General features: G+C 45.8%; 2 pseudogenes; both read left to right on the top strand.

Annotated features, from left to right (window-relative positions):
* Positions 1–13,148: 13,148 nt before the first annotated feature.
* Positions 13,149–15,038, top strand: LOC136155316 (paraneoplastic antigen-like protein 5; annotated as a pseudogene).
* A 33,445-nt stretch (positions 15,039–48,483) lies between these two features.
* Positions 48,484–50,124, top strand: LOC136155317 (mRNA decay activator protein ZFP36L2 pseudogene; annotated as a pseudogene).
* Positions 50,125–72,089: the final 21,965 nt, after the last annotated feature.

Raw genomic sequence — 72,089 nt, 5'->3', positions numbered from 1 at the left:
ACGTTCTAAACAGACATTTCTCCAAAGAAGACATCCAGGTAGCTAACAAACACATGAAAAGATGCTCAACATCACTCATTATCAGAGAAATGCAAATCAAAACCACAGTGTGGTACCATTACACGCCAGTAAAATGGCTGCTATCCAACAGTCTACAAGCAATAAATGTTTTAGAGGGTGTGGAGAAAAGAGAACCCTCTTACACTGATGGTGGGAATGCAAACTAGTAGTACTACTAAGGAGAACAGTGTGGAGATTCCTTATAAAACTTGAAATAGAACTGTCATATGACCCAGCAATCCCACTTCTGGGCATACACACTGAGGAAACCAAAACTGAAAGAGAAACTTATACCACAATGTTCATCGCAGCACTGTTTATAATAGCCAGGACATAGAAGCAACCTAGATGCCCATCAGCAGACCAATGGATAAGAAAGCCATCGTACATATACACAGTGGATATTACTCAGCCATTAAAAACAATACATTTGAATCAGCTCTAATGAGATGGACAAAACTGGAGCCCATTATACAGAGTGAAGTAAGCCAAAAAGATAAACACTAATACAGTATACTAACACATATATATGGAATTTAGAAAGTTCTTTATTACTCCTTTAATTTTCATTTTTATAACCTACTGTTACATTGCAATAAAAAAGAGACTCTATTTTTAAAGCAAATTTCATAAACATATATATATATATATATATATTTATAATTTCATGATTGATTTTGTTTTGTATTTTTAATATTGTATTTTTGAGAGCCTAAACTCTATTGTAGATTTTTAATCTTTGCTTTCTGGTATTGTTATAAATTTTTTACCTTTAAGAATATAATCTTCAGCACCCATTTTCTACTTAGGGGTATGATTACTGACTTGATTGCTCTCTCCCCTTTTGACTCTCCCTTTTCTCCCCCAGGTCACCTCTATCTCCTCCCTCCTCCTTCTCTGCTTAACTCTGTCAATCTCTCTGGGTGTTCTTGACTGTGGAGAATACTTAGGGAACTGATTACCGGCTATATTGGTCTCTCCCATTTTGACTCCCTCTCTTCTTCTCCTGCATACCTCTATTTCCCGCCTCTGTCTTCTCCTCTGTGTAACTCTGTGAACGTCTCTGGGTGTTCCAGACTATGGAGAGTGCATACAGAATTGATTACTAGCTAGACAGCTCTCTTCCCTTTTGATTCCCCTCTTCTCCCCCTGGTCACCTCTATCTCCCTCCTCCCTGTTCTCTTCTCCATGTAACTCTGTGAATCTCTCTGGATGTCCATCATTGTGGAGAATTTCTTCACCATCAACCTAAATGTTTTATCATCTGTGCTGTATGGATGGAGAAGTCTTCAGGCTACTGTAAAAATAAGACTCAAAGCCAGATTCATGTCAATGTATGACAAAACCCGCTGCAATGTGGTGAAGTAATTAGCCTCCAACTAATAAAAATAAATGAAAAAATGAAAAATAAAAATAAAAAAAGACTGAAAGCCAGAGGCAGGAGGCTTAAATCTGAATCTTGAGAACACCAGAAATCTCCTGACTTTGGGGAACATTAACCGACAAGAGCTTTTCCAAAAGCCTCCATACCTACATGGAGACCAAACCCCACCCAAGAACCAACAAGTTCTAGAGGAAGACAAACCACACACATTCTCAAGGAATGCAGGAATACAGCCATGAGCATTAAAATACAGGCTGCCCAAGTCACACCAAGCCCATACACACCCCAAAACTCACCACTGAACACTTCATTGCACTCCAGAGAGAAGAGTTCCAGCTCCACCCACCAGAACACAGACCCAAGCTTCCCTAACAAGGAAACCTTGACAAGCCACTCGTCCAACCCACCAACAGGGCGGAATCTCCACAATAAAGTGAAAACACAAGCTTCCAGCCTACAGAAAGGCCACCCCAAACACAGCAATCTAAACAAAAGGAAAAGGCAGAGGAATATTCAGCAGGTAAAGCAACATGATAAATGCCCCCCAAACCAAACAAAAGAGGAGGAGATAGGGAGTCTACCTGAAAAAGAATTCAGAATAATGATAGTAAAGATAATCCAAAGTCTTGAAAATAAAATGGAGTTGCAGAAAAATAGACTAGAGACAAGGATTGAGAAGATGCAAGAAGTGTTTAGCAAAGTCCTAGAAGAAATAAAAAAGTGTCAACCAGTAAGGAATAATGCAATAACTGAAATCAAAAGTACTCTGGAGGGAACCAACATTAGAATAACTGAGGCATAAGATAGGATAAGCGAGGTGGAAGATAGAATGGTGGAAATAAATGAAACGGAGAGCAGAAAAGAAAAAAAGAATTAAAAGAAAAGAGGACACTCTCAGAGACCTCTAGGACAACATTAAATGCCCCAACATTAGAATCATAGGAGTCTCAGAAGAAGAAGACAAAAAGAATGGGCATGAGAAGATACTTGAGAACATAATAGTTGAAAACTTCCCCAAAATGGGGAAGGAAATAGTCACTCAACTCCAAGAAACCCAGAGAGTCGCAAACAGGATAAAGCCAAGGCAAAACCCCCCAAGACACATATTAATCAAATTAATGAAGATCAAACACAAATAGCAAATATTAAAAGCAGCAAGGGAAGAGCAAAAATTAAGACACAAGGGGATTCTCATAAGGATAACAGCTGATCTTTCCAGAGAAATTTTGCAAGCCAGAGAGGAATGACAGGACATACTTAAAGTGATCAAAGAGAAAAACCTACAACCCAGATTACTATATCCAGCGAGGATATCATTCAAATATGAAGGAGAAATCAAAAGCTTTACAGACAAGCAAAAGCTGAGAGAATTCAGCACCACCAAACCAGCTCTTCAACAAATGCTAAAGGATCTTCTCTAGACAGGAAACACAGAAAAGATGTATAAACTCAAACCTAAAGCAGCAAATTGGTAACGGGGCCATGCTTGTCAATAATTACCTTAAATGTAAACGGGTTGAATGCCCCAACCAAAAGACAAAGACTGGCTGATTGGATGCAAAAATAAGACCCCTATATATACTGTCTACAAGAAATCCACCTGAAAACAAGGGACACATACAGAGTGAAAGTGAAGGGCTGGAAAAAGCTATTTCATGCAAATGGAGACCAAAAGAAAGCAGGAGTAGCAATACTCATATCAGATAAAATAGACTTTAAAATAAAGGCTATGAAAAGAGACAAAGAAGGACACTACATAGTGATCAAAGGATCGATCCAAGAAGAAGATATAACAATTATAAATATATATGCACCCAACATAGGACCACTGCAATATGTAAGGAAAATGCTAACAAGTATGAAAGGGGAAATTAACAGTAACACGATGATAGTGGAAGACTCTAATACCCCTCTCATTCCTATAGATAGATCAAGCACACAGAAAATTAGCAAGGAAACACAAACTTTAAATGATACAATGGAACAGTTAGACTTGATTGATATCTACAGGACATTTCACCCCAAAACAATGAATTTCACCTTTTTTTCAATTGCACATGGAACGTTCTCCAGGATAGAACACAACCTGGGCCATAAATCTAGCCTTAGAAAATTCAAAAAAATGGAAATCATTTCAAGCAACCTTTCTGATCACAATGTGGTAAGAGAAGATGTCAACTATTAAAAATACAAACATATTGAGGTTAAAAAACATGCTTCTGAATAACCAACTAATCACAGAAGAAATCAAAATATAAATCAAAATATGCATGGAAACAAATGAAAATAAAAACATGACAACCCAAAACCTATGGGATTATGTAAAAGCAATGCTAAGGGGAAGGTTCATAGCAATACAAGCTTACTTTGAGAAACGAGAAAAATCAAGCAAAGAACCTAGATTTACACCCAAAGCAACTAGAAAAAGAAGAAATTAAGAATCCCAGCATTAGTAGAAGGAAAGAAATCATACAAATTAGGGCAGAAATAAATGAAAAAGAAACAAAGAGATGATAGCAAAAATCAACAAAACTAAAAGCTGGTTCCTTGAGAACATACATAAAATAGACCACACATTAGCCAGACTCATCAAGAAAAAAGGGAGAAGAATCAAATAAACAAATCTAGAAATAAAAATGGATAAATCACAGCAGACAACACAGAAATACAAAATATCATAAGAGACTAATATCAGCAACTATATGACAATAAAGTGGACAATGTGGAAGAAATGGACAAATTCTTAAAAAAGTATAACGCTCCAAAAGTGAACCAGGAAGAAACAAATCCACCACAGGCATGGAAATTGAAACTGTAATCAAAAATCTTCCAACAAACAAAAGCCCAGAACCAGATGACTTCAGAGATGAATTCTACCAAAAAGTGAGAGAAGAGCTACTACCGATCCTACTCAAATTCTTCCAGAATATTGTAAAGGAAGGTATACTGCCAAACTCATTCTATGAGGCCACCATCACCCTAATACCAAACCAGACAAAGATGCAACAAAAAAAAAAAAAAAAGAAAACTGCAGGCCAATATCACTGATGACTATAGATGCAAAAATACTCAATAAAATTCTACCAAACAGAATCCAACATCATATTATAAAGATCATACATCATGATCAAGTGGGATACAAGTATTCTTCAATATTTGCAGATCAATCAACGTTATACACCACATTAACAAATTGAAAGATAAAACATATGATTATCTCAAAAGACACAGAGAAAGTCTTCAAAAAAATTTCAACATCGATTGATAATATAAACCCTTCAGAAAGCAGGCATAGAAGGAACATACCTCAACCTAATAAAAGCTATGTATGATAAACCCACAGAAAACATTATCCTCAATGGTGAAAACTTGAAAGTGTTTCCCCTAAAGTCAGGAACAAGGCAAGAGTGTCCACTCTCACCACTACTACTCAACATAGTTTTGGAAGTTTTAGCCACAGAAATCAAAGAAGATAAAGAAATAAAAAGGAATCCAGATTGGAAAAGAAGAAGTAAAACTCTCACTGTGTGCAGATGACATGATCCTCTACATAGAAAACCCTAAAGACACCACCAGTAAATTACTAAAACAAATCAGTGAACATGGCAAAGTTGTAGGATATAAAATTAACACAGAGAAATCCCTTGCATTCCTATACACTAACAATGAGAAAACAGAAAAAGAAATTAAGGAAATAATCCCATTCAACATTGCAAAGAAAATATTAAATACTTAGGAATAAATCTACCTAATGAAACAAAAGACCTATATATAGAAAACTGTAAAACACTGATGAAAGAAATCAAAGATGACACAAATAAATGGAGAAATATACCATGTTTATGGAGTGGAAGAATTAATATAGTGAAAATGAGTATACCTCCCAAAGCAATCTGTAGATTCAACACAATCCCTATCTAGCTACCAATGGAATTTTTCAGAAAACTAGAAAAAAATAATTTCCCAATTTGTATGGAAATACAAAAAAACCTCGAATAGCCAAAGCAATCTTGAGAAAGAAGAATGGAACTGGAGGAGTCAACCTACCTGACTTCAGACTACACTATGAAGTTACCGTCATTGAGACAGTATGCTCCTGGCACAAATACAGAAAAAGAGATCAATGGGACAAAATAGAAAGCCCAGAGATAAATTCAAACACCTATGGACAACTTTTCTTTGACACAGGAGGCAAGAATATACAATGGAGAAAAGAGAATATACTTAACAAGTCGTGCTGGAAAAACTGGTCAACCACTTCTAAAAGAATTCATATCAATGTATGACAAAACCCACTGAAAAAAAATAATTAAATAAAATTTTTTAAAAAAATAAATAAATAAAAATTTTTAAAAAAGAATGAAACTATGGAGAACAGTATGGAGATTCCTTAAAAACCTGGAAATAGAACTGCCATATGACCCAGCAATCCCACTTCTGGGCATACACACTGAGGAAACCAGATCTGAAAGAGACACGTGCACCCCAATGTTCATCACAACACTGTTTATAATAGCCAGGACGTGGAAGCAACCTAGATGTCCATCAGCAGACAAATGGATAAGGAAGCTGTGGTACATATACACCATGGAATATTACTCAGCCATTAAAAAGAATTCATTTGAATCAGTTCTAATGAGATGGATTAAACTGGAGCCCATTATACAGAGTGAAGTAAACCAGAAAGGTAAAGACCAATACAGTATACTAACGCATATATATGGAATTTAAAAAGATGATAACGATAACACTATATGCAAAACAGAAAAAGAGACACAGATGTACAGAACAGAATTTTGGACGCTGTGGGAGAAGGCGAGGGTGGGATGTTTAGAGAGAACAGCATCCAAACATGTATATTATCAAGGGAGAATTAGATCACCAGCCCAGGCTGGATGCATGAGACAAGTGATCAGGGCTGGCACACTGGGAAGACCCAGAGGGATCAGGTGGAGAGGGAGGTGGGAGCGGGGATCTGGATGGGGAATACATGTAAATCCATGGCTGATTCATGTCAATGTATGGCAAAAACCACTACAATATTGTAAAGCAATTAGCCTCCAACTAATAAAAATAAATGGGAAAAAATAAATTAATTAATTAAAAAAAAGAATGAAACTAGAACACTTTCTAACACCATACACCAAAATAAACTCAAAATGGATTAAAGATCTAAATATAATGTCAGAAACTATAAAACTCCTAGAGGAAAACATAGGTAAATCATTCTCTGACATAAATCACAGCAGTATCCTCTATGATCTACCTCTCAGAGTAATGGAAATAAAAGCAAAAATAAACAAATGGGACCTAATTAAACTTAAAATCTTTGCACAAAGAATGAAACTATAAGCAAGGTGAAAAGACAGCCTTCAGAATGGGAGAAAATAATAGCAAATGAAGCAACTGACAAAGAACTAATCTGAAAAAATACACAAGCAATTCCAGGTCAATTCCAGAAAAACAAGCAACCCAATCAAACAATGGGCCAAAGAACTAAACAGACATTTCTCCAAAGAAGACATACAGATGGCTAACGAACACATGAAAAGATGCTCAACATCACTCATTATCAGAGAAATGCAAATCAAAACCACAGTGATGTACCATCTCACGCCAGTCAGAATGGTTGCTACCCAAAAGTGTACAAACAATAAGTGCTGGAGAGGTTGGGGAGAAAAGGAAACCCTCTTACACTGTTGGTGTGAATTCAAATTAGGACAGCCCCTATGGAGAACAGTGTGGAGATTCCTTAAAAAACTGGAAACAGAACTGCCATATGACCCAGCAATCCCACTGCTGGGCATACACACTGAGGTAAATCCATCAGCCATGGATTTACATGTATTCCCCATCCAGATGTATTTCCATCAGAATGGAAAGAGACCCGTGTACCCCAATGTTCATTGCAGTACTGTTTACAATAGCTAGGACATGAAAGCAACATATGTGCCCATCAGCAGATGAATAGATAAGAAAACTGTGGTACATATAGACAATGGAATATTACTCAGCTATTAAAAAGAACACATTTGAATCAGTTCTAATGAGGTGGATGATACTGAAGCCTATTACACAGAGTGAAGTAAGGCAGAAAGAAAAACACCAATACAGTATATTAACAAGTATATATAGAATTTAGAAAGATGGTAATGGTGGTCCTATATGGGAGACAGACAGCAGAAGAGACACAGATATAAAGAACAGACTTTTGGACTCTGTGGGAGAAGGCAAGGGTGGGATGATTTGAGAGAATAGTATTGAAACATGTATATTACCATATGTGAAATAGATTGCCAGTGCAGGTTCAATGCATGAGACAGGGTGTTCAGGGTCAGTGCCCTAGGACAATCCTGAGTAATAGGATGGGGAGGGAGGTGGGAGGTGAGCTCAGGATGGGGGACACATGTACACTCTTTGCTGATTCATGTGAAAGTATGGCAAAAACCATTACAATATTATAAAGCGATTAGTCTCCAAATAAAATAAATTAATTAATTTTAAAAATATATACAAGCAACTCATACAAGTCAATAACCACAGAAACAAATGGCCCAATCAAAAAGTGGGGGAAAGACCTAAACAGACATTTCTCCAAAGAAGACATACAGATGGCTAACAAACACATGAAAAGATGCATGACATCACTCATTATACAAATGAAAGAAATAAAATCAAGTGAGAGAAATGCAAATAAAAACAACAATGAGATATCACCTCACACTGGTCAGAATGGCCATCATCATTATGTCCACAAACAATGAATGCTGGAGACAGTGTGGAGGAAAGGGAACCCCCTTGCACTCTTGGTGGGGATGTAAATTGATAGAGCCACAATGGAAGACAGTATGGAGATTCCTTAAAAAACTAGGAATAAAACCACCATATGACCGACCATTCCCACTCCTAGGCATATATCCTAAGGAAACCAAAATTCAAAAAGACACATGTACCCCACTGTTCATTGCAGCACTATTACAATACCTAGAAAATAGAAGCCACCTAGGTGTCCATCGGCAGATGAATGGATAAAGAAGCTGTGGTACATATATACAACAGGATATTATTCAGCCATAAAAATAAATGCGTCTGAGTCAGTTCTCATGAGGAGGATGAACCTAGAGTCTATCATACAGAGTGAAGTAAGAAAGAGAAAAACAAATATCATATACTAATGCATATACATGGAATCTGGAAAGATGGTACTGATGAAATTATTTGCAGGGCAGCAATGGACACACAGACATAGACAACAGACTTATGGACATGGGGGGGAGGGGATCGGGAGGAAGGAGAGGGTGGGATGTATGGAGAGAGTAACATGGAAACTTCCATTAACATATGTAAAATATATAGCCAGTGGGAATTTGTTGTATGGATCAAAGAACTCAAACTGGGTCTCTGTAACAACCTAGAGGAGTGTGATGGGCAGGGAGGTGGGAGGGGGCATATGTTTACCTATGGATGATTCATATTGGTGTTCAGCAGACACCAAAACAACTCTGTAAAACAATTATCCTTCAATTAAATAAAAAAGAATCGACCGGCAAAGCAGGAGATGCAGGCAGTTTGATTCTTGGGTCGGGAAGATTCCCTGGAGGAGAGTATGGCAACCCACTCCAGTAGTCTTGCCTGGAGAACCCCATGGAGAGAGGAACCTGGCGGGATACAGTCCATGGGGTCGCAAAAAGTCAGAGACGACTGAAGCGACTTAGCGTACGCCGGATTTGTGCATACCTTTCGGTGTGGTAACCCTGAGCTGCCGGCTTCCCCAATGGCTTAGCAGGTAAAGAATCTGCTGGAGATGCAGTCAGATGTGGGTTGGAGCCCTGGTTCAGGAAGATCCCCTGGAGGAGGAAGCAGCCAACACACGTCAGTGTTCTTGCCTGAAGAATCCCATGGACAGAGGAGCCTGGTGGGTTACAGTCCATGTGGTCACAAGGGTCTGACATGAGAAGTCGCTCTCATGTCACAGCAGCAACCCTTAGCTCCGCCCATGCCCTTTTCTGGACCGGCAGGTGGGGGTCCTGCCCGCCCCTGCCAAGTTTTCCTTCGGTGGAAGAAATCACTGGAAAAGGGTGGAAAGCAGTTTGGCCACTAGGTTGGTAGTACTAGATGGTGAAGTCAAGAGACTAGGAGAATGGATGAACTGTAAACATTTTCATGAATGTGAGATTTTTACAGAAAGCAGTTGTAGTTTTGCCATCCTCCCCTAGAGAGCAGAACAATTGAAAGGAAAGGATCAGGATTTCCTAGAGCAAGCACCCCTGGGGCTCTGCTTTTGCACCCAGCGCTGAACTGAGCCCTTGGGATGTGCAAATGGAGAGCACGACTGACAACTGTCACACCGCAGTTCCTGTCCAATGCAGAAGAGAAGAGCCCTGCCAAAGAGAGCCACGGTGACTGCTGGGCTTATGGCTGGGTCTGGTGTGCCAGGGGCAGGTAACCTTCCAGCAAATCCGAGGCTGGACTCTGTCCAGCTCTGCAGTGCAAGGTGCCCCTAGTTGAACTCCAACTCTGTCCGCCCAGATGCAGCAGGGCCAGGAGCATGCTTGGGGTGGGGTGAGGTGAGGGCTCCCCCTGTTGAGGCGGGGCTGTGGGTGCCATGCTGCTGTGGTGCAGCTGCAAGTGGACCGTGTGCAGCTGTGCGGGGGCGGGGAACAGTTGTACGGGGAAGGTGGCAGGGTCTATCACTCTACAACCTCTTCCCACCACCAGTTCCCAGACCGTGTGCACCGCAGCAGCAGCAAGAGCAGCAGCAGCGACAGATGCATGGTGGTTGTGTTGCTCGGGCACTCTGACCTGGAGGCATCTCCAACAGGTACTGGTCAGGGCCTGGGACCCAGAGCACAACCCAAACTGCATGGAATTCCCCACAATGACCCTTGCCATCTTTCTTGGTATCCCAGGGGCTGGTGGCTACATGTTTCCCCTGGAAGTGGGATCCCACTATATCAGGACTCGAGTGCACGAAGACCGTGCCATTTATTAGGCCTGGCGTGCACCAGTACCATGCCATTTCCAAACATTGTGACCAGCCTCACTTTCACACTTAACCCTGCTCACAGCCATTGTGGTCAGGACTGGTAGCTCTGAGCCTTACCCTGGAGGGAAAGTGGCTTCAGCCCTTCCTCTCGTGGCCTCTACCAACTTCCACTGACCAGACATATTCTCGCTCTGGAATGAGGGTTGTTTGAGGTAGACAGTGTGTGAAGGGGTGGATGGATTTAGGAAGGCGGGCCTAGGTGAGAGTGGGGGCCACAGGGAAATGAAGGCGGAGGCTTGGGGACAGTAGTTAGATTTGAGTGAGGTCAGGGCTTAGGACATGCATTCTGCTTGGGACGAGGTGGCACATGGCTTGAGTGGGGGCGGGGATCCGGGTAGGTAGAGGCAAGGCTTCCTTAGGGATGTGACTTGAGTGGGGGGTTGGGTCACGGGAAGGGGTGGGACTTCGTGGGTGCAGGGATTGAACTTCCATCAGGGTGGGACTTGGCGTCAGGGACTGAGCTCAGTTGGGGGTGGGGCCTCGTGGAGGCGAGACTTGGACGGGGTGGGGCTTGGTGGGGATGTGGGTCAAACATGCCTGGAGGCTCGGCGTCAGGGGTGGGGCTTAAGGCGTCCATTGCACTTCAGTGGAGGTGGGACTTGGCAGCCCAAGCAAGGTTTAAGAGCGAGTAACGGAGTGTGAGTTGCTCAGTCACGACGACTCTTTGTGACTCCGCGGACTATACAGTCCATGGAATTCTCCAGGCCAGATACTGGAGTGAGTAGCCGTTCCCTTCTCCAGGGGATCTTCCCAACCCAGGGATGGAATCTAGGTCTCCCGCATTGCAGGCAGATTAAGGTTTAAAGTTGGGATTCCTTGGTGGCTCAGACGGTAAAGGGTCTGTGTGCAGTGCAGGAGACCCGGGCTCGATCCCTGGATTGGGAAGATTCCCTGGAGAAGGAAATGACAACCCACTCCAGTACTCTTGTGTAGAAATTTCCATGGATGCAAGGCACCTGGTGGACTACAGTCCATGAGGTCGCAAAGAGTCAGATACAACTGAGCGATTTCACTTTCTTTCTTTCACTTTAAGCTTTAAGAGAGGGGGTGGAATTGAGGACAGAGTAATAATAATTGAGGGCTTCCTCATGACTTAGCCAGTAAAGAATCTGCAAGAGATGCAGGCAGATGTGGGTTCAATCCCTGGGTCGAGAAGACCCCCTGAAAGAGGAAAGGGCAATCCACTCCAGGATCCTTGCCTGAAAAATCCCATAGGCAGAGGAGCCTGGTGGCTATGGTCCATGGCGTCGCAAGAGTCGGACAAGACTAAGCATGCACACTGCAGCAATAATCTTAACTTCACTAGCGCTGAATACCAGTTGAGCAGTTTCACATACCCCTGTAGCAGAGTGCTTGTGAACACTTCTGTAGAATCAGAATTGGCACAGCCTGAGCAGGGGCTTGTGAAGCAGAACCTCGGCCTTGCCTGGAACAGGTCCAATGAAGCAGTGTCCACTCCCTCAGCACCAGGAACTGCCTGTGCCCAGCACTGGAGGTCAGATCTGATGCTGCCTTTGGGTGGAATTTTAGTATCTGCACTGCCAGCACATCCCTAACCAGCATGGTGAACAGCTGTGAGGTGGGAGACGCCCTGGCAAAAAGCAGGAGGGGCAGGGTTGTCTGCCAAGGTTTACAGGGTCTGCAGGGTAGGGTCACATCTAGGGTCAGAGTCATCTGTTCCTGCAGTGTGGCACTGGAGACCCTTTTTGGGTCCCTTTTCTGCCTCTGATTCTAGCTTCCAGACAGCTGGAAAAATAGGTTCGTGTTTTCAGCTCTTGGTCCTTGCTGCCCAGCCCCCATCTTCCCTCCCCCCAACAAAAGATACTTCTTTGGTTAGAGGCCAGTGACATCACCTGTTGCTCCTTAACCTTACCTAACCACATGACACCCCTCTGTGATGGAAACCCACAGTTCATGCTGTTCTCAATACCCATGGCAACACCACAGCTTGTCACACATTCTCTTCACCCACCAATTTCATCGCCTTATGCAGAGCTCCAGTCATCTTTCTAATCTGTCAGGCATTTTCTGAGGAAGGAGGGAACTGGACCTCTTCATCCTCTAATCTTTGCCCCAGAGAAGTGGGTACCAGGTGCCCTGGGACTGCACAGCCCTGAGCCAGGGCATGTGCATGTATGTGCACACACACACACACACACACACACACACACACACACACACACACACACACACACACACACACACACACACACACACACACCACCCCTCCTGCTTGGAGGACTTTGGCGGGCCCCGCCTCCTACCTCTTGCCTTTTCACCACAGGCACCTCCAGGAAACACAGCAGAGTCCTGGGACTTTGAGGAGGAGCCCACAGCAAGTGGAGGTCATCAGGGAGGGGATAAAGTGGGGGAAACTGGGCCTAAATAAACCCCTCCATCAAATGACTAGGGAAGTCCTGGGAAGCAGGGGCTGAATCCATGTGACCAGAAAGGGGAGGGAGATAGTTGGAGAGGTTTTGGTCGGTTTGGGAGGGTGGGCATTAATGATGTTCTCATTCCAAGTCCATTTATAGGCTGTGGAAAACGGAGATGATTCTGCCTTCGTACTTGGCATTGACCCAAAACTCCTTGTGAGCTCACACTTTGTGAGCTGATTACTGCCCTTAGTATTAGACCAGTCCATAGAAAGTGGGAGCAATGGCTGTGACTCTGTTGGAGGATTGGTGCAGAGGAATGGACCTGGACTCTAGGAAGGTCTTGCTAATCGTGGGGATCCCAGTGGAGTGTAGTGAGGCGCAAATTAAAGAGACCCTGAGGAGAGGCTTAGGGTGCACCTACAGGGTGCTGGGCACAATGTTCAGAAGGGAAGACCAGGCTAAGACAGTTTTCCTTGAATTGACTGACACCATCAACTATGCTACCATGCCCAGCCGGATCCTAGGAAATGGAGGTACCTGGGAAGTGGTGGTGAAGCCCCATAGCCCAGATGAGGAATTTATCAACATACTGAAGGACTTCCTAAAAGATGAGTGCCGAAGAATGTTTGATGTGGCCAAAACCCTGGGGCACAGCACTCACTCTGAGGGTGCAGAGCTGAAGGATGTGGCTCAAGTCAGGCAACCAGTCTTGCAGCCTCTGAAAGAAAGCCTGTGGTACCAAAAACTCAAGACATTTTCAGGAAACACTCTCCCAGGCCCAGGTGAAGAGAGCTTTGAAACCTGGCTAGAGCAGGTGACTGAGATGATGCAGCTATGGCAGGTGTCTGAGACTGAGAAGTGGTGGTATTTGCTGGAGAGCTATGTGGCCCTGCCCAGTCCATCATGCGGCTGCTGAGGGCCAGCAATGACTCCATGACAGTGGAGGAGTGCCTGGAGGCCCTGAAACAGATCTTTGGGGATAAAGAGGACCATAGAACCTCACAGTTTAAGTTAGTCCAGACCTTCCAGAAGTCTGGAGAGACTATCTCTGGCTTTTTGGTACGATTAGAGCCCCTGATTCAGAAAGCCATGCAGCATAGCCCCATGCCAGTGAGAAGTGCAGACACGATTTGCCTGAAACACATCCTAGCTCGAGCCTCCATGACCACTGCCCTCCATGGCAAACTCGAGCTACTGGATCAGCAAGAGTGTGCACCCACTTTCCTGCAGTTAATGAAGCTCATTCGAGATGAAGAGGAGTATAAGGCCACCATGGCAGTGACCGAGGAGATCCAGAGTCGAGCAGAAAGGGTCTTCAGGGCATCAGAAGACAGTGTCCTGATCCCTCAGGTCATGGTGCAGGCAGGGTCATTTGCTGAGAGCAGCACTCAGACCATCCAGGAAGGAATCATCCCATTTCTGAAGTGCCGGCGGCTATCCTCTAGCTGTGACACTGGGGAGGAAGGCCACAGTCAGACACTATTTTCTAGGGCCAAGAATCAGCCTCCAGCAAAGCCCAGGCCTCAGCTGGCAGCAGAAGAATCAGGGAACGAGAGAGGGGCTGGAGCCGTAGAACCACCCCAAGGCCTAGGAAGCATAGGCTCAACATATCCAGGCACACCCTCTGCTAGCAGGCAACAGAAAACGTGCAACGGAGGGAAGAGGCGGTCCACACAAACAGCGGGGGACCTTGAGTGGGGCAGAGGGGAAGGGAAGCCAGGCTCAGCCCCCTCAGCCTCTACCAATTGGAAGGTGCTCCACCAACCAAGCCAAAATCAGTTCAGGGAGGCGCGGGAGGCCCAAGCGGAAGACCATCATGTGCAGCAAAACGGGTGCCTATGCCTCAGACAGAGACCCCAACATAGCAGAGGCTGAAGAAGTTGTAGTCAGGGGCTCTGGCATTGGCCCTGGCTTCTGGCCACCTGCAAATGCCCGCCCTGTGGGCTCTGAGCTACTGATGCTGATGGGCTCCCAGGCCACTTGGGGCCTAGAGGAGCCTCTCTGGAGGCCATCTCTGCCACAAGTAGCCAGCTCTGACAAGGAAGAGCTGTGGGGCACATGGAAGATGCTCCGGCGGGGAGACCGCAGGATCCAGCCTGTCCTCAGGATCATCTACACTGCCCTAGGGAGTCCCCAGGAAGGCAGCACCCTGGAGCCTTTCCGCAATTGAAGGCAGAGGACCCAGAGGCCCATGGCATCCAGCACCAGCGTACAAGCAGTCTTCCCCCAACCCAGCCCCTGCAGCCTGGAAGGACTATAGGGACAAGGAAAGCAAAAACTGTGAAGAGATGATAAGGCCCTGGGTACCTGGTGGGCCAGTACCCCACAACTGGCTTTGCTGTGAGTGGGTGTGTGTGGTATAAACTTTTGTTCCAAAGGAGGAAAAGGAGAAGGAGGAGGAAGAGGAGGAGGGATATGTGAGAAGAAGAGGAGGTGCACGGAGGAGAGGGAGGAAGAGGAGGAGGAGAATTCTTTGGCGGGACAGAGGGTTGTTTCTTTCTGCTTAGGTTTGAGTTTGGTCACTGGAGACCTGGGACTTGCCTGGAGAAGTAGCACTCACCAGCTGCCAATGCCAAGGTCATCCCCAATGCTTGCCAACTGGAAACAGCCCTGAGTGGCCAGCCCCAGCCTAGGTGAGGGATGCCTGCAAACAGCTGCTGCCCACACTGACCTGAGAGATGTTAAGGGCCATGTCATGGTGCCTGGCCCTCCCCCACCCCTCCAGAGGGGACCCCTATTCAGCATTCCCTGGGGCAGACTGCTCCCTGTCCTGGGAAGTCCAGATGTGCCCCCTGTAGGCCTCCTAGTGACCCAGGTCTCTAGGAAACCCTCCCTGTCCCAGCCCCTCTCCCCTTCCCATCAACACACACCTCCAAGCCATCATCCATTTCCCCCACACCCCTCACAGAATCCTGAGGCGCCCATGAACCTGGGCCAGGTGTCCCCACCTACCTGTTCAGCCAACCCTGGGCCCTGCCAAGTGTCCTGAGCTTCAGCACCAGCCAAGGCTCTACCTGCTGTGGTCCCGTGTCCTCAGCTGTGTGTGCTTTCCTGGTGGAGATTCAGGCCCAGTTCTGCTTGCTCTCCTGGAGATGTGAGTGTGCTCTTCCCTGAGCAGTTCTACCAACCGTGGGGCAGAGACACCCCAGTCCACTTCCAGGAACTGGTGGGAAGGAGGGGATGGACGAGGACTTGACTGGCACCCACCCAAGGACCTCAGGAAGGAATATCTGCGTTGGGGCTTCCCAGCGGGGCTTCGGGAGGCCCCCCAGGACCTGTGCTCTGCTGGGCCACCCCATGCTTCCTCGGGACTCCGTGTCCTGTGCTTGGTACAGCGTGCCCTGGTGTGTGACAGTCCTGTGCCCATCATAGGGCACAGGGCCCGAGCGGGAGGGGCTGCTGTGGGGGGATCGGGCATTGCCAGAACCCACCGTCCTGGCAAGACACCACACATGAGGCCCTTGGGAAGGGAGAGTGTGGGGGGAGGGAAGGCACCTCGTTAGGGACCCTGGGAGGAGGGGGGCCAGGACTGTGATCTCCAGTGTATGTTAGAAGTTCTTCTCTGTGTTGTCATTCCCTCTCTTCAACGGTTTCAGTCAGTGTTGGTGGGTGTGAAGTCACATAGAGTGGATGTGATGTCAGACATAGTGGCTGTGTTTTCATAAACAGAGTGGATATGATGTCATAAACATAGTGGGTGTGATATCATATGTAGAGCATATGATGTCATACATATAGTGGGTGTGATGCCATACATGCAGTGGGTGTGGTGACACAGATACAGTGGATGTGATGTCAGATGTAGTGGTTGTGTTGTCATAAACACAGTGGGTGTGATGTTATACATAGTGGATATGATGTCATAAACATAGTGGGTGTGAATTCATAGAGATAGTGACTATGATTCACATGTATAGTGGATGTGATGTCATGTACAGTGGATGTGATGTCATATATAGTGGGTATGATGTCATGGCTACAGTGAGTGTGATGTCATAAATACAGTGGTGTAATGCCATAAAGAGTGGAGGTAATGTCACATATAGTGCATATGATGTCATACATATAGTGAGTGTGATGCCATACATACAATGGGTGTGATATCATTGACACGGTGGATGTGATGACACAGATTCAGTGGATGTGATGTCAGATATAGTGGTTGCGTTGTCATTAACACAGTGGGTGTGATGTCATATATAGTGGATATAATTGCTTTTCGATAAAACTTCCTGAAAGTTTGAGCTGAGTATCATCTCTGCTCTGGACAGTGGAGGGGAGGGATGACGGGGGTAGCAGGAGTGACAGTGGCCTTATACCCTGAATTGGTGCTGCCGTGTGGTCCCAGCAGTGTCCAAGATGGTCTGTGTGGCACCCTGGGCTGGATGGAGCTGGGAGACAGAGACTTGAGGGCAGGGACTGTGGCTGGTTTGGGTCCCTAGGAACCTCAGGGAGCCCCCAGGAATAAATGGATTGGATGTGTGGGGAGAGCAGGGTCAGCAGGTAGGACACCAGGTTGTAGGATCCCTGGCTGCTCTGTGTGGGCTCCAAGCACCCAGATGGTTCAGAGATCATGTGTGCCATCCCAAGAACCAGCCAGCCACCGAAAGGTCCTGGTGTGAGGTCATGGCCACTGTCAGGATTGTGGTGCAGGATTTCAGGGCTGGGGTGTTTGCCCACCTTCCAGAGATCAGTCTACCCCTGCTAGCCAATGGTGGCTAGCCCGGGTCCATGCACCCGGGGGTGATGGGGGCGGTGGTGTGATGTCTGAGGAAAGGAGGTTGGGCCAGCAAGAGTTCTACAGCCCCCCTTTCCCCAGAGGCCGGTAATGGCTGGCAGCGCTGTCCTCTACCTTGAGTCCAGGGCAGGGTGACCTGCTGAGAGGCACAGGCACCCCTCTCCCTGTCCCACTACCCCACACTAGTCCTGTGTTCTGGGAGCAGGCAGGAGGCAGGGTGCAGGGCTGTGAGTAGGAGGCTGCAGACAGGGGCCCGACGATGGCCCTTTCCTGTCCAGTCGCTGATTCTGGGTCCCCCAGAGACTTTGGTGAGCAGTGCATTCGCCAGGGTGGAAGCCACTACTGATCCAGGGGACACATTCTGAAACGTGAGGACATCCTGCATGCGCCTGCATATGCATGCCCCATGAAGTTGCACGTTTATATCTGGCGCCTGTGCGCCTGCCCTCGCCACAATTTCCTGCAGCCGCGAGATTGACTCATGGTGCTTATAGGGAAATGCGACCTTCCACGCTTCGAAATGGCTAACCTGGACACAAGAAGCCTTGGCGGCGGTTCCCGTGACGGCCGCCAGATGGCACGTGAGGATCACAGTTGCTCCTGGCCGCCCATCTTGGGCGCCCTGGGCTCTCACTGCCCATCCCCCAATGGCCTGGAGGATCTGGGTAGTCCCACGAGCCTGGAGCTGACGCAGGTCTCCTGAACCCAAGTGCACCATCACCACAGTGCAGCCAGAGGCGGGAGAGAGGAAGGGAGCTGGGTGCCCACAAAGACCCAAAGGGACTGTTTGGTGAACTGCCCTGGTGGTCTCTGGATGCTGGACGCTGGTCTTCAGAGCTGGCCTTGGCCAGCACCCATGGACACGAGGGGCGGGCGACTCGAACCTTCAACTCCGAGGGTCCCTGGGCGGACCTGCTTGCTCCTGGCACTGGGGCTCCATTGGGAGGGGGTGTCGTTATGAAGAGGTGGAGGAGGGAGATAGACCGGTTGGGTGGTTCAATCTGCAGAGTGGTGGAGCCTTTCCTTTTTCAGTGGTAGAAAATGAGTGGAAGAGAACTGAGAGGATTGCCCTGGTTATCGAGTTGTAGAGCTAGGCTTTTAAACCTGCGACCTCTGTGACTGTCATCACAATATATACTGCTTCCAGTTTGTGTGTAGTTAGACTTCTAAGGCCATGCTGAGCCTGGTGGACATGGCACTTAGGCTGGCGGTTCAGTCATGAGGGAGGGGTGCCTCTATTATGTCATAGATACAGTTGCTGTAAGGTCATATACATTGTAAATGATGTCACATATAATGGACATGATGTCATAAATATAGTGGAAGTGATGTCATGTATAGTGCATATGATGTCATACATACGCTGAGGATGATGTCATACATAGAGTGGTTGTGATGTCATCAATACAATGGGTGTGATCACACAGATATAGTGACTCTCGTGTCACATGTATAGTGGTTGTGGTGTCATATATAATGGATGTGGTGTCATATATTGTGGGTATGATGTCATAAACACAGTGGGTGTGATGTCATGAATACTGTGGTTTGATGTCATAAAGAGTGGAAGTGATGTCATTTCTAGTGCATATGATGTCATACATATGCCAAGTTTGATTCCATACATAGAGTGGGTGTGATGTCATCAATACAGTGTGTGTGAGATGACACAACTACAGTGACTGTGATGTCCCATGTATAGTGGATGTGATGTCAAATACAGTGGATGTGATGTCATACATACTGGGTGTGATGTCATGGATGCAGCTTATGTGATGTCATAAATACAGTGGAGTGCTGTAATAAAGAGTGGATATGATGTCATATGTAGTGCATATGATGTCATAGATATAGTTGGTATAATGTTATACATACAGTGGGTGTGATTGCACAGATACTGTGGATGTGATGTCAGATATAGTGTGTTTGATGTCAGATATAGTGATTGTGTTGTCATAAACACAGTGTGTGTGATGTCATATATAGTAGATATGATGCCATAAACATAGTTGGTGTGATGTCATAGATACAGTACCTATGATGTCACATGCATAGTGGATGCGATGTCTTATATAGTGGGTGTGATGTCATGAATACAGTAGATGTGATGCTATATACTCAGTTGTGTTATGTCATAAAGAGTCGATGTGATGTAATATATAGTGCATATGATGTCATACATATAAGTGGGTGTGATGTCATACATACAATGGGTATGATATCGTCGAATCATGTGGGTTTGATGACACAGATACAGTGGATGTGATGTCAGATATAGTGATTGTGTTGTCGTAAACACAGTGCGTGTGATGTCATATATAGTGAATATGATGTCATTAACATAGTGGGTGTGATGTCATAGGTACAGTGCCTGTGATGTCACATGTATAGTGGATGTGATGTCATATACAGTGGATGTGATGTCATATATATTGGGTGTGATGTCATGAATACAGTGCATGTGATGTCATAAATACAGTGGTGTGATGTCATAAAGAGTGGATGTGATGTCATATATACTGCATATGATGTCATACACATGTGAGCCCCAGATATTCAGTGACTTGTTTAGGCCACCCAGGTTTCAGGAGACTTTATGTTCATGTAAACCAAAGCCCACACATTTCTAATGCAGTGGCTGCCTGGTTGACTGAGCGAAAGCTTTCAAATGCAGAGAGGTGTAGTGGGGCTCATGGCTTGGAAACAGTCAACTTGTGTCTGTTTAAGAGACTCCAGGCTTCTTGAGGGCAGAATATGAGTGCAGGGTGGGGCCTGTTATTAAGGTCCTCTTTCCAGCATCCCATACCTCACATTTGGGACAGTTGCTGATGGAAGTCACTTTGTTGCTGGAGGGCCAATGAGTGTGCCTGTTGCTTTTGGAGGCTCCAAGCCCTGCCACCTCAAGCCCTCCCTAAACACATCCCCTGGCGGCAACGCTGACTGACGCCTCAAATGCTCTCCCTACCCAGCCATTGGCCCTGCACAAAGACCCCAAGGCCTTTGTCCTTCATCTGCCTGAGCTCTCCTGGGGCAATGGGAAGCCCACAGTGACCTTAGCACAGGGGGCCTGGGACACCCAGGGATTGTGCAGCCCGGAAGCTCTGTCCAGGGCTCCAAGGTGGCCACTGGAGTGCGCTCCACAGCACACAGGCAGCACCCCCAGACTTTGAGAAAGTGGACAGGTGACCCGACCCCAGAATTACCACAGGCACCCTGGGCAGGGGCTGGATCTCTTCCTCAGCAGGCAGTGGGGGCTGAAAGTGAAGGTGAGACACAGGTCTTGGCAGGATGCTGGTGAGAAGGGTCTTGGGGCTCCTGGGTACAGGGTGGGGGGGGTACTGTGGGAGTAGGGCACCTACCTGTGGGTGGTGGGGGAAGGAGAGGGCAGCTCCAGCCCCAGAAGGTCAGGTGCTGGTGGGAGGGGGAGGGGTTCCCAACTAGGCTGGTGGGTGTGGGAGGGGTGTCCAGTTTTCTGGGATCAACATAGCATCAGGGACGCTCAACATTCAGTGCTGGGAAAGGGAGGCTGGGAGGGCTCCTGGCTGGGGCATCCTGGAGGAGAGGGCTCTCAGCTGCCGGGTTGCAGATTATGGTGACAGGGGCTCTAGTACTATGGTGGGGTCAGGAGTGTCAGCCTAGGCAAAAGGGGGTCTTCTCATCGCAGAGGTAAGGAATGCAAGGGGAGCACTCTAAGCCGCTGTAGTGAGGGGTGGGAGGTGAGGAGCATGAACTGGCTAAAGAGGAGCTCCAGGCTGCCAGTTTGTTTCCAGGGCGGTGGGGTGGGCTGTCTGGGGCCAATTCCCCCCTTGCCGTCTGTATTCACAGGCCATAGTGTGCAAACTGCAAGTCTTTGCTCCTCTGTCACATTGTGTGCCCTCCCCCCAGGTCCAGGCCATGACACTGGGAAAACTGTTGCAGGTGGATGGGAGTGAATGCTGAGCACTCTGCTCCTTCTGGGCATCCCAGACAACTGCGAGGACCAGGAATTCAAGGAGGCCGTGAAGGCTGCCTTGGGGCCTCTGGGTAGGTACTGAGTGCTGGGCAAAGTCTTCAGAAAGGAGCTGGGGTGAAAGATTGCTTTGGTCGAGTTTGCTGGTTTTTAAACCGAAGCTTGAGCCCCTGAAAAATACCAGGCAAGAGGGACCCCTGGGATGTTGTCTGCCTGCCCCAGGACCCTGATGCTTAGTCACAGGATAGGCCCAATTTCTCTGCATAGCCCCAGAAATGAGCAGTGGCTTAGAGGTCAAGTGATACAGGAGCCCCAGGTGAGGAAGAAGGTGCGCATGAAGTAAAAGCTGAAGAGGAAGGAGCTGCAGGTGAGGCAGGAGGTACAGATGAGGCAGGAGGTAGAGGTGAGGCAGGATGCACAGAGCCCCTGGGAGCCCCGCCACTGCCTGGATGGGTGGGGCTTCCCCGGTGGTCCCAGGAAGTCCTGGCTGGGAACCAGAGGGTCTCACCCAGGCAGGAGACCATGAGGCTGAGGAGTCTCCCAAGGAGGGGCTCAAGCCCATCCCAGAGGAGCCAGGAAATGAGGAAGGGGCTGTGGAGATGAGCCCCCCAAGGTTCTCCTCTGATCAATAGGCTCAGCAGATCTCATGCCCCCGGCCTAGAAGCAGGGAAAGGCCAGGTCAGGCAGCCTCCTGGCCCCACATTAGGGGCCATGTCATGGAGTCTGAGCCTCCCCACCCCACCCCCTTGAGAGGGGACCCCCTTCAGAATCCCCTGGGACGGGCTGCTCCCTGTCCTGGAAAGTCCAGATGTGTCCCTGTAGGCCCCCTAATGACCCAGGTCTCAAGGAACACCTCCCTGCCCGAGTCCCCTCTCCCCTCCCCGTCAGCACACACCCCCGAGCAGTCATCCACTCTCCCCGAACCCCCCAGAGAGCCCTGATGTGCCTGTGAAGCTGGGCTGAATGTCCCCACCTACCCGGTCAGCCACCCCTGGGCCCTGCCACGTGTCCTGAGCTTCAGCACCAGCCAAGGCCCTGCCCCATGTGGTCCCGTGTCCTCAGCTCAGTGTGTGCTTCCCTGTTGCAGATTCAGTCCCAGTTCTGCTTGGTCTCCTGGAGATGTGCGTGTGTTCTTCTCTGAGCAGTTCCCCCAACCATGGCACAGAGACACCCCAGCCCACTCGCAGGAACTGCTGGGAATGAGGGGACGGACGAGGGCTTGGCCAGCACCCACCCCGGGACCTCAGGAAGGAAGATCTGCATCAGAGCTTCCCAGTGGGACTTTGGGAGGCCACCCAGGACCTGTGCTCTGCTGGGCCACCCCGTGCTTCCTCAGGACTTGAAGTCCTTGGCCTGGTGCAGTGTGCCCTGCTGTATGACTGTCCTGTGCCCACCATAGGCCATGTGGGCCCAAGTGGGAAGGGCTGCCCTGGGGGGGTCGGGCATTGCCTGCTACCACCATCCTGGCAAGACACCACCCACAAGGCTCTCAGGAAGGGAGAGTGTGGGGGGATGGAGGGCACCTCATTAGGGACCCCAGGAGGAGGGGGGCTTGGACCGTGATCTCCAGTGGCCCTTAGAAGTTCTCTGTGTTGTCGTTCCCTGCCTTCAATGGTTTGAGTCAGTGCAGCTCTTCAATAAATTTTCCTGAAAGTTTCAGTTGAGTCTCATTTCTGCTCTGGACACTTGAGGGGAGGGCTGCCGGGGGTGGCAGTGCAGTGGTCTGGTACCCCAAATGGGCACTGTGGTGCAGTCCCAGCAGGGTTCAAGACGGTCTGTGTGGCCCCCTGGACTGGATGGAGCTGGGCAGCAGGGACTTGTGGGCAGGGACTGTGGCTGGTTGGGTCCCCAGAAACCTTGGGGAGCCCCCAGGAATAAGTGGGTTAGATGTGGGGAGAGTGCAGGGTCAGAAGGTAGGATGCCATGCTCTAAGATCCCTGACAGCTCTGTGGGGGCCACTCCCTCCCAGCCTTTCCCTGGTTGGGGGAGAATTTGAAAAGAGAAACGCGCACTTTCCCCCCATTGGCTCTTCTTCTTCCTTTGTCTGTTCAGTGGGAGCACCCCCTCCTTACCCAATGACCCACCCTCCCCCTCACCCCCATACCCACTGGTTCCTTCACCTAGAGCCAGTAGGCAAGGTTCAAAAGCAAGCAATCTGGAGACACTACCCCAGGCCTGGCAAAGGACCCACACCTCCTGGCTGCTAGGGGCCCCCACAGTTGTGCACCTGACATTCCTCCCTGGTCAGGCTGTGATCCTACACCAGGAGCTGGCTCTGCTGTCAGATTTTCCCCATTTTGGGGTGTAGCCCTTCTCAAGGCCACCATCCTCCTCCACAGCCCATCCTCCTCCTTGAGCTGGAGCAGGCACTTCCTCCAGATTCTGAGCGTGCTGTCCCTGGGCTTGGTCGGGAGTCCTTCCCATGAACACTTGGCCCAATAGCACCTCGGGTGCCCTGCTTCTTCCCCAGCTACCCACCTGGGCTCAAACTCATGGCTCCCATTCTCACAGTGGAAAGCCATATCCCCCTACCCCCCAGCACCTAGTCCCCATCACAAAAATGGAAGATCAGCCCTTAAGCAGATTGCTTCCCTATGCCAGAGTATGACTGGGGCCAATTTCTCTCCATCAGAGCTGCCAGCCAGGCCAGATTACCACTGAGAACCCTATGACCCGGGGTTCTGTCCCAGGACACATTGTGCTGCTGAGGACTGGACCCTGAGCCAGATCCAGGTGTCCTAGTGCATGCCCACCTGGGCCTTGTAACAGGGTGATCCCCTTGCTGTATGCCCACCACACTGTGGTTCTGTGTGCTGCTCATCACAGTGCCTTCCTTGGCACTCCCACAAGGCAGCCTGAGAGCCACGATCCCACCTGGTCAAATAAAGGATGGCAGAAACCTGGTACTAATGGCCCTGCACCACTACTTAGGTGCTGAGGATTTAGAGTCTGGGAGAAGAGTCAGCCCCACCCCCAAGAGCTTGCATCTCTGAGCACTGACTCTGCATCAGGCCATGGGCTGACCCCTTGGGCCTGCAGTCACTGTTTGAGTCCTCAGAGGAGCCCTGGGGGGAGGTGGACACTGTTAGACCATTCTGCTCCTGTTGAGGACAGTGGGTACAGGAGGATTTAAAGCTGGGTCCAAAGTGCCCCCAGCTCCTCCTCGGAGGCCCTGGAAACAAAGCCACAGGACTCGCTGGAGGCACGTGGCTAGTAGTGACAATCCAGAAATGCAGTTGAGGGCTGCGGAGCACATTGTTAGTGGTGACAAGTGGGGGTGGGGTGGGGCATGGCTCCTGGCCTTCTGCTCCTGTCTGCTCCTGGACAAGGCCATGTTGTAACCAGCCACATGCCCCGAGCCAGTCTTGCCACTGCCTCTTCTGGGGCAGGTGTTGGGGTGTCTATCCAGCATCCCCTGGGCTCTCACCCCTCCCATCCTCAGAACCCTGTTGTGTGTCTCCTTGTGCTCTGTACTCTGTGCACATGGCCCAGATGGCTCTCAGGCAGGGTGAGCTTGTTTCATACACGACTGTCCCATCCAAGTGTCAGGACAAGTGAGGGAGTCCAGGTCCTAGAGAAAATGGAAAATGGGAAGGAAGAGAACAGCAGAGGGCTCAGCTAGAACCAAGAGGCATTCAGTTCACCTACCTGAGCCCCTGCTCCAGACAGCACACCACATGTCAGCTGGGGTCCTGTAGATATGGGCTGTGACCCCCAATTCTGACCTTGAGGGTCCCGTGCTCTCCCTAACCTGCTATCTCAGGTTGAAGCTGCCCTCAGGCCACAGGATGTTGCAACCAGTGACTGGGCTTTGTGGGGGCCCAGGGTGAGGTGGTGCAGGTGTGCCCTGCACAACAGACAGGGAAGATTCAGGCCCCCACCTGCACCCCACCCATCTCGGGAGTCATGCTCCACAGTCGAGGCCAAGGAAGGGGCCAAGAAGGGGCCTGGCATAGTCTTGTGTTAGAGGGGCCTGGGACAAGTGGGGATGGGGTAAGGTGAGGCTCTGCAAGAAAGCGACAGTTGAGGGGGGAGTTCCCCCTTCTGAGTTGAGCTTGACTGAGGGGATACTTCTGACCACAGCATCCTGGGGCCTGTGGGGCCCTTCCTGGGGCAGGATTGGTCCCAGGGGGAGGCCTGGGGAAAGCTCCGACTGGCAGCAGGGCCTCGGGTTGAACAGGGCCAAACCACTGCCCACACATGCCCTTCAGACCCCATGCCCCTGCCAGGCTATGGGCGGCTGCCCTCAGCTGCAGCACCCGTGTGGTTTGAAACAAGTTGCTCCCGTCCCCCTCAGATGTACTTGATGTTCCTAGAACCGTGCTTCCTTGACCCAGAGCCAAGCACATACCCTGTCCCCGGAGGCCCTCAGCACTGTTGGGCACAGCCTCCAGGGCACTTCCCTGACCCCCACCCAAGCTTCTCGTGTGTATCTCTGATGACTCAGGACAATTCTTCCATTTCCTGGGTCTCCAAGGGATGCAACTCTAAGATGTGCACAGGGCTCAGGGGTGCAAGAGGGCAGGGTCTATTCCTAAGGTCACAGAGAAGAGAGATAGGCTCAGGGGCATCCTCCAGGCAGCCCCTGTCACTCCTTGGAAGGGCCATCAGTTCTTCCCCATATAGACCACACTCCTCCTTCTCCACTTCTTTCTCTCCACCCTATGGGACTCACCCCTTCCTACAGGATTCCTGCTCTGCAAGCAGGACCCAGTCCTGTCCCTTCACCCACACTCTCTTCCTTTTCTGTAGCCTCAGACCCAGTGACTCCCACCCATGACTCATGACCTGAGGCTGGGGTGGGGCAAGGGAAGGGAGACACTCCAGAGGGAAGGCAGAGGACTTGAATTGTATTCCCCAGCACAACCACTAAGAAAATAACTCAAAAATATAGTAAAAGAAATGAGAAAGTTTGACATAGTACGTTAGAAATGATCTATTTAACATAAAAGAAGGCATAACGGAGGAACAGTGGAATAAAAATGACATAAGACATATAGCAGGGCTCCCCTTGTAGCTCAGCTGGTAAAAAATCCACATGCAATGTGGGAGACACTGGGTTCAATCCCTGGGTTAAAAAGATCCCGTGGAGAAGGAAAAGGCTAGCCACTCCAGTATTCTGGCCTAGAGAATTCCATGGGCTGTATAGTCCATGGAGTCACAAAGAGTCGGATAAGACTGAACAACTTTCACTATGACATATAGAAAAGAAAGGCAGATATAATCCTGTGCTATCAGGAATTACATTAAATGTTGCTGTTCAGTTGCTATGTCATGTCCAACTTAATTGATTAAAGATTAAAGATGCTCAACATCATTTTTTTAGGGAGATAAAAATTAAAACCACAGTGAGATAGCTCTCCAGGACGTCTAGAATCAAAAAGATGGACAATAAATGTCCTGGTGAGGATGCGATGAAATTGGACCCTTCATACATAAAACGGTAGGAGCATAAAATGGTGCAGTCATTTTGGAAAACAGTCTAGTAGTTCTTCAAGAAATTAAACATAGAGTTCAATAGGACCCAGCAATTCCACTTCTAGGTACCTACGCAAGGATACTTATGAAAATATATGTTGACACAAATATATTTCAATATATGGCAGGACATATTTAAAGTGATGAAAGAGAAAAACATACAATCCAGATTACTGTACCCATCAAGGATCTCATTCAAAAATGAAGGACAAATCAAAAGCTTTACAGACAAGCAAAAGCTGAGAGAATCCAGCACCACCAAACCAGCTCTCCAACAAATGCTAAAGGATCTTTTCTAGACAGGAAACACAGAAAGAGTGTATTAACTTGAACACAAAACAACAAAGTAAATGGCAACGGGATCATACTTATCAATAATTACCTTAAATGTAAATGGGTTGAATGCCAGAACCAAAAGACAAAGACTGGCTGAATGGATACAAAAATAAGACCCCTATATATGTTGTCCACAAAAGACCTACCTCAAAACAAGGGACACATACAGACTGAAAGTGAAGGGCTAGAAAAAGATATTTCATGCAAATAGAGACCAAAAGAAAGCAGGAGTATTAATACTCTTATCAGATAAAATAGACTTTAAAATAATGTCTGTGGAAAGAGACAAAGCAGGACACTACATAATGATCAAAAGATCAATCCAGGAAGAAGATATAACAATTATAAATATATATGCACCAAACATAGGAGTACCACAATATGTAAGGCAAATGCTAACAAGAATGAAAAGGAAAACTAAAAATAACACAATAATAGTGGGAGACATCAATACCTCACTCACACCTATGGACAGATCAACTAAACAGAAAATTAACAAGGTGCACAAACTTTAAATGATAAAATGGACCAGTTAGACCTAATAGATATCTATAGGACATTTCACCCCAAAACAATGAATTTCACCTTTTTCTCCACTGCACATGGAACCTTCTCCAGGATACATCATATCCTGGGCCATAAATCTAGCCTTGGTAAATTCAAAAAAATTGAAACATTCCAAGCATCTTTTCTGACCATAAGGCAGTAAGATTAGATGCCAAATACAGGGGGAAAACTATTAAAAATTCCAACACATGGAGGCTGAACAACACGCTGCTGAATAACCAACAAATCACAGAAGAAATCAAAAAAGAAAAAAAAATATACATAGAAACAAACGAAAATGAAAACACAACAACCCAAAACCGATGGGACATTGTAAAAGCAGTGCTAAGGGGAAGGTTCATAGCAATACAGGCTTATCTCAAAAAAACAAGAAAAAAGTCAAATAAATAACCTAACTCTACACCTAAAGCAACTAGAAAAGGGAGAAATGAAGAACCCCAGCGTTAGTAGAGGGAAAGTAATCTTAAAAATTAGGGCAGAAGTACATGCAAAAGAAACAAAGGAGACCATAGCAAAAATAAACAAAGCTAAAAGCTGGTTCTTTCAGAAGATAAATAAAATTGACAAACCATTAGCCAGACTCATCGAGAAAGAAAGGGAGAAGAATCATCAAGAAACAAAGGGAGAAGAATCTAATCTATAAAATTAAAAATGAAAATGGAGAAATCACAACAGACAACACAGAAATACAAAGATCATAAGAGAATACTATCAGCAACTATATGCCAATAAAATGGACAGCTTGGAAGAAACTAAATCAGGAAGAAATAGAAAATCTTAACAGACCCATCACAAACACAGAAATTGAAACTGTAATCAGAAATCTTCCAGCAAACAAAGGCCCAGGGCCAGATGGCTTCACAGCTGAATTCGACCAAAAATTGAGAGAAGAGCTAACACTTATCTTACTCAAACTCTTCCAGAAAATTGCAGAGGAAGGTAAACTTCTAAACTCATTCTGTGAGACCACCATCACCCTAATACCAAAACAAGATAAAGATGCCACAAAATTGCCGCAGGCCAATATCACTGATGAACATAGATGCAAAAATCCTTAACAAAATTCTAGCAAACAGAATCCAACAACATATTAAAATCATCATACATCCTGACCAAGTGGGCTTTATCCCAGGGATGCAAGAATTCTTCAATACCTGAAATTCAATCAAGGTAATACACCACATTAATAAATTGAAAGATAAAAACCATATGATTATCTCAATAGATGCAGAGAAAGCCTTTGACAAAATTCAGCATCATTTATGATAAAAATCCTCCAGACGCAGGAATAGAAGAAACATACCTCAACACAATAAAAGCTATATATGACAAAATCACAGCAAACATTATCCTCAGTGGTGAAAAGCTGAAGGCGTTTCCCCTAAAGTCAGGAACAAGACAAGGGTGCCCACTATCACCAATACTATTCAACATAGTTTTGGAAGTGTTGGCCACAGAAATCAGAGCAGAAAAAAAAAGGTATCCAGATAGGAAAAGAAGAAGTAAAACTCTCACTATTTGCATGACATGATCCTATATATAGAAAACCTTATTTTTTTTCAAGAAAATAAACATCAAAGCCTTTATTATTTTTGATAGAATAGCATCTATCTCACTTCCAAAGAGAAAGCCAACACTGGGACACACGAGATTTTTTAGCATTTAAATATACACAATATATTACAGCATGTATGGCCGAGGACCAAGATTTTCTCCTCCATAAACAAAATAAAATATTACACTACGTAAACTTAACACTGACAATTCACTAATTTGTCATATAGTTTATATGCAAATTTCCCCAATTGTTCCAATGGTATTTTTCATAACTTTTTTGCTGCTGTTTTATTTGATTCAAAATCCCATCAAGAATCATATGTTACATTTCACTTGTCAAGTCTTTCTGGTTTCTTTCTTTATTTTTTTTTTTTACTTTTTTTTTTTTTTTCAGTGGGTTTTGTCATACATTGATATGAATCAGCCATAGAGTTACACGTATTCCCCATCCCGGTCCCCCATCTCACCTCCCTCTCCACCCAATTCCTCTGGGTCTTCCCAGCCCACCAGGCCTGAGCACTTGACTCATGCCTCCCACCTGGGCTGGTGGTCTGTTTCACCACAGATAATATACATGCTATTCTTTCGAAACATCCCACCCTCACCTTCTCCCACAGAGTTCAAAAGTCTGTTCTGTACTTCTGCGTCTCTTCTTCTGCCCTGCATATAGGGCCATCGTTACCATCTTTCTAAATTCCATATATATGTGTTAGTATACTGTATTGGTCTTTATCTTTCTGGTTTACTTCACTCTGTATAATGGGCTCCAGTTTCATCCATCTCATTAGAACTGATTCAAATGAATTCTTTTTAACGGCTGAGTAATATTCCATGGTGTATATGTACCACAGCTTCCTTATCCATTCATCTGCTGATGGGCATCTAGGTTGCTTCCATGTCCTGGCTATTATAAACAGTGCTGCGATGAACATTGGGGTGCACGTGTCTCTTTCAGATCTGGATTCCTCAGTGTGTATGCCCAGAAGTGGTATTGCTGGGTCATATGGTAGTTCTATTTCCAGTTATTTAAGAAACCTCCACACTGTTTTCCATAGTGGCTGTACTACTTTGCAATCCCACCAACAGTGTAAAAGGGTTCCCTTTTCTCCACACCCTCTCCAGCATTTATTGCTTGTAGACTTTTGGATAGCAGCCATCCTGACTGGCGTGTAATGGTACCTCATTGTGATTTTGATTTGCATTTCTCTGATAATGAGTGATGTTGAGCATCTTTTCATGTGTTTGTTAGCCATCTGTATGTCTTCTTTGGAGAAATGTCTGTTTAGTTCTTTGGCCCATTTTTTGATTGGGTCATTTATTTTTCTGGAATTGAGCTTCAGGAGTTGCTTGTATATTTTTGAGATTAATCCTTCATCTGTTTCTTCATTTGCTATTATTTTCTCCCAATCTGAGGGCTGTCTTTTCACCTTACTCAGAAAACCTTAAAGACTCCACCAGAAAAGCACTAGAGCTAATCAATGAATACAGTAAAGTTGCAGGATATAAAATTAACACGCAGAAATCCCTTGCATTCCTATACATTAACAATGAGAAAAGAGAAAGAGAAATTAAGGAAACAATTCCATTCTTCATTGCAACGAAAAGAATAAAATACTTAGGAATATATCTACCTAAAGAAACAAAAGACCCATATAGAAAACTATAAAAAACTAATGAAAGAAATCAAAGAGGACACAAATAGATTGAGAAATATACCATGTTCATAGATTGGAAGAATCAATATAGTGAAAATGAGTATACTCCCCAAAGCAATCTATAGATTCAATGCAATCCCTATCAAGCTACCAATGGTAGTTTTCACAGAACTAGAACAAAAAATTTCACAATCTGTATGGAAATACAAAACACCTTGAATAGCCAAAACAATCTTGAGAAAGATGAATGGAACTGGAGGAATCAACCTGCCTGACTTCAGACTATACTACAAAACTACAGTTATCAAGACAGTATGGTACTGGCACAAAGACAGAAATATAGATTGACGGAACAAAATAGAAAGCCGAGAGATAAATGCAGTCACCTATGGGCACCTTATCTTTTACAAAGGAGGCACGAATATGCAAAGGAGAAAAGACAATCTCTTTAACAAGTGGCGCTGGGAAAACTGATCAACCACTTGTAAAAGAATGAAAATAGAACACTTTCTAACACCATGCACAAAAATAAACTCAAAATGGATTAAAGATCTAAATGTAAGACCAGAAACTATAAAACTCCTAGAGGAAAATATAGGCAAAACACTCTCCAACATAAATCACAGCAGGATCCTCTATGACCCACCTCCCAGAATATTGGAAATAAAAGCAAAAATATAAAACGGGGACCTAATTAAACTTAAAAACTTTTGCCCCACAAAGGAAACGATAAGCAAGGTGAAAAGACAGCCTTCAGAATGGGAGAAAATAATAGCAAACTAACAAACTGACAAAGAATTAATCTTAAAAATATACAAGCAAATCCTGCAGCTCAATTCCAGAAAAATAAACGACTCAATAAAAAAAAATGTGCCATGTATATTATCAAGTGTGAAACAGATCACCAGCCCAGGCTGGGTGCATGAGACAAGTGCTCAGGGCTGGTGCATTGGGAAGACCCAAAGGGATGGGCTGGGGAGGGAGGTGGGAGGGTGGATCAGGATGGGGAACACATGTAAATCCATGGCTGATTCATGTCAATGTATGGCAGAAACCACTACAATATTGCAAACAAATTAGGCTGCAAATAATAAAAATAAGTGAAAAAAAAAAAAAGGAGCCAAAGAACTAAACAGATATTTCTCCAAAGAAGACATACAGATGACTAACAAACACATGAAAAGATGCTCAACATCACTCATTATCAGAGAAATGCAATTCAAAGCCACAGTGAGGTACCATTACACAACATTCAGAATGGTTGCTCTCCAAAAGTCTACAAACAATAAATGCTGGAAAGGGTGTGGGGAAAAGGGAACCCTCTTACACTGTTGGTGGGAATGCAAACTAGTACAGTCACTATGGAGGACATTGTGGAGACTCCTTAAAAACCAGAAATAGAACTGTCATATGACCCAGCAATCCCACTGCTGGGCATACACATCAAGGAAACCAGCTTTGAAAGAGACACATGTAGCCCAACATTCATCACAGCAGGACAGGGAAGCAACCTAGATGTCCATCGGGAGACGAATGGATAAGAAAGCTGTGGTACATATACACAATGGAGTATAACTCAGCCATTAAAAAGAATACGTTTGAATCAGTTCTAATGAGGTGGATGAAACTGGAGCCTATTATACAGAGTGAAATAGGCCAGAAAGAAAACCACCAAAACAGTATACTAATGAATATATATGGAATTTAGAAAGATGATAATGATAACCCTATATGCAATATAGCAAAAGAGACACAGATGTATAGAACAGTCTATAAAACAGTATAGAACAGACTCTGTGGGAGAAGGCAAGAGTGGGATGATTTGAGAGAATAGCATTGAAACATGTAAATTATCATATGTGAAACAGATCGCTAGCCCAGGTTTGATGCATGAGACAGGTTGCTCAGGGCTGGTGCCACCCAGAAGGATGGGATGGGGAGAGAGGTGGGAGGGGCGATCAGGGTGGGGAACACATGTACATCCATGGCTGATTCATGTCAATATATGGCAAAACCACTACAATATTGTAAAGTAATTAGCCTCCGATTAAAATAATAAAATAAAATATGAATAGAGATACATATAAAAAATAAATAAAAAGTATCAATACATGCTACAATATGGATGAACCTTGAAAACACTCTGAAAGATGCCAGGTGAAAAATGCAGCATATTGTTTGATTCCATTAATGTGAAATGTCCAGAATTTGAAAGATTAGTGGTTAGCAGGGCCTGGCAGGAATTGTACGGGAACTGCCTAATGCTGATGAGTTCTTGTTTGGGGGGAGAAAAATATCCTGTAGTTGGACAAGAGGGAGGCTACACAACAGTGTGAATGTGCTAAATGCCACTGAGTTGTCCACTTCAAAAGAGTTACATGTATGGAATGAGAATTCTATCTCGATTTAAAAACAGGTGATTTCTTTATGCTGGAGGCCACCACAGCTCCTGCGTCAACATGCAGCAGTGTACACAGAAGCAGATGTGAGCCGCAGTGGTGGTCACCACTTCTCTGTACTCACCTTACACCCGTGCCAAAGAGCCCTTCCTTGTGTGCATCCTCTTGTCACATCTCTGCAGCACTTGGGAGCACCACCCAGGGCCAGTTCTCGAGGTCACAGGGAAAAGGCCGCATGCAGCACTCCCGTCCCCTCCACTAACAAAGACAAGCACAGTAAGGTCTCTCTGGACCACTTTCCCACCTAACCATTGCACATTACCATATGACAACAGCAGCTGGAGCAAACTCCCAGAAGTCCCCTGTTGTCTGGGCTGGTTCAGCCCTCCTGCTTTTGCCTTCCACCACCCCACTCTGAGGACCAGTGTGCAAATGTTCCGGGCAATTTGGTTGGCATGTTCCCAGATGAAGAGTTGCCCTGGAGTTAAGATGGCACTGGAGGAAGGGCAGGATTGTCCAGTCACTCCATTCTCTCACCAGACCCCTTGCCCTGGTGGCCACGGCCTGGGACATGTGTGTATCCATTTGTGTTTCTGCACCCCTGGGGTCTGATTGACAAGGAGTTGGCCCAGGGTTGGGTCCTGACTCCTCCCAAAGGAGTTTCTCTGGGAACGGATGAAGAAGTAGCCTGGCCATGTGGGAAAGGGCCCCTGAGAGGGGCAGAAGGTGTGCATTTCTCTCCCTCCCCGTACTTTGGTTGTCTCTCTGCAAACCATGCCCGGCCAATCCATTGATTTAGAGGGACCAGAGGGTGACTGATGGCTGACAGGTAGAATGGCCCAAGTGGATTTTGGGAGGTCCTGGAAGGGTCATGACTGGGAGCATGTTGGGGAACAATTGAGCCACACCGGGGAAGAGGCAAATATCACTGGTACCTGGGGATGCAGGGCAGGCCTCTCGGACCTCAGGGCCCTGGGCTTTGACTGTGGGCAAGTTCCTGCTGATGCTTGTCTCCAGGCATCCCTCAATCCTCCCAGAAGTAATTCTTGGAGGGCCAGAATGGCCTGGATAGAGATAGGGAGGCATTATCCTGCCTGTCCTGCAGGTGGTCCCCAGTAGATCTAGTGATGGAAACCTTATGACATGCCTGCTCAGAGGAGAGGTCAAGGACACATCTCAGGGGTCCTTTTCTTCCCTTGTTTACCAGCAAGGGGCACCACACTCAGTGTATTCCTTCTAAGAGATAGAGGGCTGTTTGTTGCTGGCCTGTTTACTCACAGCTTGGGGTAGCTGCTCTGTTTGGCAGGGCCAGCACCAGTGCTACCATCTGGGCACACAGAGAGAAAGGGTCAGCACTGGAGGAGAGGCATCCTGATATAGGTGGTGGTGGCAGGGACACAGCTGCCCTTGTTGAGCACTAAGTGCTGGGCACCTCCTTAGGACTCTGCAGGCATTGGTGTCCTATGTTCAAGCAGCACAGAGCACCTGGGCCTGAGGTTGCTTGCCATGGAGTGTGTGTGTAGGCCCGAGGAAGATCGACTTTGATGACATGGGACTCAGCCTGAGGAGAATCCACAGAGACTCTCTGGACAAGAAGTGTTCTGAGCTTGGTCTTAAAGGCCCAGCCAGGGTTAAAGGGTGGGATACTAGGGGAGAAAGTGTTGCCAGTCTGTCAGAGAGGAAATCCATGTGGGCCATGATGTATGTGTGCTGGGAGTTCCTGGCACACCAAAAGAGGCTGGAGAGGCAAACAGGGACTGGCAATGAAGTCTTACTTAATTGGCAGACAGCTCTTTTGATATCTGCAATGGAGGTGCATTCCATGAAAAATGCATAAGGTGATCTTCATCAGGAGGGAGGCCACTGACTGCACTTTTTGCAAAGGGAACTGCTAAGATTACATGTCAAGGCTGGCAACAAAGCAATTTGGGAGACCCCAGCAGTTGACACTCTCCATGAAGCCTTGGAAGCTAGGCCAGCTCTGGACAGCTGTGCATAATAAATGGACACTATTTTAAGCTTCTAAATGTGTATCTATGGGGTGAAAGTGAAAGTCACTCAACTGTGTTTGACTCTTTTGACCCCATTGACTATACAGTTCATGGAATTCTCCAGGCCAGAATACTGGAGTGGGTAGCTGTTCCCTTCTCCAGGGGGTCTTCCCAACACAGGAATCAACCCCAAGTTTCCCCCATTATAGGCGGATTCTTTACCAGCTGAGCCACAATTGAAGTTCTATGTACCTATAGGGTATATGAGACTGGATTAGGTAAGTGCAGCTCTTGCCCATGGGTGTGGTTTTCTTGTCAGTGAGGCCACATGCAGTGGTGGATACTGGGCTCAGTGGTTCTCAGTCTTTGGGCTCACTTTGGTCAACTTCCAACAGTTTTCATGGCTCAACTCACCACAACAATTTGGCCGTGTTTTTGCCCTCATTTGTCTTTCTTTACAAGATCTCCTTCCTTAAATTCACTGACCAAACTAATTTCATTCCTAGCAATGCTTTTCGTCACTGCAAGATGCATTTTTAAATGGCCTCGAGGTCCCAAGGTTAGAAGGTTTCAGAATTTCAGAAGGCTCCACTTTTCTTCTTCTTTCTCCTCCTCTGTATCCCTCCTCCTATCCAAGAGCTTTGGCACAACTGTATTTTAAATCTTGTAGCTCCAGATCATTCTCCCCACCTGCATCATATAAGCAGGACTGGACTGACTTAAAAAAGAATGTGAACTGGCTCCCCCAGCCCAGCGGGCACTCCTGGACCCTGTGAGGTCCAGCAGGAAACTTAAGAGCAGAAGACCCAGTTTCTTAAGTCACATTTCCAAGCACGTGGTGTCAAAGAGCAACGATGCAATAAAGGAAGTTAAGGTTTTGGCCTGATAACCTCCTCAGCTCTTTCTTATCATAAACTGAAATATGGAATTAGCTTCTTTGATTTGAGCTTGATGATTTTAAGTCATACTTCTTTTCTGTATAATTTCTCTAACTTGCGCCATTGTCTATTGTACTAGGTTGAATTGAGTTCCCCCTGAAGGATATGTTAGTATTGTCCCTGGTGGCTCAGTGGTAAAGAACCAGCCTGCCAATGTGGGAGATCTGGATTTGACCTCTGGGTGGGGAATATCCCCTGGAGAAGGCAATGACAACCCACTCCATTTTTTTTGCCTGGGAAATCCCATAGACAGAGGAGCCTGGTGGGCTACAGTCCATGGGGTTGCAACGAGTTGGACATGACTGAGGGACTCACACACACACACACACACACACACACACACATTCCATTTATTAATGTATATCTTTCCCACATATAAACAAAAAAAGAAAAATTTAAACGATGAAGCATAGAAACTGTTAGTGCAAATATCTGATGTTCTGCATGGATTACAAAACTCTTCTGTGCTTGCCTGCCTAAATTTGAATTCTGTGGTACCTGTCCTATCATTAAGAGGAAAAAAAACATAAAATCATTGTTTAAAGAGTGAAGACTGCCACCCCAATAACCTAAGATACATTGAAATTTTTTTTTTACTTCATTCCATTGTGGAGCATCAAATTAAACCAGTCTTTAAACTTTTTGTTCTCAGGACCCCTTTGCATTCTTAAATTTTATTGAGAACCTCAAAGAGCTCTTGTATATGTGTGTTATACATACCAATATTTACTGTTTTAAAATTGAAAATGAGAAAATAAAAATATTATTTATTCATTTAAAGATGACAGTAATAAAACCACTGCAAGTTAACATGAATAACATATTTTGTGAAGAAAATCGATACAAAACAATGAAAGTTAGTGGAAAGAACGGCATTGTTTTACATTTTTGTAACCCTCTTTGATGTATAGCTTAATGTGAGAGAGCTGGGAAATCATGTCTGTTTCTGACTTTAGTCTGCCACAATATCACACTTTGGTTGCCTCTGGAAAATTCCACCTTACCCTTGGGAAAAAGTGCAAAAAGTAAAAACATCTTAGCAGCATTATGAAAAGAGATTTGATCCTTTAGATTCCAGTTGAAAGGGTCTCAAGGACTCCCAGATTCCCTGGACTCTGCTTGAGAACTGCAGTGTTACTTCATACTTCTTGAGTCCTGAAAATGTATTTATTAATGATCCTGAAACTGGTCATTGTTATAATTAATCATACTTTATATTTGTGGATGAAGTCATTCTGCCTGTCCTGTCTGATGCTGTTACTGGGTGGAAAGCAATCTGGAGCAGCACTGGGGAGTCAAAGGAATGGCAAAAGATCAGAATGAAACAGTGGTTAGACCAGGGTTATGGAGGGACCTGAAAGTTAGCAGCGTGGAGGCATGCCTCTGTGAGCAAGCATTTCTTTAAGCCTCTACTTGCAGCTGGGCATAAAATGTTAAAACAGGACAAGGCCATTCCCTTGGAAATTAAGAACTCAGCATGGAGGACAGATAAAGACAAACATAAGTATAATCCACAAAACACACAATGAAGTCATTGTTACAAAGAGTAGCAACAGAATGTGTGAGTGGATTGTTGCAGAGAACGGATCAGAGAAACCCGTCTTCTATGGGTGGACCTGGAGAATTTTTCAAAGGTGACCATGGATGGAAACATTCTAGATGGGGTGAAGGGAGTGTCTGAAGGCATGGAAGCAGGACTAGATCTCCGTTATTGAAGGCACTGCTGCTCCAGTGCTGAGGGTGCGCTGTGAGAGGAGGTAGAGGTCTAGAAACCAAAACATCAGCCTCCTCTGGAAAGTTTCAGAAATGCAAATCCTCAGGCCCCACTCTACTAGATACTGTTGAAGAAGTTGGATGGTCGAGAAACCAAGCACCACACTCGGAGAGTTGGAGAACTCAGGTTTATTACACCAGCGGACCCAAGGAGGTGACACTTCCAGCTCTGAGCACTGAACAATGGGGTTACAAAGGTTTTAAAGACAGTGCATGACATCAGACTATAGTGGCAGTGCTGACTGTTAATAGGCTAGTTTAAACCAGGGGTATTTTGCAAATGGGAAGAGCTGTTAGGACATGGCGGGGGAGGGGGTGCCTGACCTTTAAACAAACTTGATTAAGCAGGAAGCTCCTAGCATTGTTTTAAGTTTCCATTTTCCCAAAACTGTGTAACTTGTGTGACTTTGGAAGGAGCAAGCTGAGTTGCAAGGAGCAAGCTGAGTTACAGAGGCCTAAGTCCAATCCCACCGCTTATCAGTTCTGTGACTCCCAGCAATACTCTTCACCTTTTGGAATCCCATTTCCTGCAACTCTGAAGTGGCCACAGTAAAGATATCTCCATGATAGGTGTGCATGCAGGCTTGGCTAGGACAGTGTGTGTATAACATTCAGGCAGGGTCTCATGCAGCCCTCAGCTGAGGGGAAGGGATACCCTCCCTTGCCCACCCTTCTCCATGTCACTACCCTCAATATGGACCTGGGCTCACTCAAATATGTTCTCTTGCTCAGTTGACTTGGATTGGTAATTACCCATTTTGTCCCAAGAAACAACATTCCCTTCCCTTTTTGGTTCCTCATCAGTAGAATGGAGATCATGAGTTGTGCTCTTGGGTTGGAGCTAGGACATGAGATTACCGGGAAACAATCTCTCCCACACCCTAGTGGGCACACTTCTCTCGCTCCTTTTCCTCACTGCTGTGATTGTCCTTCCACACGCGCCCAACATCACCTCCTAGAGGGAGCACTCCCGCAGCGTTCTTGTAGGAAGAAGCCTTACAGTTTTCTCAGATGAGCTATGGAAAGTCCTGTTCTGCTCCCACCCCAACTTGATCTCGCCTCAGTCTCTGCCTGGGCTCTGTCTCATTTTGTGTGGGGAGTGGGTCCAGAAGTTGGAAGGCCTGGGGGTGTGATGGAAAGGGCTGCCAGTCACCACTCAGTCAGAAAGGCTAGTCTGGAGGCTCTGAGCAGTGCAACCCTGGAAGTTGGAGGCTCAGTGAGCTCGGTGCACCTTGGAGTCTACACACTGACTGATGCAAGAGCTGATCTCAGATGAAACATATCTGCCAGTACCACCAGCATCCAGATCTTCAGGTTGCATATGAAAATGCAGGTGCAAGTGTTTCAGCCCAGATCCCCAAATCAGACTCACAAGGGTGGGACCCTGGAAGCTACATTTCGGTCTCAGTGGAAGAGTGATACTGAGGAATACATTTGAAACTCTGGCAGGTCAACACTGGCTGCAATTTCCAGCAAACCTGCCATTCCAAAGTCATGGAGGGTCAAACACAAGGGTAAGGTCTGGAAAGATGGCTTTTGAAAGCTTCAGGTAGCTTTGGAATTGACAAAGACTCCAAGCTTCCACATATGATTTTACAGCACAATTTTAGTGTTTCATCATTTTCAAATTCTTTGGAATTAGAAATTCCCAGGTGGCTCAGACAGTAAAGAATCTGTGTGCAGTTTGGGAGACCTGGGTTCCATCCCTAGTTTGGGAAGATCCCCTGGAGGAGGGCATGGCAACCTACTCCAGCATTCTTGCCTGGAGAATCCCGATGGACAGAGGAGTCTGGTGTGCTTGAGTCCATGGGGTCACAAACAGTAGGACACAACTGGGCGACTAAGCATACACAAGTGACATGGTCAGTAGCAGATAACCACAAGCCATTGGTAACCAGGTGTGCAGGACCCCGGCTGTGGATTGTGTGTGGTTTAGCACTGAATTGAATGACCTGGGCTGAGAAAGAATAAGGAAATATGTATTAGTTTGTGCTAAGGAGAAACACAGGTAAAAGTCATTGGATAATAGACTCTTTGCTACTAACGGATAAGGGCACATGCTGGTGATGTGGGCCAGGAGGAGGCTGCACTCCTCCTAGAGGAGGAGGAGTATTATTTAGACATTCCAACTATGGGCTATATGAAATGTGATGAAGCAGAAGTTTGAGGTGAAAGACACAGTGGTTTTACTGTGAATCAAAACAGCTCACCTTTGCAAATTAAAAAAAAGTCACATGGCCATGTAATTTTATCCCCATAACCTGGGGCTAAAATTTTTTCCTGACTCAATGGAAAAGACCCTGATACTGGGAAAGATTGAAGGCACGAGGAGAAGGGGATGACAGAGGATGAGATGGTTGTATGGCATCACTGACTCAATGGACATGAGTTTGAGCAAGCTCTGGGAGTTGGTGATGGATAGGGAAGCCTGGCGAACTGCAGTCTATGGGATTGCAAAGAATCGGATATGACTGAGCAACTGAACTGAACTGAGTTGAACCTGGGACAGTGACAGTTGATTCTTTCTAAGAACAAAACCACACTCAGGTTCATGTTAAATCTTTAATGTTTATTTTCTCATTGGGTTTTACAAAATAAACTGGCTTTTCTAATACTTTTCTTCCTCTCCCCCCAAAAAAAAAAAATAGTAATAATGAAATCTTATTTCGAGTTAGGATAACAATCCATGGGCTTTAGAATTTACCTGTTAAACTACCTTTCACTGTACTCTGACAGCAACCATGTTTAGCTGAATGGAGACTTTTCTGTGACCTACTTCCCAGACCCTCCTGGTCCACCTACTGCTCAGGCAGCCTGGGATGACTTACTCGTCTGCACGTACACTGCTGGAGACCTGTCGGAGCTAACTGATGAATAAGTTAAAGGATCAAGCTTGCTTGGTTTGGGACAAATGACTGCCTTTTTTGGGAGGACATGGGTCGATGAGGGCAAAGCACCTGCTTTGCTACAATCTATGCCAACTGGATGGGTTCTGAGCAGTCAGCCTGGACTCCAGGTCTAGACAAGCCAACCTGAGTCTACAATGGCTGTAGTCATCTTCCACAAGGGGACAGAGAATGGCATGTAGGGGATTCAGTCACTGTCATGTAGGAAGACAGCCAGGACTCTGTTCATTTGGGAAAACTATTCAGTCACTGAAGAAGAGCTCCTCCCACAAATGGAATCTCAGGGAAGCCAAGGGTGAGTATTCTTGCAGGGGTTGACAAAACTTACTGCACATCGAGGTTTCATTCAACCTCACAGTGACCACATGCAGATCAGCTGTTAACTTTGTTTGGATTTCAGACTGCTTTTCCAAGAACTATTGGAAGGTAGTGCTAGTATACAGGAAACATCTCTGTCACTGGCTTCATCTCTCAGGGCTTTTTTTTCCAAATGGATAAGCATGGCAGGGAAAAGTCAGGGCTTATCTTAAGGAGGAATCCGATCAATTGTGGACACCGATGTGCCACAGGAGGAATGGGAAACCCATGTGGCTTTTCTGTAAGAAACATGCCTTAGAGCTTAAACACGATTGCTGCTTTGTATCCGATACAGGGGTTTTTCGTGTGATAAAAGAATGCATGTCTACCTTTAAAATATTAAGTAGAGTCAAAAGCCATGTTGAGAAAATATCTGGAAAACTAGACATCTGGGCATGTAGAGGGAAGTATAGACATTTAAAATATTTTAAAAAGTTAGTGGTGTGAGGGTTTTGGGAAGAAGAAACTGACGATGACCATGCCACTCACAGGTGCTGGAGATGGATCCAGAGTGAATTCAAGTGTGTTCCTGAGGCCTTGGATTTCTAGAAGGTGTTTACATGCCATGTGGAGTGGGAGGATCATGCAGTTCATACAGACGGGGATTGTTGCTAATGGCGTGGCTGAGAAGTCTGCCTGATGCCCTGTTGGGCTCAGGGGGAGAGTTTAGCCTTGTACCTCTTGGTTGATCTCTTTGTTACTTTCTTCAAGATTTTCTTATCAAACAGCTCTTTTTCCCGGTAATACACAGGTGGCCCTTGCAGGTACTTTGCTTCTGCCTCCTTGTTGTCCAATCCATCCACTGTAGCAATTGAACAAATCATTGCTTCTGGCAGAAGAACTTCCAGAAGGAAGCTCACTGGGTCATCTCTCGTCAGAGCCAGTGCTTTCTTGTCTACGTGTTTGTAGATTTCTCGTAAATGGCTTACCACCACATCCAGCTGATCGTCATCCTCCAGGTATGTTTCAACACAGATCACATACCTCTCTGAATTCCGAAATGATTCCAGCCACTTGGATTCTTTCCTGCCTTTGACAGTGTCCAGAAGATGAGAGTCGGCCCCCTTTCTTTTCACGATGAAGTCCACCAGCTTCTGGTTGGCTCGGTCCCGAGCAGCCCTCATCTGGTCAGGGAGGATTCTCTTGCAGTGCCTCTTTGCAGCCACAGAGGTCTCCTCCTCAGAATCTTCCAGGTCAGAATATTTCAACTTGGGGAAATCCATCTGCAGATCCCCTTCTTGGATGGCTTTCCTCATGGGGTAACTGATGTCAGCAGCATAATAGTCCAGGAAAGAGCCCACAAAAGACCCGCAAACAAGCCCTTCTCTGTAGCTGGAAATCAGTGAGAAACACCAGTTGACACTTTCCCCATATACGTTGTTGGCTCTCTTCATTAGCTTTTCTTTGCCAGTATAATCCAGATGCTTCAACCTTCGAAGAGGAACTTGAATGCCACTCTCCTCACAGTTCATGTTGGCCTCAATCAAAAGCACCCTTGCAGTCTGTTGGGTTGGGCTGACACTCTTGACCACGGCTGGCCAAAATGGGTGATTCTGAAACTTAAACCAGACCAGCATTCCTCTCTCAATGGGACATGGCTCCCCTGGGAACACCATGCTTGTCAGCTCTCCCGCTTCCTTGCCCCCACCCTTCTTGATGGCACTGGTGGGCTTAATAGCCTTTGAGCCAGCTGAGGGTTGAGATTCTTGCCACACTTCCTCACACCCTGGGGCCTGCAGCTTCCTTTTTCTGTTTGCTAGGTGGAGTGAATAACGCAGGCTCAGGTTAGGGGCACTGCAGGATGCTGCTGAGCCTTCTGAGCTGGAGTTGCAGGTGCCCTCTCCAGGGTCAACATTCCCCGAGGAGGTAGCATGTTCAGGACACAGCCAGGGACTTTTGGCAGGTGTTGTGCGCTCCCTCTTCCAGAACCTTGGGCACAGTGGGGATGAAACCCGGTATAAGTGATGGAAGCACGCATCCACCTCTAACATCTACACCCACCTCCTTCACTGTACAGGGCAAGGACATAACTTTTGAGGCGTCCCCCTTTTCCTTGCCCTCTTTCTCATGGTCATCTTCTGAAAGTGATGGGAAGTTTGGGTGCACCCTGGGGCTCTGAGATGACTCTGTTTGCATGTTGCTTGGGATCAGGGCAACGAGTGTGCACACCTGTGACTTGTCGCCATATGGGGCATCCTCCTTCTCTGAAGGTACCACGGGTGATTTGGAGCTTTTCCTTTTCCTCACACTCCTCCTTAGGCCCTGATTGGGCTCCTGACGACTTCTACGATGTTGCTTTTGCAGTCTCCTTGGAGACTGCGCCTTGGACTCTGGATCACCCACGACTCTTGCTGGAGTGTAATTTCCATTCTTACTCAGAAGGTCCCAGGCCATTGTAATAGCGCATATGTAGGTCATTTCCTCTTCTTCTGGGGTACTGGGCTCCGGCTGGGCTGCTAGTGAGGTGGTGATGGATTCAATCATGGACAGTTTTAGGGTCTTTATCTTTGTTCTTTTCACTCTGATTTTTTCCTCTACTGAGAGTATTTGAACTTCCAGAGAAAGGACCCTTTTTCTCTTCTGTTGTGCTGAGGCTCTGGGTCTGGACAAGACCTTGGCAGGCCAAAAGTGGCCTTTCCAAACGCATAGGACATACTTGGCATCCATCATGATTCAACTAGGGCACCAAGGATTAGTTAGCTGAGGCTGAGGAATCTGGCCGTCATACCCACAGCTACGGCAGGTCTCCCTTAAACGGTGTGCTTGCCCACACCCTTTGCCTAGGTTTACAAAGAGTTTACAACTTGTGCAGCCTGTGCTTTCCTGCCCCAGTCTTCGAAAGATGCCTTAGGTTGTGCTTTCAATGGCCTATATTGGAGAATACTGGAATATGGAAAAGAAGAAAAGAGTCAGGACAGGTTGGGGGGAGGGGGATAAGCCTTTTGTGAAAGTGGGAGACTTGGCCAAAGAGCATTAATGAGAGAGAAAGCAAGGAAGTATTAAGGCTGTTTATCCATGCACCTAGAGGTTAGAGACATGGCAGTTACGTGGGGAGAAAATACCAAATGTACTGGAGGAGTTTTATAAGTCCTCCAAACCCAACACCTTGCCTTATTTGTTACTGTGTGTGTGTTAGTCGCTCAGTCCCATCCGACTATTTGTGACCCCAAAGACTGTAGCCCACCAGGCTTTTCAATCCATGGAATTCTCCAGGCAAGAATACTGGAGTGGGTTGCCATTCCCATCTTCAGGGGATCTTCCTGACCCAGGGATAAAACCATTATCTTCTGCACTGCAGGCAGATTCTTTGCCATCTGAGCTACCAGGAAAGTCCTATTTGTTACTACTGTGCATGAAAGGGCAATTGTGTGGGGAGGCGGGCATCATGACTGGGACCTTGTTTGTGTCACTGGACATCCTGTAACTTGTGTGCTCCTTGGGGCCAATTCCAGGAGAATGTTTCACTTTTTCTTTCCTAGGGAGCCAGTGCCCCACTGCCTGTGCACCCAGGGGAGCCAGAGGTGATCATCAGCATACAGATATATTGGGTGTCAGCACATTGCTATTTTAAATAGCATTAGCTTGGAATCCAGAGGTGCATAGAGAACTGATTCCAGATGAAATGCTTAGGAAAACGGGGAGGGCTTACCCTGGGCATGTGGATCTTGGCAGGTGTGGTTCTGGAACTGGATCTGTTGATTCCCAGACTCGAACTGCACGTCTGGCAGACACTTTGCCCTGCTTGGTGCTTCTGAAGTGCACAGAGTTCTCTCAGAGGTCAAACAGCATCAACTGTACAGACCCAGGATATAAGCACCTCCAAAGTGTATCTAGAAAATGCAAAACCACATAGGAAATTTAAGCCACTGAACCAAGGATTAGTTCATCATGCTTCCTTCCCCAAGTCTGGAATGCATGCCACTCTGAAACAGAAATGTTAATTAAATCTCACTTAAATGTGGGAGTCACATTTCTCCCTTCTGTTGCGTTTTGAAATACTTCCATGGTAAGTGACTTTCTGCCACCCCTCCTATCTCATAGGAGTGGGGACGACCAGCTAGAGCCTTCATCTCCCCTGAATACATAGGTTTAGTAGGAATAGCCACAAAAGACCCTGAATTGCCAAAGCAACCTTGAGAAAGAAGGGTTGAATAGCCAAAGAAACCTTGAGAAAGGAGCCTCAGAATCAGGCTCCCTGATTTCAGACGACACTACAAAGCTATGGTCATCAAACAAGTATGGTACTGGCATGAAAATGGAAACACAGATCAGTGGAACAGAAGACAGAGCCCTGAACAGATAGCCTTAGTAGTTCATCTGCCCTGAACACATAGCTTTAGTAGGAGCAGCCACAAAAGACCCTGAATCACCAAAGCAACCTTGAGAAAGGGGCCTCAGGAATCAGGCTCCCTGATTTCAGATGACACTACAAAGCTATGGTCATCAAACAGGTATGGTACTAGCATGAAAACAGACACACAGACCAGTGGAACAAAAGACAGAACCCAGAAATTCAGCCCGGTGCATATGGTCAATTCATGTATGACAAAAGAGGCAAGGGTAGATTGTCACTGAATACCAAATCGGTGTGCCCAACACACAGCAAGGCCAAACAATACTCAAAGCTTTGGAGTTTGGAACAGAGAAAGATTTATTAGAAGGCCATGCAAGGAGATGGGTGGCTCATACCCTATAAACCCCAATGTTACTGAAAGCTTTCATCAAAGCCCTTTTAAAAGCACTAGTTTAGGGAGGGACAAGGTTAGTTGTTATGAACTTCTTGTTGTCAGAGCCTCTGTTCTTGAGGTCAGGTCATGGGCAGATGAGGTGTTCCTATAAATCTCTACCAAACAAATGTTATTCTCTGTCCTGATAAGAAAAGGCAATGTCCCAAGGAGCAACGTTCACCCTCCAAGGTCCCGGGCCTGGCTAAGAGGAGACAGAGCTCAGCTGGTAACTCCCTCAGGGCCAAGTCCCCAGACCCTCCTCACCTGTCATCACTGAAGGAGCCAGGTGCCCAGCCCAAGTGGCCCCACAGACTCCTCAGGACTCCCCAAGGGGGAGAGAGCAGGCCCCACAGACAGCAACCCAGGCTGACTGCCACTGCTATAGGGTCAAAGAGATAGGGACAGGAGAGAGGTTCACTGCTTGCCTCAAAGACTAGTGGGGGGCCTTGGTGAGGGCTCTGGAGCCGTACAGGACACAGCCCCCAGCCTGTTCTCTGGGGTGCCAGCTAAGGCCAGGTGAGCTGGAGGGCCTCAGGGAGAAGGCCCAGATCTGCCTTTTACCTCACTCGCCACTTCACAGACCACCACTCCACTGCTGTCTGACCCATCTCTAAGCGTCCTTTCTTAACAGTTGGTAGCTTGTGGGCGGTGCCCACTGCTGCATTGTCCAATGGCTGAGCAGGACCACTAACTGTCGTTCATTGATAATTGGTTGCCAGTGGGCTCCACCCACTATGACCCTGACCAATGGCTGAGCAGGAACACTAACTGTCGTTCATTGACAGTTGGTTGCCAGTGGGCAGGGCCCCCTGTGAACCAACCAATGGCTCAGCAGGACCCATTGCCTGGTAACAGGGTGTGGAGTAATAATGCAGAGCAACGGCTGCTATGCTAGGGGCTGAGCTCACTGTGTTCTGTTACAATTCTCCCCTTTTCTTTGATTCTCCTCAGTCTTGAGGATAATCACACGAGTATGTCTAGACTTGGCAGAGGAACTTGTGTTTAGGGTGTCTGGGTTTCAACCTCCAATTCTAGTTCATCCTTCCCCAAGTCTTTCAGCGAATGTGGCAACAACCTGTCTAGCTGTTTCCTGTTGAAGTGGGGCATAGTCATACCTTGATTGGGGAATTGATACCAAGTTATAAATACTCCCAAGTTCCAAGTCCTCAATTCCAGTTTTATATAAGAAAGATTTTATATAAAGAATTCAGGACAATGAGCCTGAAAACCAGCCTGGATCTGAATGCAGGAGAATAAGCCTGAAAACCAGTCTGGGGAGGCGTGTTGTCTGTTAGCCAGACTTGCAGAAGTATAATATACCAAATTATTTTAGGTCATGAGTAACTTGAGGGGCATGGCTTCTGAATATCTGGAGAACATAGATCAAAATCAGTAATATTCCAGACAGAGACCCTAACAATTATAACCGTATACACCAGTTGACTCAGGAACCAATCCTTCTGTTATTCTTATCAAAGAGATAAGGTGCCAGAACTGGGGTAAGAACAACACATGTCTCAAAGACCTTGGTAAAATGGTATTTGGTAATGGAGGGCCGTCCTCTTTTTGCTCTAAAGGCATCACCGTTTGCCCTGAGTTGCTTACTTTTTCTTATTTGACCTTCATGCCCCCAAGGGATTGTTCTCAATGGAACTGTGTTATTTCAAGGGGCAACGTAAGCAGCCCTTGGTTTAAGGCTTTCATTGTATTTTATGAAAACCAGGTTTTTCCAAAGCCAGTACTTCATAACTCACTTAATTAAGCAGCTAACAGTTCCTCTTTCACTGTTCATTCCTAAATACCAGCATATAGCACAGTCAAAATCCCCTCTCCCTTCAAGGGTGAGTGTCACTGTAAGACTGTCTTGTCACTCTGCTGATTCTGCTACAGAGAGCCTTAAGGTCCATTGTGGCTGCCAGCAAGAGGGAAGATTTGCTTCTCCTACCAGTTTGATGAAAATTTCTTAACCTAATTCAGTGATATATCTGACCTATGTTTGTTTAAAAGGCCTGCCTATGAATTTGCTTGAAGAATAAGCAGTTTTGCAAAGCACAGATTAACTGTCTATTAAAGACTTAAAAGGAGAGGTTGGAGTTCCACCAGTCCACGAGCTGCTGTCGGCTCCGCGCGGGGGGGCGCCTCCGCGCCGGGGGTGGGAGGGGGTGGGCCGGGCACCCTGGGGCGCGAAGGAGCGCTCTAGCTTCACTCTTCTTTCCCCCCAACTTCGCCCTTCCGGGCACCCTCAAAGCAGTCCACGCTGCTGCCCACGCTCCCTCTTTTCTCGCCCCCCAGCAAACTTTCGGTCCCTCCCTCGTCCCTCGCCCGTTACTCGTCGTGGCTCGGGCTGGCCGCGCCGCCCCGAGGGCTCCTCCGGATCTCCCAGTCTGCAGCTCAGACCATTAGAGGATCCAGAAACATGTCGACCACACTTCTGTCCGCCTTCTACATATCGACTTCTTGTGCAAGACGGAGAAATCCCTGGCCAACCTCAATCTGAACAACATGCTGGACAAGAAGGCGGTGGGGACACCCGTGGCCACCGCCCCCAGCTCGGGCTTCACCCTGGGCTTCCTCCGACGGCACTCGGCCAGCAACCTGCACACACTCGCCCACCCCGCGCCTAGCCCAGGCAGTTGCTCGCGCAAGTTCCCGGGCGCGGCTAAAGGCACCGGCGGCCGGCTGCTCGGCCTCCTATTGCACCCTCAAGCAGCCGTCGGGGGGGGCGGCGGCACCGCCCTGCTGAACAAGGAGAACAAATTCCGGGACCGCTCCTTCAGCGAGAATGGGGAGCACAGCCAGCACCTCTTGCACCTGCAGCAAGAGCAGAAGGGGGGTGGCGGCTCCCAGATCAATTCGACGCACTACAAAACTGAGCTGTGCCGACCCTTTGAGGAGAGTGGCAACTGCAAGTACGGCGAGAAGTGCCAGTTCGCGCAAGGCTTCCACGAGCTGCACAGCCTGACGCGACACCCCAAGTACAAGACCGAGCTGTGCCGCACCTTCCACACCATCGGCTTCTGCCCCTACGGTCCGCGCTGCCACTTCATCCACAACGCTGATGAGCGGCGACCCGCGCCGTCCGGGGGCGCCTCCGGGGACTTGTGCGCCTTCGGCGCCCGCGACACGCTGCACCTAGGCTTCCCGCGGGAACCGCGGCCCAAGCTGCACCATAGCCTCAGCTTCTCGGGCTTCCCGTCGGGCCACCATCAGCCTCCTGGGGGCCTAGAGTCGCCCCTGCTCCTAGACAGCCCCAGGTCGCGCACGCTGCCGCCGCCCTTCTGCTCCTCGGCCTCGTCTTGCTCGTCGTCCGCTTTGTCCTGCTCCTCGGCCTTGGCAGCCTCCACGCCCTCCGGTGCCCCGACGTGCTGCGCCTCTGCTGTGGCGGCGGCCGCGGCCGCGCTGCTGTTCGGCACCGGGGGCGCCGAGGACCTGCTCGCCCCGGCGGGCGCTCCCTGCGCAACCTGCTCGTGGGCCTCGTGCGCCAACAACGCCTTCGCCTTCGGCCCGGAGCTCAGCAGCCTCATCACACCGCTCGCCATCCAGACCCACAACTTCGCCGCCGTGGCTGCCGCCGCCTCCTATCGCAGCCAGCAGCAGCAGCAGGGCCTGGTGCCCCCCCGCGCAGCCCCCGGCGCCGCCCAGCGCGCCCCTCCCTGCCAGCGCCGCCGCGCCACCCTCACCGCCCTTCAGCTTCCATTTGCTACGCCGCCTGTCCCAGTTGCAGGTGTTCGGCGCGCCCCCCAGCCCCCCAGACTCGCTCTCGGACCGCGACAGCTACTTGAGCGGCTCCCTGAGCTTCGGCAACCTCAGTGGTCTGAGTCCCCCGGCCTTGACCCGGGTCGCCGCCTGTCCTTCTTCAGCCGCCTCTCCATCTCTGACGACTGAGGCAAGAGGGCGCCAGGGAGGAGGAGGAAGGGAAGGCCGTTCTGGGGGTGTTGTAGGGCGCCCCTGCTTAGGGGCAGGGGAGCACAGGAGTGTGGGGGGTAACCTGGGCCTCAAGTAGACTGCAGGCTTTGCCGAGGACTTGAACTGGAACTTGAGTGCCGGGAGGGGCCCCCATCCCTCCCCTTTCGGTTCCCTCTTTGTTTTTTGTTTTATTATTATTTTTTTTTTTATTATTATTACGAAGTTTCATTCTTGTTGAGCGGGAGAAAAGCCAACGAACTTTTTGTATTGATGAACAAAAGACTCACAACAGAGCAGCTGTGATGCGAATAGAACAAAAAAACCAAACAACAATCTTTTTTAGGTCTCCGATGAGTTTGGGATTTTAGGAAAAATCAACCCAGCACCAGCAGCTATCAACCACCATTCCATATCTTCCCTTGAAAAGCATTAGATACAGTCCAGATGTCGGGACTCTTATCTTGAGAGAAGTTCCTAATTGTTTGTCCCAGACCAGTGTAAACAAACCAGCCAACCACCGCCTTGCTAAACCTATAAGCTTTTAGAATCCAATATTCTGCCAAGAATATGCCTTGATAGTAGACCTCAGCTCCATAGGTGTTTTGTTTTTTAACAAAGTTATATATGTCTGGGGAAAAAAAAAAAAAAAACCCTTGCATTCCAAAGTTTCATACTGGTTACTGGTTTCATTGCTACCACTTGGGGGATGTTTAATTTAGAATCATTTTGTCTGCTCTTTCTGGAAGCCTTGGGCAGAGCTTAGTTTGTAATTGTTGGGGAATAACTGCTGAATTTTTAGCTGTTTTGAGTTGATTCGCACAACTGCACCACAACTCAATATGAAAAAAACCATTTAACTTATTTATTATCTTGTGAAAAGTATACATTGAAAATTTTGTTCATACTGTATTTATCAAGTATGATGAAAAGCAATAGATATATATTCTTTTATTATGTTAAGTTATGATTGCCATTATTAATCGGCAAGATGTGGAGTGTATGTTCTTTTCACAGTGATATATGCCTTTTGTAACTTCACATGGCTATTTTATTGTAAATGAGTAAAAAAAATCTTAATTTAAGAGATTGTATGCACTGTTTATTTCATTAATTTCTTTCCTTGTTTATGTAAATTTTGAAAGATTGCATGATTTCTTTACAGAAATCTCTCTTGATGCTGTGGAAGTAGTTTGAGGAATATCTTATGAGTTTTTCTTAGAAGGTATAATGGTTGTAGCCCATCCAACTTTAAAAGAAAAAAATGACCACATTGCAATCAGGCTTACATGTGGCATGCTTTTCTCATTCCAACTTTATAAATTAGCAAAAGATGTTTTTTGTTTGCTTATTCCACCAGTTCTACTGTGACATACTCTGCATATAAAGACATGTAGCAATAATGGGGGGGGGGGGAGAGGGTAATCTCACAGTGCCTTTGGAAGGGCCAGAACTTGCCTTAAATTTTCCTCAACCAAATAAGTATTTTGTCTATTAGTGCTTGAGAGAATCTGAATGTAGGATGGGTTCAACTGCACAAAAGGAGAAGATTTTTACCACTTTTTTTTAATATAGATATAAAGTGAAGAGGCCACCTCTTAGTGCTAAAATGGTATGTAGTACATGAATATGCCTTGTTTAGTTACAGAAAATTCCAAAACTTGTACTATTTTTTCCCCCATTTGGAAAGGCAGGAATGCTTTTCTGGACAGCAGCTGAATGAGCAGTAGCTTTAGTTTGTACGTAGGTACAGTTGGAGCACTATGTATGTATGTATTGTGGACTACTTTGACAGAAGTAGGTATTTTGTATGTAACAAGGTTAAGTCAACTTGAGTTGTAATACATTTGGGGAATCAGTTCACTATAAATTGTGACTGTAAACATTGTACTATAAATGTTTTGTAGTTTTCCCCCAATAAAACTTCTGGGAAAAAAAAAAAAAAGGCGAGGTTGATGATCTGGTCACAACGTGTTGACAAAGAATCTGAATCAAGTTGCTGTGGTAGAACCAGAATTATGGCTGATAGATTGTACCAGGACATATAGTAAACTTTACCTATACAGTATAATCTTGGAAGGCTTATCACCCTTTGAAAATACTTCCCATGTAATTCAACATATCAAAGGAAACTAATTCAATATTCTTCCTTCAGATGCCTTAAGGGCTCCCTAAAGAACCTTAAAGTCAGCTGGAAGCCAAAGGGAATTTAATTAAAATTTGACATTTGGGAAGTTAGTCAAAAAGTCTCAAAATACTTGGTCAAATAAGATCATTGGTCACTGTATGACAATGCAAATATAATCTAAAGGTTACATGAAATTATGGCACAAGATCTGGCACTCAATAAATACTTAATAAATGGATGACTGAAGGATCCATGCAGTGAGATTAGTTAATACTGCATCACCTACACCTTCACTAGCAATCTTGTAAACTAACTGAGCCCAGATTCCTCCAAGTTGCTCCTCCTGATGTGGATCTTTGCTCAGTGGTTGAAAGTTTTGGAGGAAACCTGAAATGCTCATGACTATAGGTTCAAAGGAACCTCCTCTGAAAATCCATGTTGGTATTATCTCACCTTGGGAAATAAAATCTCCTTTAAGCAACAGCATTTTTCTCTAGTGCTGGCTGCATGGAAACTGTCCAGCAGTGTAAGTGTCTGAAGCAGTGCTTATTCTGGCAACAAAGGTGAAATCCTTAATTGGCAGATCACAGGCAACTGTTTTCTGACAAGGAAGCACATGTCAAAACTGAATGTCAGGAGGATACTACTGAGCTATAATGCTGAAGCTGATCTCTTTGGGAAATTTGTTTAAGCCATAGGAATGACTGCCCTTTTAAAGCAAAACAAAAACAGAAACAAAAACAAAAAACAGCATCTGACATCAAGTCTACAATTCCAAACATCTCATGCACTGCAAGATTTATTCCTCACCCAATGCTTGCTTTTGTCTATTATAAATTTTTTTATGTTCATGAGTTCTTTTTATTTCATTTATTTTTATTAGTTGGAGGCTAATTACTTTACAGTATTGTAGTCGTTTTTGTCATACATTGACATGAGTCAGCCATGGATTTACATGTATTCCCCATCCCAATTCCCCCCCCCCTCGCTTCCCTCTCTACCCGATCCCTCTGGGTCTTCCCAGAGCACCAGGCCCGAGCACTTGTCTCATGCATCCAACCTAGGCTATTTCAGACATGCAGAAAATTTGAAAGAAGAAAGCAAAATCTTTCACTATTGAAAGAGAGTCAGCATTAAAATCTAGAGAATTTCCCTCGTCATTTTTCTATGAATATTTTACCATAATTATGTTTGTGTATTACATGTAAAGAGTTTACACTCTGAGTTTTCCCAATTTAATGTGATAACATAGCAGTTCTCCATGGTTTTCTGCAAATTATCCAGATATTAGTGAGATCCATTTACCAAAGCTTAATCTAATCTCAGCCTGACCATTCATAAAACTCCTTTTTTTTTTTTTACTCAAAACATATATCCTACTTTCCTACTATATACTGATAATTTTTTCTTTATTCTTAGTAGCTTTAATTACATATTTAGATTCAAATCCTCAACTCTTAAACACCTTAATTTTTAGTGAAAACTAAGACACAAGTAATTGTGAACTGTTTGTCATACCAGTATTTTCTGATTAGAAACTTATGCTTTAGTATTCCTCTCCTAAGAAGTCAGAGGCTGGTAAAATTAGACTGTCCAGCAACCAATGTTTCAATATTTTATCCTATTTGAAGTGTGACTCAAATAGTTAATGGATTCTTGCCATTTAACTTGGATCACTTTCAAGTTACCAAAATCTGGAGAAAGCTATTTTAGGTAGACTTAATATTTCATCATATCAAGTTATTGATATTTTCTTGCTGACACATTTGCAACAGATATAAGGTCTTATTTGATCTCTAACAAACCTAGGTACAACAGTTGTGTTACATTTAGAAAACCAACAAACTTAAGCTAGCTTCAATACCTGATATCAATTCAGTACTGAATATTTCCCACATCAAGAAGCTTGACATTCATTTTGGTCAATTTTCTAAATATTAGGAAGTATTTAATTTGTAAGTGCTGTTAGTTTTGAGTCAGATAAGTGGTGTTCATTTTCGTGTTACCTCAGAAGGATTATTATCCAAAATGGTCCCATTCTGGAGAATACACCTCAAGGGGCTGCATTCAGGAAACAAATTTGAGTTTCCCATAGCCAGCATACTTACACACAAGACAAATACAAACACACAAAAACCTAATTACTAATTAGCTTTAATTACTAATTACTGCAGGGCAAAAACAAAAGGGTGAAGTTCAACAATTTCCTCTACTTTTTCAAACAAAGATTCCTCTTATTAAAAACAAACAATGTGAAAATGGAAAGGCAGAGGATCATAACCACACGTGTCATGGCAATTTACCCAGCAAACACAAAGCCAAAAAGAACAGTGGGGGAAAGTTAAATGTACTTAGTTAACTTCATGCTTTCTCCTGGAAATATGTTTATTTTCTCAGTGTCAGAATTCTGAAAAAAATATTTTCATCAAGCCCACTTTTTCCCAACTGCATATACAGGAAGAGTCAGTTTTGGAATTTCAAACGTTTCATCTTAACCAATTTTTCCCCTCACTATAGTATAAAGAAGATAGTGGCCATGCAGGGTTAAAAGAAGAATCATCTTTCTCATACCCTAGGGTGACTATAGGATGGAACAGAGCTCTGATTATCACAGCAGGTATTATCAAATACAGAAGAAACAAATGTAATGCAAAACAAGCTTGAGTGACTTACCCTAGGTGACATCAAATCTGGACCATAGTTCTGGACATCTCTATGCTCCAAACAGCCTCTTGTGTTGGGGGGTGGGGAGCAGCTGGGGCCTGTCAGTGAGAGTTCCTCCTAGTTACACAGAGCAAAATAAACTTAGGCAGGTCTGCTAGAAAGTTGGGAAGCAGCTGCCTCTGGTCAAAGTTAGTTTGCCATGGGCACAGATTTACTGCTGAGCTTGCCATAAATTGAGAAAGAAGGGGAGAGTCTCAGGAATCAAGCTCCATGATTTCAAATGACACTACAAAGCTACGGTCATCAAACAGGTATGGTATTGGCATGAAAACAGACACACAGACCAGTGGAACAGAAGAGGGAGCCTAGAAACAGAGCCCGGTGCATATGGTCAATTCATCTACGTCATAGGAGGCAAGGGCACATGACAGGGAAAAGATGGCCTGTTCAACAGGTGCTGTTGGAGAAACTGGACAGCTACATGCAAAAGGATCAAACTGGACCATTTTCTTACACAAAAATGTATTAATTGTACGGCCTGAAACGATAAAACTCCTGGAAGGAAACACAAGCCATAAGCTCTTTGACATTGGGAATGACAGTGATGTTTCTGGATAGAGGCCAAAAGCAAAAGCAATGAATCAAAAGTCCCAAGGATGTAATGTACAGGATGGGAGATACAGTCAACCACATTGCAATAACTCTGTAGGGTGGCAGGAAGTAGCTAGATTTGTCATGGGGATCATGGAGTAATGTATAAAACACAGAATTACTAAGTCCAGCACCTGAAATGACTATAATACTGTGTGTCACATATAACTCAATAAAGGATATTTAATAGCAGCAGTGTGCATGTGCTTATGGGTGTGTGTGTGTGTGTGTATACCAAACATGGGAACCATAGTGTTTGCTTGTGTGTTTTCTTGGGCTTCTAAACTAATACTGAGTGCACTTTCACAGACTCTGAAACATGCAGAGACCAGACACTGTATGTGGAGTACATCTGGCGAAATATTGGGCTGGATGAAGCACAAGCTAGAATCAAAATTGCTGGGAGAAATATCAATCACCTCAGATATGCAGATGACACCACTCTTATGGCAGAAAACGAAGAGGAACTGAGGAGCCTCTTTGTGAAAGTGAAAGAGGAGAGTGAAAAAGCCAACTTAAAACAACATTCAAAAAACAAAGATCATGGCATCTGGTCCCATCACATCATGGCAAATAGATGGGGAAACAATGGAAATAGTGACAGACTTTATTTTCCTGGGCACCAAAGTCACTGCAGATGTTGACTGCAGCCATAAAATTAAAGACACTTTCTCCTTGGAAGAAAAGCTATAACCAACCTAGGCAGCATATTATAAAGCAGAGGCATTACTTTGTCAACAACAGTCCGTCTGGTCAAAGATATGGTTTTTCCTGTAGTCATATATGGATGTGAGAGTTGGACCACAGAGAAGGCTGAGTGCTAAGGAACTGATGCTTTTGAACTATGCCAACGGATGCCAAAGAACTATGATGTTGGAGAAGACTCATGAGAGTCCCTTGGACTGCAAGGAGACCAAACTAGTCAATCCTAAAGGAAATCCTATATTGGAAAGACTGGTGCTGAAGCTGAGGCTGCAATAGTTTGGCCACCTGATGCGAAGAGCCAATTCTTTAGAGAAGACCCTGATGCTAGGAAAGATTGAAGACAGGAGGAGAAGGGGAAAACAGAGGACAAGATGGTTGGATGGCATCACCGACTCAAGGGATATGAGTTTGAGCAAACTCCAGGAGATGGTGAAGGACAGGGAAACCTGGCATGCTGCAGTTCATGGGATGTCAAAGAGTCCGACACAACTGAGTGATTGAACAACAATGACAACAAGACAGTGTAGATACTCATTCTCAGAAGGGTGGTGTATGGGATTCCCACAGAGTTCCCTTGCATCCATATACGCACACCTGCTCATGTTGGCTGGGGCCACCTTTCTTCCCTCAAGAGCACACTTGATCACCGTTTCCTGTGAATGCCTACTTTTCATGCCATTTTCCCAACTCTCTTAAAGCATGGATGCCCTGATGTTCAAAATATTTGCTTACATAAATTTCAACCATTTAGATGCATGCAATGCAGAAGACACAGTTGTTGTCTCAGTCTCTCTCGTCACACGCAGAAATACACTGTTAGTAGGTCCTCCTTCTCTGTGCACATGGTACAAACATTGATTAATGTTCATCTACAGATTTTAGCTCATCCATTATCAGTAGCTAATGCTGTGTTCATGACAGGAGCTCTCATTTCCCTAATAGAGCCATGTGTGTATGACTTTGTTCACACATAACACTCATAGATCTAATATGAAGTAGATCACACAGACATACTTTGGGCATCATCAGCACAAACTTATTCCTGGTCGAGGTTTCGAGTCTTGTGTTCCAGGGAACTCTGTGTTCTGGTTCTCAGAGCACAGGTGTCATGTGGCGACACAGAGGAAAAGGGAGAAATAGAAACAGGTGACTGAGCCACTGCAGTCTCCCTGCATTGGGATTTCCTAGCCCATCACACAAACTCAGGGATGACTGAGTCACTTCAGCCCCAACCAGTGAGCTCCCCATACCACAAGACACACATACATGCACTTACACACACTTTCTCTCTCTCAGCATGACATTAGAGACCTAAGATACCCGATATGGTTGCATATCATCCATGCTCTCTGCTTTGATACATGCATGCACATGATTCTGCTTCCAGGATAGATGTTATCCTCAGCTCCTTCTAGTTTGTGATTTTAAAAAGACACTGGGGAAAATCTAAAGTGATGTTCACAGTCCTAAAATAGCAAAACTATTCAGCACCATTAAACCAATCACCTAAGAATACTTATTGTAGGCATATCAGTCCAAGGACTCTAGAATTTTTTTTTTTAAATATTATTTTATTAGTTGGAGGCCAATCACTTTACAACATTTCAGTGGGTTTTGTCATACATTGACATGAATCAGCCATATAGTTACACGTATTCCCCATCCCGATCCCCCCTCCCACCTCCCTCCCCACCCGACTCCTCAGGGTCCTCCCAGTGCACCAGGCCCGAGCACCTGACTCATGTATCCCACCTGGGCTGGTGGTCCGTTTCACCATAGATAATATACATGCTGTTCTTTCTATACCTGTGCTGTATACTAAAAAGTTTCTAAAAATTGTACTACTTACTTCAGTATTCTCTCGTATTTACTTTTGTGCACATTCTTTCAAGAATGAAACACTTTCTTTGAGTGCTTTCAGTGGACAACCAGGATGCCAACTGTAGTTGTTTTTTCTGATTACTACAGCAACGTTCCTTAAGAGGGGCCATCTGAAGGGAAGGGTGTTAGGTGAAAATATTGCACATTAAATGTCTCTCCCACCATACGCTTTGTCACATTGCCCAAACACCTTCCATTCAAGTTTGGTTTACAGACATGCAGAAAATTTTCTTTTCATATTTTGCACTAATTGGAGTGCAAGACTCTTACAGGTAAGATGGATGATAAATGACAACTAGATAGATAGATAATGACTTGTGAATATGGATCACCTTATGCACAGGAGGAACTATGTGTTAACAATAGAAATTCGAACTAACCTTTAAAGTAGCCTGAATTTTCAGAGGGCTTGGGAAAATGAAAATGCATTCAATGTTTCAGTTCACAGTCAAATCAAACGTGCCTGCAGACACAGAATGCACAGAGGACAACAGACCAGAGGCTGTATTAACAGCCACCCTGCTGCCAGAACTTCATTGTCAATTTCAGGCCATGGAGAAGTAAAGCCCTCAAATGCACAAGCTTCAAGTTCCCAGGTCCCGGTACTCCTTTTTTTCTATTCCAGTTGTGCCTTAGGCGAGGGACCCAAGAATATGATGGCACAGGGCTTTTATTTCTCCAGTCAACAAGCCTGATGCTATACAACTTACCAGAGGACATGAAAGACGTGTAAATGCAGTGAAAAAGTCTAGAAAGGCAAACAAATGTGTCAAGACATGGTTCCATCAGAAAGAGAAGAGGAACAAGGAAGGAAGTGTGTGGTGAGGGAAGACGTTATTTTTCAAATCACTTTGTAAGTCAGTATGGGGATCACACATTTAAATGTCCACAGGCACCAAAATCTTAATTTTATAAAGATGCTGAGGAGATAGGAAAGGAATAGGAAACATTAGACAATGTGAACAAACAGAAAGCAAGTGCAGAAAACGGTTCCATACCATTGCATAGAATGCAACAAGGATACATTTGAAATGTTTGGCAGGTCTTCTGAGGTACATTTTTATTCAGAAAAGGAAATATTCACTTTTAAAATGTGTGTACACCTAGCCACATGAGAGATGTTCAATTGAAGAGAGAGAGGGGATACAGAACATGCATACAGAAGGGGCAAAGAGCCGACAATTTCACAAATAGAAAATTTCCAATGTGGAGGAAAATGTCACCTCAATGTGCCAAACTCCAAGCATAATATGTTCAAACACACACACACACACTCATACACACATGCATGTGCACACACACATGAGACATGCAAATACACACACAAGCACTGACAGTAATGCTTTACAAAACCAAAGCAAAAAGAAAGACCTTAAAAAACAAAGACAGCACAACTCACCTGATTATTAGGCAGGGTCCACTTATTATTTTCATTAGAGGGAACTTGATAGAATTATCTGGAGTCCAAAAAAAAAAAAAAAAAAAAAAAGGAAGCAACAGGACCAGAAGGAGGGCACCCTGGTAGGAAGATTGGGGCACTGGTCTTTCTGGAAAAAAACTCTGGAAGATACGTCAGCTCCTAGATCCCATGACCTTAGAAGAGGAGTCCTTAGAGCTTGGGCTCAGACTTCTGAGGAAAGGGGCTGTCCAGCTCTGTGATGTTCTTAAGGAGGTCAGGGGAAGGGTGCATGAAACTAAGGCCCCTCCCAGTGATGATGGGAAAAACCAATAAGCCTGCACCACAGGGTCAGGTTCTGAGGGGGGCCCTTCTACCCTGTCCTCCCCATCAACCCCCCTGGGGCCCATACCCTTTAGGAGAGAGTTCCCAAGTTTGCCGATGTTGGTCTTTCTCTGGGCAGCCATGGAGACAGCCCTTGGAGTTTGGAGGTGAGCCACATTATAGACCAGTTGCTCCTAGTGAAGTCACACATCCCTGTCTCTGTTGTGCAAAAGGGCAGTCATGGGGGTGACCCTGAGAGGAGCAGGAACAGACAGGAAGTTAGAGCCGGTTGTCTTGCTTCCAGACCACCTGTCACCCTCCACCAACCCTGCTGGCCAACCCTCCCGGGGAGCCAGATGGCAGAGTGAAAATGGGGTTGGCAGAACCCCATGTCAGCACCACTCAGCAGCACACAGGGCTGAAGCTGAGAAGCGTGGACATCCTTTACCTGGAGCCTGCTTCTCCTGAAAGCACTTCCCTACCTTGATGAAAACGGCAACAGTATATCCTATAAACGCTGCTGCAAAGACCTGACTCATTGGAAAAGACCATGATGCCGGCAAAGATTGAAAGCAGGAGGAGAAGGGAACGACAGAGGACGAGATGATTGGATGGCATCACCGACTCAATGGACGTGAGTTTGAGCAAGCTCCGGGAGTTGGTGATGGACAGGGAAGCCTGACGTGTTGCAGTCGATTGGGTCGCAAAGAGTCGGATGTGACTGAGTGACTGAACTGAACTGATATCCTATAAATGCTCTGTTTTCTCTAGGAACAAAGAAGACACCCCCAAAACGTAACATCAGCAGCATCCATTTCCAAACATACCACGACCAAAAGCAAAAAAAAAAGCCTACCCCAGTCTTTTAAGAAGGAGCTTGTGTTCATGCTTCCATAATAAAGAAGGAGCCACTTCGCTGCTTTTAATCCAATTTACCTAACCATAATTACCATAACTAAATTTGCCTTTTAGAGAACATGTTTCTGGTTTGCCTGTGTCAGCTACTCAGGATATGGAGCTGATGATGTCCTCCCCTGGGCTATGCAAAGTTACCTTAGATCTTTCCTTCCTGCTCATCTGTTCCGTTTGCTGACTTCAAATTTTCTCCTGCATATCATACATATCAAAACACTTCACTCTCAGTAGGTGTAAATGATGAGCAAACTGAAGATCTTTAAGAGCTCAGGCAACAGACACCCACTGTGAAGCAAAGGTGTAGGATGAGAAGTGTTTGGGGATGACTGCTTTCAGGGACTCGGGTGACAATGTCCTCACACAACGGGTGTGACATGACATGGGGTGGGGTATGACAGGTTACTTGGGCATCTTAGCCCCCCACAAAAGGAGGAGCTGCCATGCTCTCTTATAAATCAGGAGGGATCAGAGCTCTTAATATCCAAGTAAAGATCTCACCACCGGCACCACACACCACACACACACACACACACACACACACACAACTCACATTGAGAGCAGACATCAACTACTGTCCATGTCTCTACGCTTACTCCAACTCTCTAGTCAGTTTTCTTGTGAAATGTTTTTGCCTCCAGGAGAGTGGCCTACCCTGGTTGTCATGGAAACAAGAATGCCATCATAATGTTCTCTGTGCTGTTAGCTTTCTGTGGAAACCAGGAAGGATCAATACATCAGATGCAGAGTATTGGTCTCCTTTTTAGACAGTGACCCCGCAGATAATCCAATGAATGAATGAATCAATGAATGAATGAATGAATGAATGAACAACCAGACTATTGGACTATTAGAGACAGCATCTTCATGGAATAGGCAGTGGAGGACAGGAATTGTCACCAAATGTGTTGTGGATGGAGTAAAGTGAAAGCACAAGAGATTCTGTTTCCCTTGAGACACATACTCTTAGGATGCAGGTCCCATTAAGTACCACCTTTCAACTTGCCATGACACACGAGGCCAGGGATGTTTGTGCAGATGGGATCCAAGGACTCAGGGTCAACTAGAAAAGAACTACAGAGGGGAAAATGTGTGAGGATGACACACCTGGATGTCAGGAGGAGGTGAATGAGAAACAGGGATGCTCCAAGTCAGCTCTTCTGAGGTGACCCCTAGATAGAGACAGCCCCAGGATCACCCTGGATCCAGAACTCCAGAGTAAGACAAAACCTTGCTGCTCTGTGTGCAACTCACAGGAGGAGAGCCAGCCGGACTTTCATATCACTGTGTGCCAACCAGATGAGGGCTTTCAACAGCTTCTTAGCATTGAGGAAAGGGAGGGACCTACCAGGAACTGCCATCTAGCCTGTCTATTTTTGTTGCTGTTCTTCAGTTGCTAAGTCGTGTTTGACTTTTTCTGACCCCATGGACTGCAGCCTGAAAGGCCTCTCTGTTGTTTGCAATGTCCTGGAGGCTGCTCAAATTCATGCCCCTTGAGTCAGTGGTGCTGTCTAACCATCTCATCCTCTTCTGCCCTCTTCTCTTTTTGTCTTCATTCTTCGCCAGGATTAGGTGCATGTATGTGTGCCTTGTGGTATGGGGAGCTCACTGGTTGGGGCTGAGGTGACTCAGCCATCCCCGAGTTTGTGCAATGAGCCGGGAGGTCCCGATGCAGGGAGACTGCAGTGGCTCAGTCACCTGTTTCTCCTTCTCCCTTTTCCTCTGTGTCGCCACATGACACCTGTGCTCTGAGAACCAGAACACAGAGTTCCCTGGAGCACAAGACTCGAAACCTCGACCAGGAATAAGTTTGTGCTGGTGATGCCCAAAGTATGTCTGTGTGGCCATCATCTACTTCACTTTAGATCTATGAGTAGTATGTGTGAACAAAGTCGTACACATGTGGCTCTATTAGGGAAATGATAGCTCCTGTCATGAACACAACATTTGTTACTGATGAACACTAATACATGTTTGCACAATGTGCACAGAGAAGGAGGACCTACTAACAGTGTATTTCTGCATGTGAAGAGTGGGACTGAGACAACAACTGCATCTTCTGCATTGCATGCAGCTAAATGGTTGAAATTTATGTAAGCAAAAATTTTGAACATCAGAGCATTTATGCTGCAAAGAGAGTTGGCAAAATGGCATGAAAAGTAGGCATTCACAGGAAACGGTGATCAAGTGTGCTCTTGAGGGAAGAAAGGGAGCCCCAGCTAACACGTGCAGGTGTGTGTACATGGATGCATGGGAACTGTATGGGAATCCCATACACCACCATATGGAGAGTGAGCATCTGCAGTGTCTGGTCTCTCTGAAATCCCACTTGGTTAGCTCAGAAGCACAAGAAAACATACAAACACTATGGGTCCTGTGTTTCGTACACACACACACACACACACACACACACACACACACACTGCTGCTGCTATTAAGTCTCTTTTATTGAATTATAACTGATGCACAGTATTATATTTTTTGCAGGTACACTACTTAGTGATTCTGTGTTTTTATACATTACTCCATGATCCCCATGACAAGTCTAGTTTCCTCCTGCTACCATACAGATTTAGTTATTATAATATGATTGAGTGTATTCCCTATCCTAACATTACATCCTCGGGACTTTTGATTCATTGCTTATTCTTTGGGCCTCAATCCAGAAACACCACTTCCAATCCCAATGTCAACGAGCTTATGGCCTATGTTTCATTCTAGGAGTTTAATGGCTTCAGGCCTTACATTTAATCCATTTTGGTGTGATAAAGGGGTCGAGTTTGATCCCTTTGTATGTAGCTTTCCAGTTTCTCCAACAGCACCTGCTGAACAGGCTGTCTTTTCCCTGTCATATACCCTTGCCTCCTATGGCAATGATGAATTGACCGTGTGCCCCAGACTGTATTTTGGGCTCCCTCTTCTTTTCTACTAGTGTGTGTGTCTGTTTTCATGCCAGTACCATACCTGTTTGATGACCATAGCTTTCTAGTGTCATCTGAAATCAGGGAGCCTGATTTCTGAGGCTATACCCTTCTTTCTCAAGGTTGCTTTGCCAATTCAGAGTCTTTTGTGACTGCTCTTACTCAACATGTGTGTGTGGGGCAGATGAAGGTTCTCATGGAGCTGGTCATCCCCATTCTTCTGAGACAAGAGGGAGTAGCAGAAAGTCAGTAGTGTACCGCGGAAGTATTTCAAAATGCAACAGAAGGGAGAAATAAACGTGACTCCCACATTATAAATGAGATTTAACTAACATTTCTGTTTTAGAGTGGCATGCATTCCAGACTTGGGGAAGGGAGTGTGACAAACTAATACCTGGTTCAGTGGCTTAATTTCCTATCTGCTTTTGCATTTTCTAGATCCACTTTGGAGGTGCTCATGTCCTAGGTCTGTACAGTTGACGCTGTTTGACCCCTGAGAGATCTCTGTGCACTTCAGAAATACCGAGCAGGTGAAGGATCTGCCAGACGTGCAGTTCGAGTCTGGGAATCAACAGACCCAGCTCCAGAACCACACCTGCCACTATCCACACTCCCATGGTAAGCCTTTTCCTTTCTCCTGAACATTTCATCTGGAATCAGTTCTCTATGCACCTCTGGATTCCAAGTTCATGCTCTTCAACATAGCAATGTGCTGACACCCAGTATATCTGTATGCTGGCGATCACCTCTGGCTCCCCTGGGTGCACGGGCAGTGGGGGCACTGGCTCCTTAGTAAAGAATAAGTGAAGTGTTGCCCTGGGATCAGTCACAAGGAGTACAGAAGGCACAGGACATTCAGTGACACAAATGAGATCCTGGTTATGAGACTCCCTCCCCACATGGTTGCCCTTTCATGCACAGTAGTGACAAATAAGGCAAGGCGTTGGGTTTGGAGGGCTTATAAAATGCCTCCGGAATCTTTGGTAATTTCTCCCCATGTATCTGCCATGCACCTACCCCATAGGTACGTGGATACATGGCCTTTATACTTCTTTGCTTTATTGCTCATCAATTCTCTTTGGCCAAGCCTTCTGCTTTCACATCCCTTGTGGCTCAGCTGGTAAGGAATCTGCTTGCAATGTGGGAGCCCTGGGTTCAGTCCTTGGGTTGGGAAGATCCCCTCGACAATGGAAAGGCTACCCACTCCAGTGTTCTGGTGTGGAGAATTCCATGGACTGTATCGTCAATGAGGTCACAAAGAGTCAGACATGACTGAGTGACTTTCACTTTCTGCTTTCACAAAAGGCATATCTACTGCCAACCCCTTTCCCATCCTTAGACATTTCTTCTTTTTGACTTAAACATTCGGTGTGTAGAACTGGATTTTTAGCTGATTGGGTATACTCAGCCTTTCCAACCTAAACCTTTGCTAAGGCAGCTCTAAGTCTGCCCTAAGCTGGTTCTCCATCAGGGGTGTGTGTACCTGATGGGAAAGCCCAACCTGCCACCCACCTTAACCTAGTGGATTATGGAGGCCTCCTTTCCTATGGTCTCAAGTCAGATGACTGAACATTAGGCTCTGTCCCTAATATTTGGTTGGCAAAGGTGCATGGAGAAGGCATAAACAGCATTTCAGGTCTCTATATCCATGTTCGAATATGACACAGACTGGAACCTTCGAGGCCAGTTCATCACATCCCATCCTTGAGGAAGCCAGGGCCCATGTGCTCCAAATAGGAAGTTACTATCTGGGGTCCCAAGGTTGACCTGAGATTCTGTGCAATCCAGTCAAACACCTCCTGCCAGTCGAACCCTTGCCTGCCTTCAATCTACATCCCACTCCCCTGCCCCTCTGCCCCACTTTGGGAGCATGGGTCTAGTAGAGTGGGACCCAGTCTGACCTGGAGTTAAGCCCCTCCCTGCAACTCTTCATGACCTTCCACACCCTCACAAATTCCATGTCCACCCTCAGATTCTTGCAGGTCATGGAGGGCTCTTGGTGCCTCAGGCACACTGAGGCATCATGCCTCAGTCCCATGCCCACTCAGAGCCTCTCACCATGCCCTTGATGATCTGCCAAGTTCACTGACCCAGGACTGTAAGTGTCCTGAGCCTCCCCTTTTCCTAGAAGGGCTTTCAAGGTCACTGCCCAAATCTTATATCCACCCCTATCAGTGTGGAGGGGTTTTCTCTGCCTCTGCAACACAAGCAGTCTGCAGGCTGTCGCCCCAGGCCAGAAGCCATGGCTGTGAGATGTACCAACACTCAGGTGCTTTGCACTCGGGATGGAACACAGCCATCGTGCTGCTGCTTGGCACAAGGACTTCTGACCTCATTAACCAAGGCTGAGATGACCTCTGGGCAGTTATATACTCACTTGTTTCCTAGTGAATGTACTAGTAAGCCTCAAAGCTTGGTGTACCCTTTAGAGGTGCTAACAAAATGTCAGTGTTCTGGAACCACATCATTGTGGCAAACCCAGCACTGCCCCCCACCTCAGACTGTAAATAATATTGTTTGGTGATGTATGGGCTTCTCTGGTGACTCAGACAGTAAAGAATCTTGCTGCAATGTAGGAGATGAGTGTTCGATTCCTGTGTTGGGAAGATCCCTTGGAGAAAGGAATGGCTACCCACTCCAGTATTCTTGCCTGGAGAATCCCATGGACAGAGAAACCTGGTAGATTAGAGTCCATGGGGTCGCAAAGAGTCAGACACAACTGAGCAACTAACACTTGGTGACATTTAAGCACCTATGCAGGGCTACCATTGGCTGGAAGGGTGCCTTGATGACCAATCAATGCCTAAAGTTGTGGATGTTCATTGCTCCAGGGAGAGTTTAAGTGAAAGAGACCATGAGCCTGAGATAGGCCACTAGGAGACTATGGCCATGGTGACCCAGAAACCACAGTGACTGAAAAACTGACCCCAAGCAATAAAGGGAGGAAGAAAAGAAAGCCCTCCCCACTCCCCCACTCCACCCTCCCCCCATAAACCCAGATCCACAAGCACTTTCATAGTGAGATGACCCCATCCAAGCTCTTCATCCTCTTTCCCACTGAATCCCCAAGACTCCTTCCTTGTCCTTACCTGACACACACCCACTCCTCAACCCCCATCCTTTCACTTGGAGTCTTTGTTCCTCCACACCAATGCCCTTCTATGCTCACCTTCTTGTCCTTCCAGAGGCCCCAGACAGCCATTTGAATCTTAAAAACTATACCATCAAAATAGAGCATTGTTACAAATTCATGAACACCATCCTTGTGTATTTTTTTCTATTTGCATGCTTGAGAGGCCAGTGATCTAATGAGCATGTGTGGTACAAAACAAAGCTTCTATATTTGCACAGACTGAATTAACCATGAAAAATAAACATTTCAAGAAAGCATATTCTCAGTATAAACAGTTGGAGAATGGAAAATCATGACTGGAGACAGATCGTCATTTGGTGTTCTTCCATTTCTCCCTAAGGGAATCTCGGGTGAAGGAAGAAGCTATCAGCCAGTCCTTGAGGAAGGGATGTATTTGTTTTCTTTTTTATTTTTTCCCAAAATTTATTTATTTACTTTAATTGGAGGCTAATTTCTTTACAATATTTTAGTGGTTTTTGCCACTGCAATTGCCACTGCAATTTTGCCACTGATACACTGACATGAATCAGCCACAGGTGTACATGTGTTCCCCATCCTGAACCCCCCTCCCACTGGAGCCTATTATACAGAGCAAAGTAAGTCAGAAAGAAAAGTATTTGTTTTCTAATGGTCTCTTCTGTTCCCTGTTCTTCCCTCCTCTTTCCTACCCTCTTTTTGACTGGGTTCTTTGGTAGCTCAGATGTTAAGAATCTGCCTGCAATGCAGGAGACCCAGGTTCAATCCCTGGATTAGGAAGATCCCTTGGAGAAGGGAATGGCAATACACTCTGGTATTCTTGCCTGGAGAATTCCATGGACAGAGAAGCCCAGGGGGCTACAATCCATGGGGTTGTGATGAGTCGGACACGATTGAGCAACTTTTATTTCACTTTTGACTGGGCACTATTTATGACAACTTTCTTCTCCACTCTCTGTTCTGTATGGGGATCAACAGGTTATAAGGGCCTTTGGGAAGGTAGGCAAACAGGGAAGTGAGGATGAGGATGAGTTTAGACAGTAAGAGGGGGAATAGGCTTGGAAATTCTTTTTGGAGAGTAGTAAGAGAAGGTGCTGGATTCATAAACTGATGGATATTTTTTAATTTCATCTAGACTGAGAAGTTTGGCCATAATCCATAGCAGATAAAGCTAAAGGTACTAAAGGTGAAGTCAATGTAAAATATGCTAACAGTTCATTCATACTAAGCTCATTTAACCCCTAAACGAAGATTTATTCAGCATGTACCATGATCCAGACACTAGGTTGGGAGCCAAACAAAGGATAATAATGACTGTCATGAACAAGCGGTTTGTATATCTGATCTTTACACCAGTTCTGCAAGGTCAACGGGGGTTATCTCATTTTACAGAATGGGACACTGGGGACAGGCAAAGTTGAGTCGTGTGTTCCACATCACCTAGTGTTGAATCTATGTCTATCTGAGCACAAAGCTCACACATTCCCACTCACATACACCACATGGCTGAAAAGAGCCAAGAAGCACTGAGAGGTTTTCTGAGGTTTTGATAAGAGGGAAGAAGGAAATTGGCCATGCTTTTTGAAAGCAAGCTGTCAAATGTGCACAAAGGTAGAAAGAACACTAAAGATCTCCACCTATACACCACTCAGCTTCATCCATTAAGTTACACCTCATTCTGTTTCACATATATCCTGTTCGAGCTCTGTTACTACCCCACCCCCATTCAGGCATTTTAAAGCAAATCCTAGACACCCTTTTACTCACAGCCTTTGCATACATACATCCATTTCTTAAAACAACAGACTTTATGAACTGTCAATAATTCCTAGTATTATCTAATATCTGGTCAGTGTTTAAATTTCCCAGATTATTCCATAAATGTCTTTAAATTATTCTCAGCTTGTTCAAGTCAGGATTCAACCAATGCCTGCACCCTGCCTCTCTCTGTCATGCTTGTTAGTCTCTTAAATCTATTATCAGTCTCTCTCCTCTTGCTTTTCCTTTCCTTTTATTTGCTGAAGAAATGAGGTCCTTGTGTCCTAAAATTTCAGAAACCCTGGGTTTGGCTGGTTGCATCCCTCTTGTGTTTCTTTACCTGTTCTTCTAGCCAGTTATTTACTGTAAACTCATGAGATTCAACAGACTCAGATTTGACTTTTCAGTGAGAATACATCATAGATGTTACTTTGTACTTCCCTTCGTGTCCATGTCCCATCAGGAGATATAGCTAAAGACTGAGACACAACTTATCTACTAAGCAACAACAAGAACAAAGGTAAAAAAATAAGCCAAGTCTGCTGATATTTCTACAATTTTGGTGCTTAACACCAGATCAACTGTCCTCCATGTTTAGGAATTTTATGTGCAAACCTCACTTCTATTACTTTGTTCACTCTTCCATCTTAGAATTGTTTTAGCTGAAATTCAGGTGGCCTCAGTGACCATCTTTGTGATATCTGCCTTTTGAGGGGCAACAATGAAGGCCTAAATGGTAAACCTGAGTATTTATATTTATTATGGGCACTTGAAAAATATTCAGCAGAACAATAGTGTACTGCTTATCTTCTTTAAAAATCCTTGCACTGTATTTAATGTCAGTTCCAACACTTGGCCATTTTTCTTTGTTTTATAATGTTGTTATCCTCTATACTGTGTTATGGCACTTTCCCCTATGCCTGAACATATTACCGTATAGAAGAGGATAACCCAGTTTTCCTAATACAAAGTTCAGTACACTAGTTCAACTTTTACAGGCCAAAATGTATCTCATAGAGTAAATTTTAAAACAAATATGTCCATTATAATAGTTTATATTTGAAACATGTTTCTCAACATTGGGAAAGAAAACTTGCTACTTTGCATTTCTATAAATTTTTATACGGTTAAAATCCCCACAATGAGAAGTATTTTTGTCTTCTGCTTGGTTGGTTGGTTGGTTGGTGAACTCAGTATGTTGATAAAACTGGGTTCATGGGGACAAGATGGCAGAGGAGTAGGTGGATGTGGAGCACATCTCTCTCCATGGATACATCAAGAATAAACCTTCAGACACAGAAGTGCATGCAGAACATCAGCTGAGAGTAGACAGGAGTACCAGATCAGTGGAAAAGAATATATAGAGCCATGCAAAATTCTGTAGGACAAAGGAACTAGGGGGAAAACAGGAGTGTCAGTAGGACTGGACCTGCCCTTGGCGGGTGGGGGAACTGAAGCAGCAGTTCGATCCCCACATTGGGACAATTGTCTGAGTCAAAGGAGAAACATTTAAGTCTGAGACTAAAACAGCTGATCTGTGGCAGCCTAAATGGAATGAGAATCACACAGTCCTTGCTGTAGCCATACATACTCCAGACAGGGACACTGGTCCCCTGGAAGGTGCAGCAGCTGGGAGCTGGAGTTTAGGGATTGTGGAGCAATCCCAGGGCGAGGTCTGCTGTTTACTGCAGAGAGACGGACTGAGGGGATGTGAGGGAGGAGATGGTGTTGGGGTATGCTGGTGGAGGAAAGCCAAGCAGACATGGAAAGAAGGTGATACTGCTGAGTCATGGATAGGGGGTGGGGCCGTCACCACAGCCACTCTCTCTCCACACACCAGCATCAGCAGCCTTACAAAAGAAAGGCTGGCCCGTCAAACGCCTAATGCACTGAACTGCAGTGTAGGACCACACCCAGGGCACTCCTTTAAATGACTGGCACACCAATCTACAGAGTAGGACCCCAACCAGGGTGTCCCTTTAAGTGCCTGATGTACTGATCCACAGAGTAGGACCCCAGCCAGGGGAGCCCATCCCCCTCCATGTGCCTGACGCACCGAACAACAGAGAAGGACCCCAGGCAAGGGAGCCCTCTAAGTGCCTGAACGGGTGGAGCTTTGGAGAAAGACTGGCTAGAGAGTCCTTCTGATCGCCAGCTACAAGAGGCTTGAAAAAACAGTCTGGTTAGGGCCATAACTTCTGCACTGGAGGCAGTCCGTGTCTCTGCACACTTGGTGTTGACAGGGTCCCCTCAAGCCAGACAGCTGTGTTACTGTCACGCTCAGCTCTCACTGGGCCAGAGCTGCCACAGGCAAAAAAAAATCTAGCATCTATGCGAGCAGGTTCATTTTGGTCATGTCTGATTCTTTGCAACCCTGTAGACTGTTTCCTGCCAGGCTTTTCTGTCAGGGAGGGGGGTTCACCAGGCAAGAATACTAGAGGGTATTGGACAATACTGGTTGTTATACCCTTCTAGAGCACTATATTTCTTGCTGCCCTAGCCACCAACTCCTCTGAGTACCTGGTGCTATCAGAACTGCTGCGACCCAAGCAGCTGTACCACCTCCACACCTGGCCCTCACAGAGGCAAACACAAGTCCTCCAGGGCAGCCTCAGGAGCAAACCCAGTGGATAATCCACATGTAGAGGTGGAAATAAAACCACAATTGAAAACCAGGGGCAGTGTGGCTAAGGAAGAATACCCTAAACCTTGCCACCAGCTGTACAAGTTGCAGATTAAATCTGCATGATCAACTAGGCAGACTCTCGCAGAGTTCCAAAGAACAGCAAGAAGAGATAAGAAAGATGTCCTCAGCAATCAATGCAAAAAAAATAGAGGAAAACAGTAGAATGGGAAAGACTAGAGATCTCTTCAAGAAAATTAGAGATACCAAGGGAACATTTCATGCAAAGATGGGCACAATAAAGGACAGTAATAGTAGGGACCTAACAGAAGCAGAAGATATTAAGAAGAGGTGACAAGAATACACAGAACTGTACAAAAAAGATCTTCATGACCCAGATAATCATGAAGGTGTGATCACTCACCTAGAGTCAGACATCCTAGAATGTGAAGTCAGGTGGGCCTTTGGAAGCATCACTACAAACAAAGCTAGAGGAGGTGATGGAATACCAGTTGAGCTATTTCAAATCCTAAAAGATGACGCTGTGAAAGTGCTGCACTCAATATGCCAGCAAATTTGGAAATCTCAGCAGTGGCCACAGGACTGGAAAAGTTCAGTTTTCATTTCAATCCCAAAGAAAGGCAATCCCAAAGAATGCTCAAACTACCACACAATTGCACTCATCTCACACACTAGTAAAGTAATGCTCAAAATCCTTCAAGCCAGGTTTCAGCAATACATGAACCATGAACTTCCAGATGTTCAAGCTGATTTTAGAAAAGGCAGAGGAACAAGAGATCAAATTGCCAACATCCTCTGGATCATTGAAAAAGCAAGAGAGTTCCAGAAAAACATCTATTTCTGCTTTATTGACT

The sequence above is a fragment of the Muntiacus reevesi genome, unplaced genomic scaffold (assembly GCF_963930625.1).
Source record: "Muntiacus reevesi unplaced genomic scaffold, mMunRee1.1 SCAFFOLD_94, whole genome shotgun sequence".
In the NCBI taxonomy this organism is placed as follows: domain Eukaryota; kingdom Metazoa; phylum Chordata; class Mammalia; order Artiodactyla; family Cervidae; genus Muntiacus; species Muntiacus reevesi.
This window is presented reverse-complemented; position numbering and strand designations above follow the sequence as displayed.